At 43.0% G+C, this 70814-nt stretch overlaps 7 protein-coding genes across 10 annotated transcripts in view; 4 read left to right on the forward strand and 3 right to left on the reverse strand.

Moving 5' to 3' along the window:
* The first annotated feature begins 10488 nt into the window (after positions 1-10488).
* LOC130403285 (chromodomain Y-like protein 2) lies at positions 10489-32947 on the forward strand. The gene is made up of 7 exons (XM_056607572.1): positions 10489-10827; positions 20912-21557; positions 24421-24638; positions 29105-29277; positions 29385-29595; positions 29703-29846; positions 29940-32947. Exons 1-7 carry the CDS (start codon positions 10804-10806, stop codon positions 30096-30098), a joined length of 1575 nt encoding a protein of 524 aa, XP_056463547.1. The 5' UTR covers positions 10489-10803; the 3' UTR covers positions 30099-32947.
* Positions 31765-34156, reverse strand: cmc2 (C-x(9)-C motif containing 2). 3 transcript variants are annotated; one of them, XM_056607574.1, is made up of 5 exons: positions 34074-34119; positions 33784-33831; positions 33077-33187; positions 32840-32911; positions 31767-32738 (listed from the first exon to the last, which is right to left on the reverse strand). In XM_056607574.1, the coding sequence occupies exons 3-5, from the start codon at positions 33155-33157 to the stop codon at positions 32652-32654; spliced, it is 240 nt and encodes a 79-aa protein (XP_056463549.1). In that variant the 5' UTR covers positions 33158-33187; positions 33784-33831; positions 34074-34119; the 3' UTR covers positions 31767-32651. The 3 variants fall into 3 exon arrangements, with proteins under 3 accessions (XP_056463550.1, XP_056463549.1, XP_056463548.1); XM_056607575.1 differs by lacking the exon at positions 33784-33831 and having other exon boundaries at positions 31765-32738; positions 34074-34156; XM_056607573.1 differs by having other exon boundaries at positions 31768-32738; positions 33784-34118.
* A 478-nt stretch (positions 34157-34634) lies between these two features.
* Positions 34635-38224, forward strand: cenpn (centromere protein N). Its single transcript, XM_056607794.1, has 12 exons — positions 34635-34975; positions 35291-35336; positions 35423-35482; positions 35631-35704; positions 35800-35973; positions 36083-36184; positions 36435-36489; positions 36588-36697; positions 36800-36923; positions 37065-37145; positions 37542-37588; positions 37800-38224. Exons 1-12 carry the CDS (start codon positions 34805-34807, stop codon positions 38079-38081), a joined length of 1326 nt encoding a protein of 441 aa, XP_056463769.1. The 5' UTR covers positions 34635-34804; the 3' UTR covers positions 38082-38224.
* A 7872-nt stretch (positions 38225-46096) lies between these two features.
* Positions 46097-54052, forward strand: atmin (ATM interactor). The gene is given in 5 exon segments (XM_056608037.1): positions 46097-46575; positions 49084-49209; positions 49313-49512; positions 49641-49756; positions 49759-54052. Coding segments are annotated over 5 exon segments (2355 nt in total). The 5' UTR covers positions 46097-46341; the 3' UTR covers positions 51438-54052.
* On the reverse strand, positions 52953-55697 carry LOC130403622 (uncharacterized). Of its 2 annotated transcripts, XM_056608038.1 has the most exons (3): positions 55463-55697; positions 55130-55333; positions 52953-54702 (listed from the first exon to the last, which is right to left on the reverse strand). In XM_056608038.1, exons 2-3 carry the CDS (start codon positions 55301-55303, stop codon positions 53761-53763), a joined length of 1116 nt encoding a protein of 371 aa, XP_056464013.1. In that variant the 5' UTR covers positions 55304-55333; positions 55463-55697; the 3' UTR covers positions 52953-53760. The 2 variants fall into 2 exon arrangements, with proteins under 2 accessions (XP_056464013.1, XP_056464014.1); XM_056608039.1 differs by having other exon boundaries at positions 55130-55697.
* Positions 55698-56391: 694 nt separating this feature from the next.
* LOC130403959 (protein phosphatase 1 regulatory subunit 3E) lies at positions 56392-60730 on the forward strand. The gene has a single exon (XM_056608511.1). It carries the CDS (start codon positions 56572-56574, stop codon positions 57496-57498), a length of 927 nt encoding a protein of 308 aa, XP_056464486.1. The 5' UTR covers positions 56392-56571; the 3' UTR covers positions 57499-60730.
* Positions 60731-69109: 8379 nt separating this feature from the next.
* The window catches only part of LOC130404001 (CBY1-interacting BAR domain-containing protein 2-like), a 4873-nt gene continuing 3168 nt past the window's right edge, over positions 69110-70814 (reverse strand). The window contains exons 8-9 of the mRNA XM_056608577.1: positions 69958-70221; positions 69110-69625 (exon numbers count right to left, since the gene is read on the reverse strand). Coding sequence (XP_056464552.1) covers positions 69440-69625; positions 69958-70221 — 450 coding nt within the window. The 3' untranslated portion in view covers positions 69110-69439. The remainder of the gene's footprint in view (positions 69626-69957; positions 70222-70814) is intronic.

Below are 70814 nucleotides of genomic sequence, written 5' to 3' on the forward strand. Positions count from 1 at the left end.
GACACTTGCTTCTCTCAAGACATGTACTAACTATATTACACTAAAGAAGAAATATTTAAGGTGGGAGCAGCAAGATGGCCACCGATTTCAGATTGTTTAAATCTATTTATTAGCACGTATGCAATACCATGAAATGATACATTGACAATGATGTACATTTGACAGCTTATTGTGTCCATGCTAAAGGATTTTAATAAATACAATTTATAATGATAAATAAATGATACATAGAAGTAAAACAAACATAGAGAACAACATCTCGGCGCCCTCAACATGAGTTGATCATATAAAGAGATGCTGACTTATACTTTAAAAAAAATCCTGAGAACCAGAACAGACATAGTCAGGGTTGAACAATGAGTCACTACTCAAAATTCCTTTTTTTGTAATTGTTGTTTTTGGGTTTTTTCCAGGAGAAAACTAACAATGTGCTGTAATCTATTAGTATCCCCGTTATTAATCAAGTGGTTGCCAGGCAGCCCGCAGCAGCGCTGTGATTTAATGGCCGTAACAGCATCCTCTCTCCTCAAGTTTCTGCATTCCATTTGTTTCTGGTCCCCCGGAGCCCTAAATCTTAACAACCCGTCACCGTACCATAATATTAGGCCAATAATCAAAGTCAATTATGGTCCTCTAAACCTCTTTCTTCCGACTCCCTGTCTCGCAACACGCACGTACACACACGCACACACATGCACACGCACGTGCACAGACACACCCTCTTGTATTATCACACAATTAACCTGAACCTTAAAACTCTCTCTCCAAACACACACACTCACACATGCTAACACAAAAACACACACACACACACACACACACACACACACACACACACACACACACACACACACACACACACACAACACACACACACACACACACACACACACACACACACACACACACACACACACACACACACACACACACACACACACACACACACAAACACATGCCACACCCTCTTGGAATATCACAATAAACCTGAACCTGAAAACCACTGTTCATCGCAGCACAATTGTTCTTATGTTAAAGAAATATTTTTCATTTTTCTGGGGGGCACTCTGCATCATACATGAAAAACAAGAGGATGAGCAAAGCATCTGTGATTGCTGATGAATGATAGACCCGCCAATGCTTCCCTTTCAGAAAATGCTCATAAAGACCGATCAAGCCCAAATCAGAGCATCGGAACGCAGCCGAGTCTTGTGCACATCATCAAAAAGAGCAGCTCTTTAAGGCAAGCAGCCCTATGACGGAAGAGCACTCTCAAGCACAAGGCCAAGGTATTGTGCGTGCCATAAAGTCTGCTTTACAGCGACTGTGATAAATGTTGTTTAGAGCGATTTAAGCGGCCCTTATGCTAGTGTCAGCACCTGACCCCTCGGCAGTGATAAAGCTATCAGATGGAAAGAGTTGAAACTGAAGTGAAATATGGAGGAAGAGACATAAGTAAAGCCCTGCATGACTGGCAGCTTTCCAGACCTGGAGCGGAAAAAGCTTTCAGCGGTGTTTGCCCCAATTCTGAGAAAGAGAGAGAGGAGGGGAAAAAAGGCCAGAGCAAAGGGGAGTGGAGATGATTTACACTTGAAGGATGGCTTTTAGAGATTAAATTGGGATCTAATTGAACGCACTCATAAGTAGGAGACGTCTAATAGCTGCCTTGTTTTATAACACCGAATCCGTTCAGATTGAATTGAAAGAAAGTTTTATTATGTGGTTAAAAGTTGGCCAATATATCTGCAGTATCTGACACATTTCATAAGATTTATGAGAACAAAATAATTGTTGATGTAGAAGTGGCTTGTGCCTTAGTCTCTGGCAGATGTCTTTCCAATAAATATATGTTCCACACATCTTTGAATTAGTTCTTACTGAAATTTCAATAACAGAAATTGTGGTGTTTGGTTGATTAATACACACTTTATCAAACAGATATCTGAACTGTACCAATGAAACAACCCTAAAAGTACACATTGATAAAATGTGTTGTTTTTTTTGTTGGATTGTGTCTGCAAGCTCTGTCCATAATACAAGAACACAAGTCACTAGTGATAGAGCACTGGGGGATTTGCTTTACACAATAGTCTCTCTCTCTCTCTCTCTCTCTCTCTCTCTCTCTCTCTCTCTCTCCCTCTCCCCCTCTCCCTCTCTCTCTCTCTCTCTCTCTCTCTCTCTCTCTCTCTCTCTCTCTCTCTCTCTCTCTCTCTCTCTCCCTCTCGACATGCTGACACAGGTGAAGAGAGCAGAGGAAAAACAAGATCTCATCTTAAACACAAATCCCAAGCTTTTTATCAAGATTCTAAACAGGTTGGACGGCAGCAGGCTGGGTGCTCACCTGCAGAACAACATAGTAACAACACAGCAAACCCGTGACATTTGAGTAATCTGCCTTTTTCTTCTTCATGACACAGTCTGGGGTCCCTGGGTTTGAGTATAAGTCTGTGCATGCGGTTCCATAAATACACCCACAGATCCACCAGAGGCAGGAACACATACCAACAACAAAACTACTGCTGGACGGAAGGAAATACAAAGTTATCCGTTTCTAAAGCCGTTCCTTCCTCTCTATTGCATCACGCTGGGAGAGGATCCACCACACTAAACCACAAGACGGACAGTCCGGCTAATGGAGCGACCATGGAATGAGTCCACAAAGAGTTCAAGTGATACCAAGAGAAAAGCCCTGTACTCATACCAGGCGTATTATCCCTCCATCTTCAAAGGTTATTATTTTTTAGAGGGCCCCCATACACCCCAGGAGGGCCCTAAACGCCCACGCCACGTTCCCGGCTCCTGTAACACACACCCTGCCCCAGCTGAGTAGTTGGCGTTGTCATGTCAAATAGAGACCTATAGGTTGCAATCAGCCCGCAGCACTGCAGACCACGTCCTCCTAGGAGAGAGAGGGGGTCACCTCTACTGCCCCCCCCCCCCCCCCCCCCCCCCCGGCCCTGTTCGGACCCTCGTTCAGCCCTCCAACTGCCCTGGGTTTTATTCCTGGAGCCTCTCTCCGCACACGATGTCGCCTGGCCCTCCGTCGTCCTTCACTCGACTCTCTCTGATTGCTGGTTCCGCTATTCTGGCCAATCACCACTTACAACCCCTCGTCTTCCTTGACTTTATGACATTATTACACGCCTTTATCCCTGCCATCAATACTGAGCTCAGCACCGCTGATTGTGGCTTCAGCATCAGACCCAAACTAGGCCCAAACTTTTGGCTGAGCCGGCGAAATACATGGCACCTGCTAATGCAGAATTTATATCCAATTATTCGCTTTTTTAGAGAGAGCCAAACTTCCATGCAGTGGGATACAAACTGTACCTGACTGTATGTATAGTCGGACATATCCACATTGCATTTCAACCTTTCAGCTATAAGGGAGCGATAACTATTAGTGACCAAGAACTTGGCTGAGTCTTGGATGTTATTTTATTCTGTATAAATACATTCTGAACGCTCAGTCTTGACTGGGACCGGAGGGGTGCATGTGTAGGAGGGTGATGTTGTGGAAATAAATATTTTAAAACTACCTTCACTGTGGAATAAAGATATGTTTGCATTGGGAAATTGCATTACTTCTATACTGCTACTGTACGTGATTTAACTTAATAAAAAATATTTGACACCCGTTTACAAACCACGGACAGTTTTTTACTGAATTCAAATACTTCAAGGTAGAGCATTAGAAAAAAATAAAAAGTCGAAATAAAAGTGTTTACCAAATGAATACAGATTATCTTGGGCACATAAACTTGTTTTTTACGGGGGAATATTAAGATGATTGAGGTGTAATCTCACAATAGGCCATTTCAATGTCAGAGGCACACTGCATGAGTGTCAATTACTATTGACATCATGCTAATTGCAGCTGAATAATTAATACTTAGTGGTTCTAGTCTGAAAAGGAGGTCTGAAAGGGTGAGTTGGATGGCAGATCTTTGCTCTCTGCACACTAATTGGTAATTAATATACGTTTTAGTTTGGGGACTATATCATTATAAATTGATCTGTTCAGGTGCATCATAAATTGAATCAACATACTCTACTTCAAGTTGTCTAGAACCAGAACATAATGGATACCATAGCGCATTACACTGACGATGGACTTCAGACCTGCAGTCAGCTCCTCTTTACAAAATGAACTAGTAGCATAAGTATAATACAATACTGCCATCTAGTGGCAACATATGTAAGTGTGCAAGTAGACCTAATCAAAGTGAAAGTACATCTCTTTCCATTAACCTTATGTTCTTGTATTGTAATAATCACAATAGAATATACGAACTATGAAAACTATACAAAGTTCGTTCAAAGTTAAAATATCCTATCGTTGGTATTCATCCCCCAAATAATTGGTAAAATATGTCAGTAATCTTACAAAATAATCCAAAGAAACAGTTAAATAAAATAGAGCAATCAACACAGCTATTCAATGGTTAATTGTTGGTATTTAGTTAGGAACAGTGAGAGATTTAGAATTTGTCTTAGATGTTACCCATCAATCTTGTTTGGCGGCACAATGTGTTATGGTCATAAAGTGTTGTCGTGAAATTAACACAACTGTCACTGAACACACTGCTTGATTTCTGCAAGCACTCCCCTGCCTCGCCTCTTGTGAGCATGGAGTTTGCATGAATTTGTTTTTGCATTCAATCCCCTCCAATATCGTCAGCCCGTCGAAGATATAGGCAGTAGCCTACAAAGCCTGAAGTCACTGATAAAGCCGTTTTGCACGCATGTAGTGCTATGCAAATGTAGCCAGAGTTTTGCATGACGCACGTATGGAGCCTACCAATATATGGAGTTAGATTCATGCCAAAACCCCGCACACACGCAAAACGTGTTTTGCTCACGCATAACGATTCACACGCACACAAAACGTGTTTTACTCACGCAAAATGATTCACACACACGCTCAGTGTGGTTTGCAAATACAAAACATCATTCACAAACTAAAGCATTTTGCTTCAGAAACAAATACAGTATGTTTTACACAAAGTACAAAAAAAAATCCTTCAAGTACACAAAACAATTCTACAAGTACGGAACAACACGAAAGCTGCGCGCTGATCGGAATGCATTTGCGCACGGATCGGATTGCATTTGCGTACGGAACAGCAAGGCGGAAAATTAGTGCCAAAAGTCACGTGACAAATAAATGTTTTTATTTTTTCTCCCCAAAATCTTTATTTGATGCCGGCCAAACGTGTGTGGATTCAACTCCATACTATGCGACTTGCCGCCCCTTTGTCACGGAATCGTACGACACGGAGAAAAGCTAGTTTGGGAGATTAAATTGAACAAAATGAGCGGCCAACAGGTGAGTCCAATGGAAGTGTCGCCACTGCGACTTTCCGTCTCGTAAACGGTCGTTGCCATTTGAAACGGTCGATGCCATTTCCGAACATTTCCGATTGCGTCCGCTCTCCGATCTTGAATTCCGAATGCTTCGTGAAACGGTCGATGCCATTTCCGACCATGTCCGATTGCGTACGCTCTTGGAGTCAGTTAAAAACAGCACAGGGTGGAATGTTTTTTTCCGCTCAGTTGCCGTGAGTAATTATGAAACTATCTATGCCAGTCATACATAATGATTGATTGAATAGAGGAGACCTGGGACAGTTGCAACACTTTTTGCTATAATGGCTCTTTTGCTTAGCAACAATTTGAATTTAAGGGATGATATTTGAATAAAATAAACTTACATCTGTCAGCTATTCATCAATACAATTTAAGGATGATTACCTTAAGTACATTATTCACAGTTGGCCTTTGAATGTAAGATGCCAACAGCAACTGTCCCCGTAAAGACACCCATGATAAAGACTGATATGCTCGGATATAAATAACAATAATCGGGTTAAATAACTTCACATGGTGTGTCTGGTGTGTTTCCAGCATTCGTAGTGTTGATCAGCAGATATATAGTCCGCCAAGACGTTGAGGTTGCTTAGCAACCAGAGACTCTGTCCATGTAAGTGAACGGAGCGTTCCCTCTTCGTCATAACTATCAAACCAAACATCCTTCACATTCACCGAGCGAACATTATGAAAGTAAAATGCACATTTCTCGTTAAAAATGTTTCCATAAAAGCATTTAATGGCGTAACTATGTTACTATTTCCACACAGAATAAAGAAAGATGTCGGCCGTATGCTTCTGTCCAAGCTCACTACTCTCTTCCAGTGACGTCGGGTCAAGCTCAACGCTGATTGGGCAACGCGGCTAATCAATTCAAGATCGGAGAGCGGACGCAATCGGAAATGTTCGGAAATGGCATCGACCGTTTCAAATGGCAACGACCGTTTACGAGACGGAAAGTCGCGTCGCCACTCTGTTTTGGCATCAAATAAAGATTTTGGGGAGAAAAAAGATCGTCCTGGCGGCCTTAAACTGACTCAACACCGCCACCTGCTGTTGTATAGTGTGAATAACAGGACATTTATTTGTCACGTGACTTTTGGCACTAATTTTCCGCCTTGCTGTTCCGTACGCAAATGCAATCCGATCCGTGCGCAAATGCATTCCGATCCACGCGCAGCTTTCGTGTTCCGTACTTGTAGAATTGTTTTGTGTACTTGAAGGATTTTTTAATGTCGTTATCCAGATATTTTTAATTTCTTTATTTACTAATCACTTTACAATCTATTTGCTATCCTCTCAGAGTTCAAACTAAGCCTGGATGTTACGGTGGTGGTCATTTGATCAGTCACAGGTGTCAGTCCTTACATTGTGCTCTATAGGCTACATCTATTGTCCCCGGAGATGATCTGCCATTCAATGACAGCGTCGTGGCTCCACGTTGCAGGCAGGGCTTAAAGGGGAGGTGATTAGAGGCCTGAACCGCTGACGTATGTGATCTGGTGTCTTCCGTTTAGTTTCATTTTGATGTCATCTCCTGGCATGTATGTGCGCTGAAGTTGATGCACAGGGAGCACTGCACGTAGCAGCTTGCAGAGATAATACGATTTATAGGACTGTCTGTTGGATCCTAATCCATTAAATGGCAAGAAAATCGAAAGACATAGTTTAACAATTGCATATACATGTGTTGGGTTCCCAGGTGTCTGCATGCGGGAAGCCTGGATTATATTATACTTGTATAGCTCTAAATGTGTACCTTTTTGGTGAATGGCTGCAGAAACTCATCAGCCATAGCAGATCCTAACCAAGACCTTTAATTCCCCCAAATGAAACTCGTTTTCCCATTTCCTTGGCATGTTGCTGCATGACAATCAGCTGATGTGGATAACAAGAGCATTGCCAATACTTCTATAAATAATGATTATGAAATTAAGGTATTTTCTGTACCTTTTTGTTGGATGACACATTCTGCGTAGGCACAGTCACACACTTTGATGAAGAAGACAAACAAAGCCTTTTAGTTATCAGATTTACATTCCAGTAAGACAAACCGACATGATTGTCATGGGCATATTATTGAAATACTAACTCAAAACTGTTATAACTATAAAGTGTTAGATATGTTTATCAGATTATTTTCTGCTAGCCCATTTGTTTTTCTACCCAAAAAACGTATAATTATATTCTTAACATTATTTGTAGGATTAATGCATTGAGCATATATTACGCAATGAAAGCTATCTCTCACCAACCAACAGAGAAGTGGTATTTTCCTCTACGAAACGGTCTGATATGGTGATTATATACACAATATTTGTGTATTCAAGAAAAGATTTGGCACAGTCCACAAACACATCCACAGTTATGAATTAATCAGGGTTACGTCAGCAGAAATGAATGAGGCCTTTGAATGTTTTTTCAACACTACAGATGCTTAATTTAATAGAGGCCTATGTTTTATTCAAGTGAATTGTGGGCTTTTCCCTTACAAATTCCATGTGGGTTTTGTAAGTGTGTTGTTGACATTCTATCCCTTTGAACAATGTTGAGAAAATCAGTCAACATGGTGTTCCTGGTTGTTTCAAGATATCTTTATAGCTGCACAGAAATCATTCACCTATCTCAACTCTGTACTGGAACATGGAGATGGAATACATGCTATACACATACCTGTGTAATAACACAACTTATTTGAAATGTACAAATATGCCTATATTTGGCATTGATTTGAATTGCTAAAAGAGGAGAAAGGCAAGCATGTTTAAAGCATATTTCAACAAGAGCTGGAGAAAATATGAGCATTGAAGCAGTGAGGTAGTGACCCCTGGCTCCTACCCAAGTCCAAGAGGACGGCCATAACATCCCAACACACTGCTAGGGTGCTAGGGTGTTATGGTAGTACTTGCACTTCCAGGAGTCAAACCGACAAAGATCAAGACACATCCTCATCCCAAACCCCAAGATCAGTGTTTCATTCCAGGTAGATATATTTATTTACTTTGTGTTCCTTTTTCAATGCAAGGTATTACAGGGTTATTTCTAAATCTTTCCAAAAAAGCAATAGTATATAAGGTTTGCTATTAGGTTCGTGCAATTTTAGACTGGTGATGGTGAGTCCTTTACCTTTGAAGAATGAACTGAAAAGAGACCACTAGCTCTGGTGAAACACAGGTACTTAATATCCCTCTTTCTGATTGTCAGGGATTGTGCTGTACCTGAGGTTTTATGCAAATGTTTGTTTGGAGAACACTTGCTCAGTGGGCTTCCTGGTAATAACAGAGGTCAGGATGAAAGTATCGGATTAGAGCTTTAGGCCAAATGAATGGTTATACTTTGTGTAAGCAGGTTTGGACATTTAAAGGAGAAGCCATAGGAACCTAGTTTATAATGTCTAGGATGCCATACTTTTGAGGGAGTTTGAAGTGTGTAAATGAGCCCTTGAAACATGTGGAGTGTGGGGGAGATGAGAGATCTTTAGCCCGATAAAGAGGCTGTTGCTAGGATGAGAAAAGTGAGATGATGCATGTTGAATTATGCAAATTTCACATGAGAAGGTCATTGCAATGTGTGCCCTGACTGTCTGATGGATGTGAGGGTCTGGGCTGACTGCCTGCCCCTCTGTGCGGCTGTCTGTGCGGTTCCTTCAGTAACTTAGAATATCTCTTCTTTAGGTGCAGGGGAAATAGAGGGACCAATCACATCCAAATACCACCTTGATTTAGATGCATCAGGAGGGTTGGTGCTTGGGCAACATATTTTCTGTGTATACTAAAATAAGGCTTAACGATGCAATTCCCCATTTCAATGAAAAACCAAGGCACTATGTAATGACACAGAAGGAAGTGGAACCAAAGTAATCCCAGCAGTCGGCAGAGAACTATACTACAAGTGCAAACAAAATACTCATGGCTATGATATCATATGGTAGCAGCGTCAGGTTTAAGAGGAGGAAGACAGAGCTGAGAGAACGAGCTCTCGCTCTGTGTGAGGGCTTTGGATGGCATTGTTGTCATGTCTTGAAGCCATTTTGTCTCAGCTTCTATGGTTTCTGCTAGGAACAAATGTGTGAAATTGGACATCAAAGCAAGCCTGGGATATCTATTCACTTGGATAACAAGTACATATCTACTATTCACTATGATACCTAGTAGCCTTGTGCTTATACTCATCGCCATTACAACTGACCAGCTCTGGTGTATTATTGTTAGTGGTTGAATAGATACATCTTTACAATGGAAATGGCATTCATACCACTGAAAGAGAAGGTTGGTTCTTTCAAATGTGATGGGATTTTCTACTCTGACACTTTCCTGTCAGAGTTAAAGATCAGATTTGAATGTTTGAGATTGAACAGGCAATCCATGAAAACATCAGCGGGCAATATGTGGATGAGTTCACAGCAATGTGTTTAAGATTTGCTAAACTTTGATCTACAACACATACATTATGAGAATGTACAAACATGTGATTTTCAATGTACTACTCATTTCCAAACTATAATGATATAAATCATTGAAATGAGTCTTCATTATTCTGTGAGCCAAAGCATGAATTACAGCATTGATTTTGTAATTGCCTAAATGGATTTTAGATGTGAATTGTGCTCACCTGTGCTCGGGTTTTTCATACACACGTCCCTTATGTATTGTTACTTTCAAGCCTATAGTGTATATAACCAGTCAGGCCTTTATAGGCATGAAATGATCTAATACTGAAAGCGAAAATGAATATTGACACTATTGCATAAACACATGGAACCCAGAGTAAAAAATATGAACGTATTGCATTGCAAATACCTTTCTCACCAATACAATAAAAAAACATCTAAAATATGTAGGCCTACATCTCATATAACATTCAGAACTACTAAAGGTGAAGAGAAGGGATAGAGAAAATAGATAATTGATTAGGGGACATAAGAAGCAATTATCCTTTATAACATTTAGTTCTTACTGTTTATTATTATTCATCAATCATACATTTTATCAAAACATAACTCAGACTTTGAGGTCTTCCAAACAAGGAATTTGACAGACGAGCGTGAATAAGACCAACTCCAGGAGTGTCCCCAAGCAGAAACCAGTAGGCCCAGTCCATCGTCTCCTCCTCTGCTGTTGGACTGCAAACACAGGACGGAGCGGAGTGACCATCGGGCTTTATTCATAGCTGGACTAATTTCAGTCCTCCCTCGCATTGGGTAAACAGCACCGCCCAGAAGGTTGTTTGTTTTAAGTGTGGAGCGATCCATCGCAGAGCGCCGTGCTCGATTGACACTGTCTGCTGATCTGCTACTGCAGCTTTCTCAGAATAACAAGGCGGCTCGCTAATTCCCGTCTACCGGGGCTTCCACCGAAACGCCGAGCGTACGGTCCTACCAAAAAACCAAGAAGGCGGGCAGGAACGCCGCGCCGCAAGTGCCCGCACCCCAGAATGGCTTCGGGAGACCTTTACGAGGTAGGCGAGAGCCTGTTCCACGGAAATACTCTGTTGTACACTGACGAATATTGTAATTAGGAAGTAAAGGGAGGTCGTCGCGTATGGAAAAGGCGATGTCCTCCTAAGCCCTTTAACAGGCGAAACTACAACTCAATTTACGGGAGACGAGCTTCTATAATTTATGCATATAGCCTAGTACTTTACGCCGCTTCGAATCCACTTTGAGATACGGATTCACCCGAAACGACGTGGTGATATGACTAGGGGAGGTAAAGTAGCACGTCGCCGAGTTCAAAGTGGTGGTAAAGTGACAGTAGTGCTGAGCTGTCGGACATGAATAGCTACGGTGGTGGAAGTGAGGATGGTGGTTGTGAAGGTGCGCATTCACGTAGCTATAGGACTTATATTTTGTTTGATATTTTACAAAATCCCCCCCCCCCAAATTAGACATGAGCGAATACTATACATCGATATGAAATACTAACACTCACGTGAGTATTTGATACCGCATTCGCTCATGTCTAGTTTTGAGGGAAAGTTAACCAAATAGATGGGTGCACACACTTGGATGAGAGGTTAGTGGTCTCCCGTTAGTGGTTGTACTTTGGAGATGTGTTCAGGACCAAGTCGTTTACTCGGTGTCTGTGTTCGGTGGCTGACAGTGTTCACCACCTGACCTCGCTTCTGATGCTAAGAGGCCATTGACAAGCTCTGTGTCGCTGCGTGTGTGTGTGTCATATCATATGTTTCGGTTTCAGGGAGATGTAAAAGTGTGGTGTCCCACTCCAGACAGACCACGGCCAATCAGGATAGATCTCTGAAGGGCTATGGGAACAGAGTGTGTAGGATGAGGGAGAGAGAGGGCGAGAGTAACAGGTGATAGCAACAGGTGACTTTGGCTGAGAGAGAAGACTGCTTCTGACACAGCCTGCTGTTTTGTCGCCACTCGTTAGAGATCAACTCTACACTTCATCTTAAGCGTATAGGTCTATGCATGATCAACCTTTAATTTATTTGCATCATCAATTAAATTTTTATTTACTGTTGTTGATATATCATCTGAATTGTCTTGCAATCTACCTTTTGATTAGATTCAAATGCAATCAATATGATTGATCTCATGTAGGCCTATATTTCTTATTGAACCATAGCTACTTGATAACACAACCATACACACAACTACAAATGGTGTTGTGGTTTTTTTGTGCATACTCCGAGGAGGATAGTTTTTTAGTTCCAAAGATAAAAGTTAAAATCAAATTAGTCTTAGATTAATTTACAATTGGACCATTATAATTTTGTTACTTAGACTGTACAATCGCAACGATATATTTCGGTTAAGGGAATAACATTAGCCAAACTCAATCAATATTTAGATAAATTACTCCTTTACAACAATACAGTTTTCTTTCAAGCGCATAACCCTTCACAATTACTGGTGTTTGTTTTCTTACAAAGTTGTTAGCTTGCTATGAAGATGGAGAAAGGCCACACACCTCAGGCTATACAGGCCTACAGAATACATTACAGTTTAGCTATTGTATCTTGATAATTAGCGCACCAATGTTGACTGCAGAGTGCAGGCAGAGGATTTGCTATAAGCAACTTAAAGGTAAAATATGTAACATTCACACGTTTAAAATGGAAATTGAATTCAAATTCACAATAAAAGTAGAGTTGTCGCTACAAACCCCCTCCTCCCAGAATGGAAGCTCACATGGGTTGCCAGGTTGGGGACACTGAACAAACACGAGACCAGCCATCACAAAATTATATTTTGAGCCGAGCGCAATTATTCTATTTTGACAATGACAAACAACGACTAGTCTTACACGGTAAGTCTATAGGCTAATGTATACATTACGTTGCACATTTTACGAACCAGCTCATATGGAAACCGTCTTGAAGTCCTTTAGGGCTCTAAGTTGTATCCTTCTTTCAAAGGCACCTCGAAGATTTACCTGTCTTTGAGCACGGTTCTGGTCATCAAAAGCGGCTTTTTTAAATTGGGAATCTAAGCCAATCTCAGTAGATCCAGTTCGTTTTCTTGTTTATGTGACTGCGGCACGCTGTGTTTGTGTGCCAATTTGTTTTATATCTGGCATCCCGGGTTTACTGGGAGAATACTTACAGAACTGGTGAATCATAAAACACAGGCCAAAACAAAAACAAGCACTCCCACCAGGAACAGACATTTTTAAGGAAAGGCATAGCTGTAGCATTGAGCCAGTATTTTGATTTAACATGTTTCCTTCATCTCTGATGAATTATGGTAATTGTGTGATTTAGTACAGTCAATTTGGTCATTCCTTTTCCTTTTGAACTAAATGCATGTGTTACCTCTTTAATGAATACATCATGAAGCACATGCCATCTTAAAACCTATATTATCAGGGACAAAGTAGGCCATGACGTAGCAATGAGCTACGTCAGTCTTGTGTTGACGCTGCAAACACCACAAGACAAGATTGTTGGCAACATGACTTAGTCTTTTGTGCAACCTTTTGTATTCTGTTTAGTTCGGGAAAACATATATATTTCCTTTTGAGATTTCAAAACCAAGTACTGGTTTTGTCTAAAACCAACCTTTTGTGTAAATAGGACCATAAATAGGTTGTTGTCTTTCGGGTTTTTACTGCCGGAGAGCCTTTTGGACATATTGGACGATGAGACGTATCCTGTTGAAATGTGTTTTAGTTAAACTACTGTTTTGGGCGGGGTACTTTGTAATGCGGCTGACTTGTCTAACGTCTGGGAACTCCACCTACCCAGGCAAGCCAGGTGACGTTTGTGAATGAACCTATATTAATTCAACAACAATGAAACCCTGGGCCTGATCCTTTATCATACCAGGAAAATACGACTATTCAACCTCCACAAACCATAGTCGTCAAAACGCCCTGTGACTAATAGGTCGGCTAGTCGACTATGAGGGGCCAGTCCTAAAGATCATCCTTATTTTCTTATTGGAGTGCAGTCTCATAGCTCAAATTTATTTGAAGGAATTACAAGCCAAAATCAAAAAAACTCTATCCCCCTTTAAATTAAGGTAGCTACTAAACAGAGTCCTACATTTGAACCATCGTGTTAAATTGATGTTCCTCTTATACTACTTTATTCACTGATTATAACAGCATCTCTCATCACCATCTCTGTCAGACAACTACTTGTCTACTGCTTCTAGTATGTCTGAAGCTGAATTTTCAATTAGCCTGCAGAGGGTGAATGTCCCCACCTCCGCAGACACACTTTTAGCCCCCAAAATATCTTTTTAAACGGCGACTATGTTTAACTTGCAGCAGAAAATATACAGTCTCTGCCTTTTGTAGCAATCTGTATTTTTATCTCTCGCCGGGGCTGTTCTCAGTGTGACTGAGTGGGATGGTGGGCATCAAATTTGTCTATTCGTTGAGACTGCCCCCCTGCGGTGCACCAATCCAACACCATTCACCCCTACTTAGTATTACTCAGCATCTCTTAAACCACAAGCACCACTAAGCGTTCGCTCTGAACGTCGCTCGCCATTTATTTAAAACACCCTCCTAAATGAGTTTCCATCAGCCACATGACCCTGAACCGGTTCCTTGGACGTCTCCCAGTGCTTTCCTCCACATCACACAGTGCTGATCTTCTGCACAACAGTAGAGCCGCAGTCTGACCCAGAGGTTTCTCTGTATAATGGGGAAACACTGGTCTAACTACAAATTGATTTGTATTACGCTTTGGGAAACAGGAATGAAAAATTGTCGCACTCGGTGGAGATGAAAATAGTGGTTTGCTGTACTGCTGCCTCGTCTTTGTAAACCCTGGTTTTTGTGAAAGCCTCGTACAGACATTTCACCTGAAGTCCCTCGTCACTCAATTCAAAAGGGGGATATTTGTACATCAATTCAAGGTCGATGTTGTTATAAGTCATCCATCAAAATTTGCAAAAAAATATTTTTTTATATAATGATGACTATATTTTCTCATTGGAGTTTTTCCCAGGGAATGGGCATGGTAGTAATATCGTAAGAGCAGTTTGATGGACATCTACCAGGCTCGACTGCTGTGCAATCAACTGTCATGGTGGTTTCAGTCAGCATTCTATATTATTCCTGACAGTATTTTTTGATATAATTTCATTTCATATCATCATTTTTAACAAGCACACGGACGAAGCGGATCTCCTATTAGCTGCAGCGACAAAGTGGTTTTGAATGTGTCGGAACAACCATGAAGGAGACATTGAACAGGTGCGACACTCACTCCTAGCTGAGTGTTGAGGTGTCTCTGAGCAAGACACCTAACCCTAACAGCTCCCGACGAGCTGGCTATCGCCTTGCCCGGTTGACTGCTGCTGTCAGTGTGTGAATGTGTGTATGAACCGTCTATGAAGTCGCTGTGGATAAAAGCATCTGATAGATGTAAACGTAAATGTAAATGTATGGGTCTGCTCATTTTATGTACCAGGGCACACAATCCATGGTCCACCCGTGCCCTGGTACATAGAAAGCAAACAGCTATGAGTGACACCTGGGTTCAACCTTAGATGATGCCCCTGTGAAAATGGTCTATTAAGCCAGCTGTGTAAATGGTGTGGGACCTGGGGGGAAGAATAATGTTTGTGATTGGTCAGGCTTATGATTAACGCCATTGGTCAATTAGGTGCGAGGTCACTCCTAATTGTAGATTGCCTGCCTTAATAACATCCAGTTACGGATACAATATCTAAATATTGACTGGTAAACATGTTTTATCACCTATGGACACTGGATGCCAACTCCAAATCATTTTGAAGCAACGATTTGGGTGACCAGAGACTTAAAACCTGTTGTATCATAGGCTAAAGAATATGAATGCACTATACATTAAGTTACCCATTGGTCGTTTTGAGGTTGTAAATTAGCCTTCTCCAAATATTGTAATTATGTGAGTTTTTGCCAACAGCAGCATATTTGTCACATTGAGGGCAGGACTGAATGAACGACCTTCAAATAGGTCTATGGCCAAAACCCATTCAAATATGAAATATAATATATAAAAAATGTAATTGTAAACCAGGAACTTCGAAAGTACATAAGATGAGAATGAACAAGATGCAAACTATTAAAATATATGTATATTTTTTTCCTATGAGCCCCGATGATTTATACAGGGCGATTCTGCCACCACCTACCACAAACCACATGAAGACCTTTAAGGGAAGTCCTCATCATTATCTTCTGCCTGAGCCTCACAAACAGAAGGGAGTCCAACACCCTAACCCCTAGATATGTCACGCTTATGTCATATATTATGACATGATATGACATGTCATTAGTGCTGAAGATGACATGTTAAAGCCACACAAAAAAAAGAAAAAAATGACAAGGATATTCAGTCCGGGGAAGACAATGTTGGTCAATTGTTGGCCTGCTAAATATGCAGCATGCGTTGTGTCTTGTTATCAGACTGTTGTGTCCAGTCCAATAAATAATTTGCATTATACAGAACCAAGACCTGTGGCAATTTAATGAGGCGGGTGCTTCTTTATCTGAACTGCAATTAATTTCCCAGGTTCCGTTGTCAATAGTGATGAGTATAAAATGATGAGTAAAGCTTTAACACAGAAATGCCAGCAGTGCACCCTTTATCGTTCAAAAAGTAGTAATTTCATCCCCATTACTAATAATCGAATTGAGATACACATGGTCAAATCCTATATTTTTACCAAACTCCACAAACCACCTAGCGAATGTTCGACTCTGTTCCGAACTCGGGTTCCTTTGATTTATTGACGTCTAAGTGCCTTTTTGTCACGAAAAAGGCAGAGAGTCGCTGAGAGGGTATGCTGCTTCAGCCATTGTGTGTGGATGTGGGAAGCTCTATCAGGGCAGCCGTTGATGTTGGTGGCTGCGTCCGAGAGCACTTTGTGACAGCCTGCTTTAAAAGGTGCTAGATAAATACAGAGAACACGTAACAATTTGCAAGCCTTAACCCTAACCTAAAACTAGGTTGGGTTGGCTTTGCCAAAAGCTCAATCTATCCCCTTGCTATACCAACATGGTCGGCCACCCATAATACTGCTTGACTAAATTCTAAAGCCTATTTGTCCAATGTTCATGCTATACGTTTGCAAGCAGAGCTACTTTAACCATCACTGCCGTGACTGGAGTCTATGTGGACATTTCCCATATTAGCATTGTTCCTACCATGAACTAGAAGCCGAATGAGGAACTGAGGCCCCAGATTCCGGACAGGGTACTCTAATGTCTGTATACTTATGGTGGCTCCAGCTCTGTTTGTTGCAGGCTCCAACATAATAAACACAATGGCAATGGCTGTGGGGTACAGTATACTTAAGATGAAAGAACAGACACACAACATGTCCACACACTTTGTGTGTGTGTGCTTGTGCGTATGTATGTTTTTTTGTGTGCGTGTGTGTGTGTGTGTGTGTGTGTGTGCGCGCGTGCAACCTAATTTGGCCCTCATTACATTACAGCCTTCACAGCTTGTTATTGGCAGTGGTCATTCCTTAATATGTGGAATGTTATTACACTTCCGATCTTCACCTCATGCGGAGTGCCATGACGCAAGGATACACAAACCGTTGCTTGAATGGCCCTGTTTCCACAGAACCTCATTACTGTGATAGTAGTGGCTGCACACCATCCTGGCTGTACTCTAGAGACAGTGCTACAACAGTGGGATCAGAGGGACTCATTCAGGAGAGGGATGGGAGGGATGAAGTAGCGCAGTCATGGATATGCCAGCATGTTAAATGTAGACGGCACTGCTCATGTTCAACAACATTATTTGGTTGTTGACTGTGGAAATATTGCGGAACTCACTGTCCAGTTTAATTGGGAAACACAATAAATCCTACAATAAATAATTATGAAACCTGGTGCAGATTATCCGGACACGTTAAATTCTGTTGTAACATTAACCTTTAAAAAATAACAAATTACCTTGGAACCCAGCCTTTCTGTGCCAGGAAGGTTAATCAAGGGATTTATTGAATTTTAAACCCCCGACCACGGATCTCATCTCAAACACTACACTTGAGAATCTCAACCACAGCTGCGTTAAATTCAATCGATTCGAGTGTTGGGGAGTAACTTCCCTTTGTGGGCGTTGGGGGGGGGGGGGGGGGAAGGAAGAGAAAAATACGTATGAATGTACTTTAAGTGAGCCACTTCCCTAGAATCCCAGCAAATAGGTTGGTGACGTTGAGATAAGTACTCCAATGATAAATACAGGTTTCAGAGTAGCAGTTGAGAGGGAAGGTATTATAAACAATTTTGCCCAGTAGAAGGTAATTCACATGCGGTTAGTTATAGAGATAGGCTTATGAGTACGGCATTCCATGAGGGATTTAGACGCAGTATTTTTCGAGGCATCTTTCCCACATGGAAAACGACTAGCCAGATTTATCTATCTTTCAGCATCAAAGAAAAGTACATATTTCCTGCAGCGCAAACGTGGAAACAAATAAGTTGAGAACCACCAATAGCCGCTGCCTCATCCCATTTTGCTAACACAATGTTGGACTTCTATGCAGAGAAAATAATTAAAGCTGTCGGGAGATGTAGCTGTCAAGAACTTGTTGTCAAGCCTAGAAGTGTAGTCACAACATAGTGGAACATGTTAACAAAAACGTCACGTCAATCACAAAAGACTGAACAACTAATTAAAACACTGTGTTTGGTGAATTCAGTTTTCACATGCTGGTTTTTTCACTGTCATGCGCTGAGAGTAGTCTCATCATTATTATTGATTAATTGAATCCCTGTTGTTCTATACAGTTTACTCCTACTATACGTTTACCAATGGCCAGACTCGTCAGAATAACATTCAGGTAAATATGTAGCTGGAAATGTAATTTGTCCGTCACTCCCCAATTGACAATTCCTTTTTTCAGTTGTTAAAAAAAAGGCTGCTATGTCTGTGTACTTTTGTTCTTGCTAAGTAGCTTTTTTCGCACTCATAGACGCAACTTCTCCCACTGTTAAGATATTCGGCTCCATGGTGACATTATTTATTTTTTTATTTTTATTTTTCTCTACAGAAAGAGTTGCACCATATTCTTGTGCCCTCATGCGACATATTCTTTAGATTGAATGATTATGCTGATCAAATAGGGCAAATGTATTTATGTTTATATATATTTCATCGGATCCCAATGGAAGAATCAAATGATCCCTTTTCAAAACAACCATAGCAACCCTGGTTTCGCCAGCCAGGTGTAAAGCATTTCTTTTGCATGCTATTTTGTATTGAGGCAAATAAATCGACCATCCGTCTCTCGGTGTTGCTCTGATGCAATACAGAGCTAGGGCTGCAGCAATGAGATGCAGCCCTAATTCTCAGTGTGCCTTCATTAACAATCTCTGGACGTGTGGTTGAGGGTTTAATTCCCTGCTCTCCCTAACCCGTCATATATTGCTGTTGGAGAAGGGACTCGTGTTGGCAGGGGATCAACATCACAGACTCTTGACTCCTGCTGCATTGTTAACAGAAGCAGATTTTGGAGCTTGTTTGGATTTCCTGGAGTTATGACTAAACTCGATAGAATCTCTAGTTCAACAATATGAAAAGATATCAAGTGTCGAAATATCCCATGGGCAAAACAGTTTTTTATCTACATTTCTTATTTATGTCTCATTCATTTTCAGCTACGTAGTTTGTGCTTACATTAACATATGCTAAAAGTTGTGATATCAGAAGGAAAAAATGCAGCCAAAGTATTGGACCAGGCGCCGATATAGTTCTAGTGTTACTTGTAGGAACAATACTGTAGAATTACATTGCCAATTATTCTACATATCTACACACTCAATTCAAATACACATCAACTTAGTATAGCCCTTTCAAACAGTTTAGCATGCACTAGGGAAGTCTGCTTGTGCATATGCTGGACCTCAGTGGTGAGGTATGCGTCAAATGTCAGGCTGAACTGGTGTGTGAGTGAGGGCTGTGACCCTGACAGAAGCCACAGTTATGTTTAGGGTTTCCTCATGATAGCAGACTAGGAGCTCCTCTCGGCTAAACTCTGGCCTCTTATCTCTCCCTGACAGTGGATGTTCCCTATCTCCGGCTCACAACGTGTGCCTTTTAGGCTTCAACACACCCGGGAAAGGACATTAGAAAGGACTTAATAGTCATTCAAAAGGGCTCTTTGCATTGAAGTGAAATTGTGTTTATTTCTTTATACCTATGATGGATAATAATTTAGATCGACTTTGTATTGGACAATGTATCGTTGTGCATGATTTTGTCTTCTTTTTTTTGACATTTGATTTCACTGAATCTTTAATCAAATGCTTGTATGTTATTTTAGCTTAATCTATGCAAATAGCATACATGGTGCCCTCTTTTGTTTGTTTCATAATGCTGTCAGAGCTCTGCTGTCGGCTTTCACAAATGACAGAACAATTTTGGATGAGCAGATGCAGGTCACCCACGAGTGACAGTGATTAGCAGAAGGTTCTATAAACAAGGCTTCTATGTGCACTTCTATTGAAAAGCGCTTCAGCATCAGTCATAGTAGTACGCTATTCATACACAAAATAATGGCTACATAAAAACATGCAAATATTTGGCCTGTGTGCCATAGACCATTTTTCCAAACCCTACACTTGTTTGCAGTGGTCTCCTGTCACATGTCTCCAACTGAAGGTGAAAACGTTTGATTGAAAATAAGAAATCAATAGTAAATGGCGTGTGTGCATGCGTGCGTGCGTGCGTGCGTGTGTGCACGTGTGCGCGTTTGCGTTTGTGTGTGTGTGTGTGTGTCTGCTCTGTGTCAGCAATCCTAGGTGCTGTCATATCTACCCTTGATATTTATCGACTGATTCACTTGGTTGTAAATACTTACACAATGTTTGTGTTGTTGTGTGAGACATAATGGGCTCTTTATTACTATTTGGATGCTGTGGCGTTGTAGCAATGGGCCTTCCGAATAAATGAAGTGTGTGTGTGTGTGTGTGTGTGTGTGTGTGTGTGTGTGTGTGTGTGTGTGTGTGTGTGTGTGTGTGTGTGTGTGTGTGTGTGTGTGTGTGTGTGTGTGTGTGTGTGTGTGTGTGTGTGTGTGTGTGTGTGTGTGTGTGTGTGCGTGTGCACGTCGCCCCCTCAGGTGGAGCGAATCGTGGACAAGCGGCGAAACAAGAAGGGCAAGTGGGAGTACCTGATCCGCTGGAAGGGCTACGGCAGGAAGCAGGACACATGGGAGCCGGAGAACCACCTGCTGCACTGCGAGGAGTTCATCGACCAGTTCAACAGCCTGCGACTGCACGCCCCGCACAAGCCGCTCAAACCCCCAAAGATGCTCCACGGAGCGCCGTCCGGCCCGCGGCCCCTCGCCACCGCCCGCCCCGCTCACCCGGACCCCTTCAGAGCCCGCGCCGACACCCGTAAGAAGAGGCAAAGCTTGGATCCCCGCGCTGGGGGGAGGGGGGGGGGCGTGGCCGGGGTGGATGTGGTGGTCGGGGGGGGCGGGGATCCAGGGAGGACACAGAAGCAGAGGGTGGGTGGTGGGGGAGCGGTGGGCAAGCAGGCTCCGGAGGAGAGGATTAACAAAGTGATGACGTTCAAGCCCACCTCGCCCCGGCAGTTACAGTTTGTTCCCGCCATGAGGGCTTCGCACAACGGACTTCAGAATGGAGAGGCAGAGCCTGTCTTATACCGGGCGTCGTCGAGGACTCCGAGGCCTCCTCCAGACAAGGGGGAGAGGACCCTGGCGGACGTGGCTAATCCTGGGCAACAGCGCGCTGAAAACCTAGGTGAGCCGATGGTCATTTGAATGGTTAAATGCATGGGGATATACTTTAAACTGTATATTAACCAAAGAGCTGGGTTGTACGTGCTATGTTCAATTTGCGTTCGATTGTGTTACAGGATCAGAACTAACTGGAAGTAGAATACTGGAATTCTAAAGATAACGCTTGGCTCATCAAGTCATGATTGGGTTTCATCAAAGTTAGTTATTTTTAGTCTATTTAGTTACCCTATGACGTAGTATGGAGCTCAATGTTGGATGGCACATCATTTATTTAATTTCAACGTTTAACCTGTAGTTTATTTAACCCCTGGGTGGGTTTTGCAAAGCACTAATGCTCTTTTGCAGCAGCACCCAAGTGAGTCCACTAATTACCATACAATGCGTATATGGTTGGCAGAAACGCATGTGTTCATTCGGAGATCATGAAAACTCAACATAGAAAAGCCATTGTTGGATTCTAAGCCATAACCTCCTTTTGAGATCTTCTTGTGTTTTAAAACCAGTGCAACAATGATACTTTAGAGCTTCATGCCGCTTTTCCACTGCATGGTACCAGCTCGACACGACTCGACTCGACTCGACTCAGCTCGCATTTTTTGCGTTTCCACCGCGATCTAGTACCTCAAGTGGCTGCTTTTTCTAGTACCGCCTCGCTCTAGGTTCCAAGCGGCTGAGCCGATACTAAAAGGTGACGTCGGCAGACGGCCGGCCACTGATTGGCCAGAGAGTGTGACGAAGTCACGAGAGCGACATGGCAACCATGCTGGTAACAGCCATAGCAGCGCCGCAGCCAACATATTCCACTTCTTCAACATGCCAGCTAATAATACGAACACGAATACCATCGCATCGATGTTCTCCATTGTTGTTATGTGGGTTCTGTCCATGTGTGGGTAACGTAGGTGTTGTTTGCGTCGCGTACAAAAATACGTCACGGCCCTTTCGCGCAGCCGACCCCGCACACGTCCCGGAGGTACTATTTGCGGTGGAAAAGCACCCGCGCTGCTACCGAGTCGTGTCGTGTCGAGTTGTGTCGTGTCGAGTCGAGCTACATGTGCGGTGGAAAAGCGGCATTAGTTACAATCAGTGACGTTGAAGAGCAACCGTTTCACTGTATTGCACGTTCTCCTTAGCACCCTCTCCTTAGTAATGAAGCATGCTCAAATTTTAGGTTTAAAAGGTGTTTTATTTTATCTACTCTACTAACCCCAACCTCTACTTATTAGCGATGGCTAGGGTTGCTTCAATAAGGGTTTTGGAATTCCTGTTTCAGTCGTCTTAAACCAAACTCTGATAACAGTATTGTCATTCCCGGTCAACAGTCCAGAGCTGACACCACATTGGTTAATCATTCATTAGGTATCTTAAAAGGAATATTTTCTTTTTCAAGAGATGTGGCTTGACTGGACCAAAACGTTTCGACTCTCACTACATTTCGAGATTTGTGTTATTTAAGTCAAGGTTCCCCTTGCAATAAAAAACAGAAACCTTTAATAACATTTGTTGATTTATCAAGTGGTACAAAGAGCTACGTTGCATTCCTTTTGCATCCATTTGCCGAGTGACGTTAGCGATATTTATTTGTCCTTTTTATCGCAAACATCATGAACATTGATATCATGTTACACTTATAGTTCAATGGATCTCAGGACATCGTGATATCAAATCAAGTTTAAAAACGTCACCCATATTTCTACATATATTTTGAGCTGTATTGTAGGACTACAAAATGGAATACACCACTCAGCAGAAAGATCCACTTACATGCAACTTTTCCTGGAACATGTTAGTACTGACCTATGAAAGATTAAAGGATAAAGAACCATTATTTTGTTTTTCTCCCTGCCAAAATCTCTTTCTTACCAACATGTATATCCTACTCACAAGTATTGTGAGTGTCCATCTAGAAGGCTGCAAATAGAAGCCAACCTTTTGTGCAAGACAAAGCTAGGACATAAATCTACGGCCAGCAAAAACATATGTCATTCTTATTGCCTCTAATCAATCAACTAACAGAGCTGCAATAGTATTGTGGGTTAAAGTCAGGCATGGCATTTTGAGAAACAAGCCAGAGCAAGCTAGATTTTGAAAGTATCCCACCAAAGTAATCACTCATTCAGGCCTCCCCCCAAAGTCACTTTCCCCAAACAATTGACTAGCTCACTAGATTTAGCAATAGGTCGGCTTAGCCTTGTGGAAGACTCTGGTCATGCGCATTGAGTGCACAGTCAGCGTGGGCATAGGTAGTCGGGTAGGTAGGCAGATCATGTAATTCTTGCCAATTACATGATTGGACAGGCTTATTACAAGCCTGTGACACCGTGGCCTTCATGTGATGCAGGTTAATTGGCCGCTGCCTTGGCTACGTGAGTGTACGCTAATTGGTCACATGCTTGGCTATGTAGCCACGAAGGTACACAGACTCAGTTGATGTTACTGGCTTAAAGGTAAAGACTATAATCGATACAGAAATGACGTGGGATCGCAATGGATTTCATGCAACATCATTTTCGGATGCTTAATAGACACCTTGATAACCCTTAATAACATAATTAGAAAAAACATACCTATTTCTGTTGATCACTTTAAGACTTCCTTCGATCACGTGTAAGCTCTGGTTGGCTCTGATACCAAGTGTAAGCGCAGTATTGGCGCATAAGACTTGTCCCGGGATTTTACTTTATTTTCTTTATTTTATAAGTATAATAAAACTGGCTTGCTTTCACAACACAAACAGTGAGTCTGCTGCGGACATGGCTTCCATTGCTGTTTCATTAGTCATGTCTGTATAAACAAAAAAGTTGTTCATTGTGTGTGTGTATGGACCTGTTCAACACCCTCCTCTACGCTCCCCTGTAATCCAGGCTCCCCTTTGGCCAACGGTAGGATTCATCTGCACAGCTCGGCCAAGCGGAAGCTGGGGGAGGACAGGGGATACGTGTTCGACAAGCGGCTGAGATACAACGTACGGCAGAGCGACTCACTCTGCCGTTTCCGGGACATCGTGGTCAGGAAGGAAGAAGGCTTCACGCACGTGCTGCTGTCCAGCCAAACGACAGACAGAAATGCCTTGACACCTGAGGTAAATAAAGCTGAGCCTTCTAGGTAAATGGTGAATGACATCCCTTTTAATGATTTTTTTTCTCTAGTTTTAAATCTATCCCTTCAATCTATCACCCAATTGAAAAACCCCTCCATGTAGCGTTGATGAATAGCGTCTGGTTTCAAATTAAACGTTGAACGAAAGGTTGAAAAGGAAAATGTTTTGGTACTTCAGAAAAGTTGTCGGCTTCAGAATAGTGGGATCTTTTGCAATTGACCATGCCGGGACCTAGTGACATTGTCAGAAATTGTATTTGTGAAAACTCTAACAATAATAATTGGAAGGCTTAGGCTGGCCCTCTTCACCAGAGTATCACGCATGGGAAACAGTTTAATTGCCCATCCATTCCCCCTCTCCTAAACCACCGTGTGGCTCTTCTCATGCTTTTCTGTCTACCAACTTGTCAATGTTACAAACCTAACACCCAGTGTTGATCGATTCTGGATATCCCATATAAAATTACTTCATTCATGGCCGCACCCTACAGACAAGTATTTGTTGATTGTTGTTGCTGGTTGTCGTTATGGATCTATTGATGGGGGCCTTCAATTGTTGAACTGATTGTTCGGATCTACACCCTCGTCTGTGGTTAGGTTGTCTTGGCAACAAAGAGAACACCGCCCGTTCCCGCTCCGCTTTGTTCCTGCCACTCATTGTAAAGCCCATGTTTCTGATAGGATTAGGGAAAATGTATTTTAGGGCAAGGTTTGAGCAACCACAAATGGACTCCGACATTGCCCCGCATCATTCACACTCTCCTCCGTGCAGAGAGGAAAGTGGAATTAGATTCATTGTCATCCTCCATTACCACTGATGCTCTGTGATCAGTGCTCACCAACGCGGCTTGTTTTCCATTTGCGCCTTGTGTCAGCCCTTCCCATTGAACAGCATCCTCGCCCGTTGAAACACTGAATGAATTTATAGGTAACGGCTCTGGTGACAGTGGCACAAAACTGGCCACTTCATTTGTGTAACAATCATTTTTATCATAGTGATCTATTCATTAAACCGAGGGATGTGATTAGACGTGCGACTGACATTGGCAAAGGCCACTGAATCAGATATTGAAAATACCGAGTGATAATTCTATGCTGACATAACTAATAACACCTGTGCTAGTTGCTCAGCTACTGCATGATGTAAAGTGACATACATGACTTTCCCTAGTTCCAAATAAGGCTTAGGTGGTTACTTTGCATGTCAGAGGACTGCAAACGTTATCTGATGACCTAACAAGCCAGGCTATTCTTTTATGATTGCTCGCCCACATATCATGTCCTCCTAAATTATCATCCGCCAAAAACGTATTGCAGTCTGCCTTTTATGGGTTGTATAGCTGCTTTAAAGATTATTGTTTTATTGAAATGGTAAAAAGTCACAAGTATAATTGGTGACTGGTGCCTTCTTTAATTTGGATAGCTATAAACCATTTGTTAATTATGTTAATTGAGGGCAAGTTTCCGAATAGTCTTAACAAGGATATTAGACATCCAAACACATCTAACCAGCGGAAAGAATCCTAAAGTGTTTAATTTGACAGACTACGGTGGCCTGTACTGGCCAGTCTTGTGTAAGGTGCCAGCAGGTACTGTATTTCTGGTTAGCGAAAAAAGCGCCATACATTTTTACCTCAACAAGGTAGAATTGCAATCTTTGTCATAGTCGCCATGGTCACTATTGTAGGTAAATGTGGAGGTAACGGCCTATTTTCGTTTCTCATCACACAATCCTCTTATTGCATCCATAGTAACTGCATTCATCTACCTATAATTATCACTATCTGTTCTAGGTATTGATCGTTCACCATTCATCAGTCGGCCCTACAACCCAACAATTCTTATTTTCATTGGATTATACACTAATTAGAATATACTTGAGTGAATATGATTATTATTCGGAGAGGAAAAAAAAAGTCTTAGGTGGGCCGCCTTAGCCTTTTCAATGCAGGACAAACCCTTGCAAAGTTGCTGGTTCTACTCAGCCAAGCTCTAGACTAGAGCTCCCTTCCTGCTTTTACACCTTCAAATGTAAAATGTAGCCTTTGATCCATTCAGGTTCACCTCAAGGTTACAAAATGGCCGCTACAACAAAAGCACCTCCTAATTTCCACTATACTGATTGGTGATGAATGCAACCATTAAATGACGACAACTTCTCAAAAGTAATGTGACGTTACATACTGTATACAAGCAGTAACATGGCTATGGGAAAGCTAAGGGTTATCTAAATACCAAGGGTGTGAGCAGTGCTTGCTCTGTCCGCCACCCGTAGCACCGCTCTGATGGACTTGCGTTGGAGAGCATAGACCTGTGGTTGCCTAATGGCAACAGGTGGATTAAAAGCAATGATGACCCGGCGCCATCATAGACACCAGCGTACCGTTCATATCGATCCGAGTTCTCACTACATGAAACGTAATGGGCAGCTTCGTGGTGACCCTTCCACCACCCCTCCATCACTACACGCTGGTGTGGGTATTAGCGGAGGATACCGTACCGTATGAGCACGGTTTGCAAGCATTTGTTCCCCGGCCTTGGTACATTATGTTGTGGGATGAGAGAGTAGCGTAGTATTCTGCACAGCTTAATATATATGATTACCCTTTTTGTAAGGATTCTGTGTATGCATTTGTTCGCTGAAGCCTGTCAAAACATGACATAGGGAGAGCCCGGTTTCATAGACGTGAATAAACTTGTGCTTTCTACAGAAAAAATGACATGATGTGATCACCATTCAGCTATGACTCCTTAATGCATTCATATGTTCTGGTGTATCATGGGCAGAATTTTTTTTAATTTTCTGATTGATGCAATTAAATGTAAAATCAACCTAATGATTCAAAACTTCCCACTGGGCTTAACAGTTGTTTGTGGTTGGGTGTAAGATTGTAAAGAATATAGACACAATCAAGATCTTCATCAATTGATGGGGTGTCTCTTACATTGAGTCTGGCATTTATAATGCCGGACTCAATGTCCTGGGCAGCCTTATTTTTCAAAGCAAGAAATTGTGAAAAAACACTAGATATTCAATAAGAAAGTATCTGTAGTAGTGTTGTATATCAGTCCTACTTGTTTAAGGGGGATACTGTCCTAATTGAATACGGTGAGTGCCAAGGTAGTTTCAAATGTATATAAATGTTTAATATACATAAACTTTGTATATTAATGGCTATCCCAGATGCATCAACACATTTTTTTGTTTAGTTTTGAGATGGGGGAAGTACAATAGAGCCTACACAATATAAATGCAGAACATGCTCAAAATTTCCAAAACAAATGGAGAGGAGTAATCAAAACATTTAAATTCCATCAGGGATACCACATGTCACGTTTCTAATGCTACTCCCCCTGGTGGCAAGATCTCCCAGAATCTCTTTATTCCTCTTCTCCGTCGTCAAGCTAAGCAAAGAGAGTGACATAAAATCATTATCTATCTCCAAAGGAAGACAACATTAAAACAACAATAAAAATGGATTTGAATTTGGTTTGGAGGGAACTTGATCTTTGATTACATCAATGTTTCTGTAATTGTGGTTAAATGCAAAGAAGGTTTATGCGCAGATATTTAGGTTATTCTTTAGAAGTCAGGTAGTTCATTTTAAAGTCTCTACCAGTCTAGTGATTGTGTAAAATGTAGAATACAAGATGAAATGGAACCAGAGTAATATAATATAAAATATAAGAAACTTGAGGGAGCCTATACTGTTGAACTGGCCACCGTTTGCTTAGAATGTGTTCATAATGGTCATGGATCTGCCGAATTGAAGGCCTTCTCAATTTCATTTTCCCCGGCCCCCCTCAGGTGGAGTGGGGGGCTTCGGCAGGGGGTGTCGCAGTGCAATCAAACTGCACCTGATGCCTTTCTGGGTCTGCCGCGTTAGGGTGTCATCATTCCATAATCAAATCTCTATTCTTATCCATATTTGCAGAGGCCTGCTGGCTTCATTGCATCTAACTCTCTGTGGAACACATGGTGCCTCTTATGGGGCATAAAAGCATAACAGCTTCTTCCATAACTGTCTGCCGTTTTTTGTCGTGCCACATTGTGATGAACCTGAGGCAGATGTCAATCAGATTGTTATAAAAAAATGTGTCCTGCTGTAATTCAGGAGAGATAATGTTTGTATTGAGCGAGTTAAACTGGAGAACCAATCGAGTTTAATTGTGATGTCCTTTCGGCAGGTACAAACCCATCAATACCCAGGAGTTGTCCCCTTAAAAGCCTGTCCTGGTCAGTCATTACTCAGTGACCGATGACCGACAATCAGACACTTTTAACTTGATACGCTTATTGGAAAACAATCTCAATCTATTCATTTCAGCAGTGTTGCAAGTATTCTTAAATCCTACGTAGCCCAGATATTGTACAGAGATCTTGGTACAATGTACAGAGATTTTGTATTTGTTAGTTCGAAAAGGAAATCCCCCTTTTTTCTTTTAAAGATCATGAAGGAAGTTTGTCGGGCCTTGGGCAATGCAGCTGCAGATGACAGTAAACTGCTGCTGCTGACCTCCGTGGGGACTGTCTTCTGCAGCGGCCTGGAGCCCTCCTACCTCATAGGGCGTCTGTCCACAGACCGGAGGAAAGAGAGCACTCGCATTGCAGAGGCTGTGCGGTAAGAAAAGGGGACTTGCTGAGGACAACAGGATTTACCAGACACAACATTTCCCAGAATCCACCACATCCTCTTGAGTTTTAATAAAACAAACTTGCTCCATTCAGGGATCTGGTGTTGGCATTCATCCACTTCAAGAAGCCCATTGTGGTGGCTGTGAACGGCCCTGCTCTGGGCCTTGGGGCCTCCATCCTGCCTCTGTGTGATGTGGTGTGGGCCAGCGAGAGAGCCTGGTTCCAAACCCCGTGTGCAGCCCTCCGTCTCACGCCCTCTGGCTGCTCCTCCTACACCTTTCCCCAGATCCTGGGTGTGGCGCTGGTCAGTCACGCTATTAATCAGGGTTGTCAGTGAACCCAGTTTATTTGTAAATATTTACTCCACGGTCCACAATGTTCATGTTTCACCAAATTTGTTTCAAATCCTAGGCCAATGAGATGCTGTTCTGTGGGAGAAAGCTCACAGCACAAGAAGCATGCAGCCGGGGTCTGGTTTCACAGGTCTTCTGGCCAGCCACATTTAACCAGGAGGTGATGATACGTGTGAGGGAAATGGCTCTTTGTAGCTCTGTGGTAGGTACCCAACCAACAAGAGAGCTCATTATTTCTCTTTATCTAATAAGTGCTGGTATAATGAAGGTGACCCTGTCCCATTCTGACCCCCAGGTGCTAGAAGAATCCAAATGCCTCGTGAGGGGCATCCTGAGACCTGTGTTAGAGGAGGTGAATGAGAAGGAGTGCCAGATGTTGAGACAGTTGTGGTGCTCCACCAAAGGTCTGGAAGCTCTCTTCGGTTACATGCAGAATAAAGCCTATGACAACTGACCCTTCATGCAAGGATACATGGAACCTGGCGGATTTTACCAACCTCTCTACCAGCAAGGGCACGCTTCTTCAACAGTCACCGTTGAAGCGCAACTTCATGTTTTTGTGTTTCTACTGTCCCAGTCCTCGAAGAAATCAAAGAACGGCCCAAGGGCCAAACGCTCATTGCTTAAAGGGTAAGGCCTGTGTAAACCTGTACACTTTCATTACCGTCGTACTGAATGAAAAGATCAAAGGTGACCTGCTGTTGTCCACGTAAAATGTCTTGTTATCTATCAATTAACTCTTAGGTTCAGTGGTGTTTTACCATTACAGCCCATTTAACAAGTCTGGCTTGTTTTCTTAGAAGAATAGAGAAATACACTGAGCCCACGTTTAACGCCAGCCTGATCATTTTAGAGATTATATATCAGAGAATGATCCTCTTCTAGGAAGAAACAAAGACTGTTTGTATGAGTTTGAAAGCTTTGTGAAAGGTTCGGAAATGTGTACATGCAATCGCCTATGTTTTGAAATAATTTATTTAATGAAACGTAATATATTATATATAATATATTGAGATAGAGATATATGTATATTTGTATTTAAAAAGTAAGCTTTGTGTACAAAGTGAAAATATGGTCAGCCTTTGTTGTACATTCTTATGAATATAGATTTCCATGTCTGCTGATGGTCTGTGCACGAGTCGCTATTCAAGCCATTGAGTTAGTTTAGCAAAAAAACCAAAGTTTGCATCCGAGTGAAGCACAAGTTTCTCCCTTTAGATACATCATTTCTATGGACAGAATTAAACTCCACAATGGCATTGAGTGCTCAAAGCAGTCCTAATGACATTGATTTGTTATATGCCATTGAGTTGCAAGAGTTTGAATTAAATTATTTATTTCTTCATAAAGTACTTCTAATTATTTTAAAAAAGACTTAAAGGAATATTGTAAATTAGCAGAATGAAATCTAACATTACTGACTTATTTATCGCATCACACTTTTTGATCTAGGCTAATTAAAAAGAGACCATACTTGTCCAGATCATGGCTATTTACAATCACCCTCAAATTGTTCACTTTCTTTTCGTCTGTATTATATTCTCAACATATGTTACACTTGTGATTTTTGTAGCTGCAAGAATACATTGACTTCTTGAAGAAGCTTTGGTAAGTTTGAACCCATTAAGGTGGGGGTGGGGGCATTTTGGCTCTTAGATATTGATTTGTATAACACTGAAACCGTAATAATGTGCACGAAAGATGAAATCGTATTAGTGGCCACTTACTAAAGTGAAACATTAAATTGCTTTGGTATACATCACACATTGCAAATGGTATGCATCACACTAGCGTATCACAAAGGTGTATAGGGCCTATATTGGTTGTAATAATCTATCATACTAGTGCAAAAGATATCGTATTCTACGGTGTGTTGAATGTGTTGGATATAGATCGTGTTTACCAAAGTCTGATGATCATGTACATGTTATGGTTTTTTTAAGTTGAGGATCTTTTGTTTGTCATGGACATCACCGTAAGGTGTTTGTTTGGTGTCTGCGTTGTCTACGTTCTGTATTGTGAAGCTGAAACCAAGGTAGAACTTAATCACATGTGATGTTAGTTTCATGAAATGATATACTTACATAAACTTTTATTGCATTTACGTTTTTAATTTACCAAAAAATAACGACTTCTGTGGAAAATAGTTTGGATAATTCAGAGGATTGTCCAGTTTTCCAATCAGACACAGGCAGTGCATAGACTATAGAGGCTAGCCATTTGTGTAATGAACTGCATGTAATATACTGTAGATATAAATGTATTGCCTGCCAGAATACTTTCTATTACAGGGTATGTTTTGTATTGGCATTGTAAGTAGTGTTTGAAAGCAGTTTATTTTTGTATTTATTTGAAATTTTATTTACAGTCTGCTGTGCCATTTTCCATTCCCTCAATCCCTCCACAACTTTCTGAATTATCCACAATATAAATAATGATGAATAAAGTGTCATGATGAATAAATTAATTATATTCATTCAGGTATGTATTGTTATTTTAATCCATTGGTCCATTTTTGGACACATGCATCAAAGTAATATGCTTAAGAACATATTTTAGTTGTTTTCCTTTTCTATGGGTAACCCATAACCAGCATTAATCGTATATTACAACACAGCCACTGTAAACATTTCAATCAAGATTAGTGAACATGTTCATCATACATGTTAATCACATAATTAACTTACAATTTAAATATGGTTTAGAGAAGGTTAGTGAATCAATCTTGGAGCTGCGTTCAGTGTAATCTTTTGGTTGACCTCACTGACGAACTATGTGAAAAAATACATTTTTTTTTTTTAATCAACGATTTTTATTTTCATCATTACACTACAAACAAATGCAGATCCGTCAGCAGGTGTCTTATTGAACAGTGATTTATTGGCAAATGGGTAACATTTACAAGTCTTAAATTAGTCCCAACCCCATCCATCCCACATCCAGTTGAAGTGGTTATGACAGATTCGAAACGCTGCTGTGGTTCAATCAACATCCAGATGCGCCGGTCTTAATCCGTCTCAGGCCTCGGCCCTTCTTTCACCCTTTTCCTCATCTCTTCGGCGTGCTGTCTGCTTTTCTCCCTCTTAGCTAGCCTCTGTTGAATGCCAAGCGGACATGGAAGGCACCAGGTGTCAGTTTAGGCAACGTTTTTTCTCTTATTTAATAAATAAATAAAATGAGTTGGGAGACACTCACCTCTGCCTTAAGACAGTGCCGCATTGCCCGGTCCATATCATTGCACGTGCCAAAGAACCTCGTTACATTGTGCTGGGGGGGAGCGGGAAAGAAACATTGCATTAATAGCATGAACTCTATTTAACACAGAACCAAGCTGAAGGACAATTGTGAGCGACTAAATAATTGACATTTGGTATGTGTGAAGAAAAAGGCAGTGGGAGAGACAGGAGAGAAGGTTATGAATCGCTGTCTTACCTCCGTATGGCACTGTTTTAGAAGATTTATCATTGCATTGCATTCATCCGTATGCAGATGAGGTGAGAGATCAGGGTGCATGCTGAGTTAAGGGCTTACACTGCGGTAACACTGAAAATGTCAAAACAAGAGGAACCCTGAATTTATCAGCAATCCGAGTGAATCCAGGAGAAATTATTAAAACCTGTTCTGTGGGAACAGATGTCAAAGCACACTTCAAACAACAAAGTCAGTTCCATCATTCCATCATACCCTATATAATCAATAATCACTGGTCTATTTAAAGGATACTACAGCCTCCCCAACCCTCTCCTTCCTGAGCTGTCATTTACTCTTCAGTGGATAACGTTCACCTGCACGCCGCCCGAAACAGAGTTGTTATTGTTGTTGATTACCACCCGTCCCCTCATACTCCACCCTCTAACCACGGTCAGTTCGTTCTTTACAATGGACTGTAGGCTACATAATGCTTTTGTCCATTTCAGTCCACTGAGTGATCGTACTCTTTTGACTTACTTGCAAATTAGTTTGGCATATGTATTGACGAATTTAAAATAAGCAAACGGGACTTCCCTTGCTTATCTTTGTCACTGAATAGGCCAAACTAATTAGCATTAGAGTTATATTAGAGGTGAACATCACAAGTTGCTATGCTCATGTTTGTTGACATTCTCGTATTACCAGATGACCAAGCTGGCTATACTTACCAGATGACTGACGGCTTAAGTCACATGAAATAAACCAGTGCGATAATTCTGCAAATCCAAACGAAACGATCTCTCAATCGAGCTCAGAATCCCTTAATCGGTTCTAAATAAGCAAGCTCAGCTTTCTATATAGCGACAAGGACATGCAAGAACAAATATCCCAACTGGGACGTAGCAGATGTGGATAGACTAGGCAGTCGCTGTACAGTTCAACAGATAATTGCGAGTGACATTAATGCAGCCTTGCGATATTATTGATACATCGATTACACGTTTTTGTAACATTTTACCTAACTGACCAACACTTGTTTTGTAGTTTAATGACGGATAAGGATCCAGCGTATTGGCTCAATACCGCCATCGCCTGGACAGGAGTATGGATTTCCAGAAGTAGCTTTGGTAGGACCAATAATAAAATAAATAAATAAATTTGATAATTATCAAATAATATCGTATAAATAAATCTAATGTTATAATGCAATTGTTAAATTTCTATAAAAAATAATAATTAATCGAAAAAAAAATATATAAATAGGTCTTTATATGATATATATATATATATATATATATATATATATCCGTGTATAAATGCTACCAGCATTATACACGGATATTAAAGTGTATAAATGCAAATGTAAACAAGAGTTAAGCAGTTCACCTTATGTTTCCTTGGGGTTCCTTCAGCGACACTAAAATACAACAAAGCGTGTATTTTAGTATACAACAACCATCATGTAGAGATACTTATCATGGCTGTAACAATTTATGATGATGTATTTGAGAAATAATTATCATTATTTTCTAAACTTTAGAAAATAATACAAGAAGAGACTACTCCGGTACGATAGGGGGCGCAACAGTTCCCCGCGTACTTTCCCTGATTGAAATGTGATTGGTCCATTCGTATGCTCGGCCTGTGGCGCTTGCTTGGAATATCTTACCGTCTTCTTTTATCTGTATCACCAGCGCTGGTTCTGATATACATTATTCGTCTTATTCTTTTGTGTTCTCTTAATAAAAGATGGACGACCTCAGGAGACATTTGTTAAAACGGCTCATACGAACCATGCCGACCCAAACGCTGAAGACGACACTGAGACTGTGGGATCGTCTGAGCGTCGAACAACAAGAATCGTTAGACTTCACTAAGCCCAAATATGTGTTAACGGAAAGACTGCTGGACCTATGTGAAGTATGCGTCGTTCTTGTGTTGAAATCATTTTAGATGGTATAAGGCATTACGGATTTTAAGATCTGAACATTTGCCTGTCGCTATATGGTGTTGGCCTAAGCTTAAATGTGTGTTGGGTTTGGTCAGTGTAACCATAACGCTAGTTCACTGTCTTATGCACACAGTTCGGCAGATTCTGTCCTAATGAAGTACGATTAGTCTTGTCCACAGTACAGCAGTGTGTAACGTAGTGATGTTAGGCAATGTATATGATGACCACTTGAATGGATGTTCTTTCTGTCCTAACATTGTATGCAATATGTCTGTTCTCAACAGGAAAGTGGATTGGGAGTAAAACACATCACAGAGCTCGAGATGGTTTGTAAGTAGCTTCACCATAAAACTCAAACTACGTATGAATTTGTTATCATCAGGGATGAAATATAAGAACATCTATTTTGTTTTAAGATGTCATTGACCACCCAAACCAAAGGCAATGGCATGCTTACCAGCTTCTAGAGGCAGCAGGTAGGACAAACCATTACCATGACCTCTGAGTTACCACATATTTTGTTCAATTATTATATTACTGGGGGGGAAAAACCTGTACACAGACCAAACCGGTGATATGTATTGTGTCATGAAAGTGCTAGCTATATTACTATTTGTGTTTCAGATGACGCTCTCTCGGTAGAGCTGTCCAACTTTAAGGAGCAATTTAAAGCTCACCTTGCTGAGCTCATTAGACATGTAAGAACAAACCCTTGCAAGATTAGCAACATGGTGGATCCCATTTATAGGCTGAACATAATTAAGTGCAATTCTGCTGATTTTGTGTTTTTAAGGTGTCCATCAAAATTAAGAAGCATACAGATGAGGCAGTCTGGATACGAATCGCCTGGGGCGACAGGTCCTGGCGGCCGAATCACCTGAAGCCTACATACGTCGTCCACCATCTTCAGACACCCTACGTCTTTATAACCAACTCGACTTCAAAAACGATGCCTCTGTTATCCCAAGTAAGGCCTGATGTTACCCAAAATGGCAGCAATATTATTGAATACAACACATTAGTAGGTGGGCATAATTCATGACAACTAAGACCTAACAACCGGCTGTTCCGTTCAGGCCTTGGTTCTGGCTACCAGATATAGCTCTATGAAGGATGCTGGACTCAGTGGCCGGAACCTCACTGCCATCAGGGGTCTGCTGATGAAGCAATTTCAACAGGTTGGCTGGTTTACACTCTTAACTTAATTTTGTATTCAACAAGGCATTTTCAGGGTATGCATAGATGTAGGTATAGATCAAAGTTATTCCAGAAGAAGTTATTGGGTGTATTGCAGTTATTGAAAGCATCCTCTGGGGCCGAATCTTGTCTGTCTTATCCAGCTTACCTTTCCTCAATATTCATATTTTTTAAACCAGGATGAATACATGTTATAATTTAAAATTAAATTGTGTTTTTTCCTAATTGTAGGTCTTTCCCAGCAAGCATCTGCAGACTCTTCAGGGAGATAACCAAACTAAACCAAGTATGTTGGCTTAGACGTGACACATTAGCAAATGGTTTGTTATGTTACAATGAGACCTACTTATTACATTGTTGAATTCATGAATTAATCTCCCATAGACCCACAGATGGAGTGTGAACAAGATGAGCAGTCAGAGAAAAGACTTCAGGCAGCCTGTGAGGCTTTTGGTGGTGGAACGCTACCTGAACTGCAAAAGGTCACCTACACGGTATGACACAAGAACACGAGAACAAACAAAAGTGGTTTTAATCAAATGTAAAGTAAATTACATTAAAGGAAACTTACATTATTTTTTGATTTCCATCCACAGCTGGAGACAAAGTTCAAGGACAAGACCAACCAGATCATGACAGAAAGGGAACAACCTTTCAGATGTACTGTTACATTTAAGAGCTCCAATATCCTGGAATCACTCCGACACAGTGCATCGACAGGTCAGAAAAGCATCAAAATAATTATACTCTTCGATCTTGCCACTAGGTGGCAACAATGCATAACAGGGGGGTTATTAGAAGCATTAGCTTTGAATATACTGTTCGATTGCATTATAAACTGCTTTCCCCATCTTTTTACAGGAATTACTTCAACCCCTCTCTCACCACTGTTGTCATCCATCTCCCAGAAAGGAAGAAATGTTTTTCTGATCACTGACAAAGGTCCTGGTCCTCAAAGACAGTTGTAGTGTGTTTTGGCTGACTTTTGAATATTTCTGTATTCTATTCGTTTGTAAGGAAGAAGTTCTATTTTGTTTCTCAATTTCGAATGTGGAATTTTATTTATTATGTTTCTTGAGGTAGATATGTGTAATAAAAATGCCCTGTAAAGTTTTTTTTATTTTCTGTTTTAACTTTCATCATTTAATTTCACTTCTAATCGCCATCGCTGAGTGTACCATTATTCAGGGTGTCCCCTCCTGGAGAAGCCCCTTACTGCACCCGGCAGACTACTCGATGTGCGCCCATATTGAGCACTGCCTCCCAAGTACCCCTGACTGGCTTCTCCTTTGAATTAGCCTACTCGACATTACAGACAACAATCTGTGTTATTTCTAGGCAAAACTGAAGACCAGATAGGAAAGAAACGGGGACTTCGGAACCTGGTATGTAATATGCATCTAAGGCTGGAGGTTGTGTGTATATATAGCCAGATACAATAGGTCAGATGACTATAGTTGAATAGTTTTGTTCATCATTGAAAACTCATCAGTAGTAGCCTTCGTTAGCATACCATTGTGTGGTTTTGCGAGAGTAGGATGTCAATTATTGTTTTTTTTGCCAAGTACAGACACAAATTATTTTTCTTTCTTTAAGGCAGATGATGTTTTCCTGAAGGACACAATTGAGGCAGCAGCATGGTGCCAGTTGCAGACCTTCACCGACCTCGTTTCTCTCCCGATGGTCATTGGGATGGAAGGTGCAGAGCAGCAGGCATTATTAGCAGAGCTGAAATCCGTTGACCGCAGTTGCCCGGAAGAAAGCCCAAACAGGATTGAACCGTTCCAGTTCTCCTTCAATTCAAAGAAGGACTACGAAATGTTCTGTGTGGAGATGTTTGACCGGAGAAAGCTGAAAGTGTTTGCTTCTTGGGAGTAGCGACATTTGACCCATTGTTTTAATTGAACTGGGGGGCCGGGGGCCGATTCTTTATGTTGAAGAATCATTTATATAACCAGTTCTAAAACCATTTTCATTTGTCTTTATAAATAAAATGATGTCACGGTAATATCAGTTGTTTCTTACCAACTTGATAGTCTACACCACATTCTGTGCACATTTCACAGCCAGCCACTCTGACATGGTTAGCTGCCTTCCTTGCGTAGGCTTGCTAATCATATGAGCGGGATATAAATGCCTCATGCCTCGGATTAGAGCCGCTGCTCCTTTACTTAGAAAGGAGTCAGCTGAGGTGGTTCGGGCATCTGGTAAGGATGCCCACTGGGCGCCTTCCTTGGGAGGTGTTTCAGGCACGTCCAGTGGGGAGGAGACCTCGGGGAAGACCCAGGACTAGGTGGAGAGATTATATCTCAACACTGGCCTGGGAACGCCTCGGGATCCCCCCGTCAGAGCTGGTCAATGTGGCCCGGGAAAGGGAAGTCTGGGGCCCCCTGCTTGAGCTGCTCCCCCCGCGACCCGACCCCGGATAAGCGGATGACGATGAGGATGAGGATAAATGCCTCATTTCATTTCATTTCGTTATTTTTTAATTATTCTGTTGAATAAAAAGACTCCTGAGATTGGTGTAACTTAATGTGCGTCTCAAATGTAGCTTTTCATTATGTCTATTGAGGATTTTTTTTTCCCTTAGATGTGGTCACTTCGTTTATCCTCACATTACAACTGCTAAGGTCATACATCAGGGTCACAGTTGACCCTTCATAGTTCCCCAAATCTTATTTTTACTCTTACATAGGTCAAAGGCAGCTGGGCCGGTGTGGGTGTCAGATTGACTCTGCTGCCAGATCGACTCGGGGTCCTAGATGCGCAATAATGACGCACTTCCTGTAAACGCTGTCTTTTAAATGCAAATGCGCGTTTCATTAATTCCCATGTTATTCCCAAGTATTAACGATCTCCTTTTGTTTTCTAATCTATGAATACTAAAAGTCTAAGATGGCCGCCGATGTTGACACAGCCGCACGGCGTCTTATCAAACAAAGGATTAAACCTGAGATCTACACCACTATTGATGGCAAAACTACTGTGCCTCAGGATGACATTATCCTGATGGCTGTAAATCACTTTGGATCAGAGTGGATTGAAAGCTCCAAGAAGGCCCTGTTTGAACTGTGTCCTGGCACGGGGCAGCGTTGTGTAGCTTACAAAGGACTACAGAAAGATGCCAACAATGTTAAGAGTTGTCTGAAACTACTGAATGAGGTTGGTGAGGATGTTCCTCGCTTTGTGTCCTATCAATTGGATGATTTACCACCAGTGACTTTTAATAGCCTTGATGTCGCTTGCCTGGTTAGTAAGATTGAACGCCTAAGTGTAGAGATAGCCTCCATGAAAAATGCTGTGAGTGAGCAGTCGACTGCATGTGAGAACCTTTGTGGACTAACCACAGACATTAACCAACGCCTGAGTGTGATTGAGCAACCCAGTTCCAGCAAGGGGAATGCAGCCACTATCATGACCTGTGAGGGGGCCCAGCTCCACGGACCAAGTCACAGGAAGCCTGCGCCCGGGCCCTCGGCGTTGGCTGTCGCTGAGGAGACAGCGGGCGGGGGGAGTGCCGCGACGATGTCCCCTGCATGGAGCCATGTACTAAAACATGGCAAGCACAAGCAACGTCCTGGAAAACGATCTACTGTTGCAGTACAGAGCAAGACTAGTATGAACCCTCCCAGAGAGAAGACCTACGGCATAGTTGAGCCGCTGCTGTGGGGAACATACATGCAGTGACATCTAAGCTGGTGAGTGTGTTCGCGACAAAGCTTGCTCCTGACCTAGAGTCAGAGACTCTGGCTAGTTATCTAAAAGAACAACTCTCCAGAGATGTGACTTGTCAGAAGATTGACACTCAGTATACTCGGTACAGCTCTTTCAAAGTTACAGCTGAGTGCAAGGAAGTAGGTGGGATGTATGCACCGCAGCTGTGGCCAGAAGGGACCTATTTAAGGCGCTTCTATGAGAATCGCAAGCCTAGGGCTGCGGTAGGGGCTGGGGTTATAGCACCACATGGCACAGGGATGAGTGTGCCTGAGCCTAGGGCTTCCTGTGCATGATAAACAATGATGAACTGCTATGAGAGTTGTGTCTTATAACTCCCATGGTCTGCGACTTGGACAGGGTGCTGGAGCGAGAGCCCAACACATTGTTATTGACAAACTCTTTGAGCATGCGGATGTGGTTTGTTTGCAAGAGACTTTTTTATCTATTCAAGATCTGGATAAACTGAACACTGTGCATAATGATTTCCATGGAGCAGGGGAATATACGACAGACCTTAACACCAGAATTCTGCGTGGCAGGATCCCAGGTGGTGTGGCTATATTCTGGCATAAGAAACTTGACTCATTGGTCACTGTGATCAGGTTAGATGTGGATTGGTGTATAGGAATCAAGGTGGTGCAGGATAAGAATGTTTTTATAATCTTAAATGTATACACTCCATATGAATGTCAAAAGAATGAAGATGAGTACTTGAATAAGCTTGCTTTTATTGGGTCTTATATAAGGGAAAGTGAGTATACATCCATATTTGTCTTGGGGGATCTGAATGCTGATATATCAGATACTAACTCATTGTTTGGTCAACACCTGACACAATTCTGCAAAGATAACAAGGTGATTATGTCCAGTAAGGAACTATTGCCAGCTGATAGTTATACACATGTGAGTGAAGCTTGGCATACTACATCCTGGTTGGACCACTGTATGTCTACATTTGATGCACATGCTTGTATAGAGGAGGCTGAGATCTTATATGGTATGGCCACTGGAGATCATATTCCGGTCTCTATGTTCATTAACATCAAGGGCCTACCTGAGCTTGTCTGTAATGACAGCCATAAACCAAGTGAGACGCTGGACTGGGCTAGGCTCACAGATGTTGACCTGCAATATTACAAGTTATTGACTGATGTGTACTTAAGAAATATTGAGTTACCTGTTGATGCAATCATTTGTGGGAATATCAACTGTAAGAATGTAAGTCATAATAATGACCTGTGTGCAATGTATGATAAAATTGTGAACTGTCTAGTTGTTGGAAGTGAACCACTGAGAAGAAAAGTGGTGAAACAACATATTGTGAGACCAGGGTGGAATGAAGTATGTTCATGAAGTTCATATGGAGGCAAAAGATGCTTTAAGAAGATGGGTTTTAGCAGGAAAACCGAGGCATGGCCCAGTCTGTGAGCACAAGGTACGGACTAATGCTAGATTTAAATATGCTGTGTGTTTTATAAAAATAAATGAGCAGACTATGAGGGCGAACTCTATGGCGAAAAAGTTACAAATTAATAATGTATATGAGTTCTGGAAGGAGGTGAAGGTGGTAAACAACAGCAAGATGCCACTGCCTTCTAGCATTGATGGCATTACTGAACCTGAAAACATTGCAGAGCTATGGAGGAGACCCTATGAGAACATTTTTAACTGTGTGAAGAGTGAAGTGTTTAACATAGGTGAAATACCTCACAGTGATGGTGTAGTCATCGGGCCAGATGAAGTATCTTATGCTATTGAGAAACTTAAAATAAACAAAGCCTGTGGGCAGGATAAAATAACAGCAGAACATCTGAAATACTCTAGCCAAAGTATTTCAGTGTTACTTGCTCTATGCTTTTCTGGGTTAATGAAGCATGGCATAATCCATGTTATCTGTCTTGTTGATACCTGTAGTTAAAAATAAGACTGGTCGATTAACTAGTATTGATAACTATAGGCCTATTGCACTTGCAAGTATACTGTCCAAGGTACTAGAAGGGATCCTTATGGATAGGCTTGCAGATTATATAGCATCAACAGATAACCAGTTTGGCTTTAAGAGTAAGCATGGAACTGATCTGTGTATTTATGCACTTAAAGAAATTGTCCATAGGTACAGATCACGAAATAGCATAGTCTTCATGTGTTTCCTGGATGCGTCAAAAGCCTTTGACCGTATCAATCATGGGAAACTGTTTGCTAAACTACTTGAGCGAGGGGTCCCCTCTTATATAATTAGGATACTGCAGTTCTGGTACTCTCACCAAACTATGCAAGTTAGGTGGGGGATGAGTATATCCACACCCTTCTATGTCTCCAATGGAGTGCGGCAGGGCGGAATTCTGTCCCCGCTACTATTCAATCTGTACATGGATCATCTATCTGATGAGCTAAAGGAGTGTAGAACTGGCTGTTTGGTGGGGGATAGCCTCATTAATCATATGCTTTACGCTGATGATTTGGTGGTACTGTCTCCCTCCAGTGCTGGCCTGCAGCAGCTTCTTAGAATATGCTGTCAATATGGCTTAATGTATGATATCAAATTTAACTCAACGAAGAGTTTGGTACTGATTGCTAGAACCAAGGAGGATAGGAGGCTTGTCTTTCCTTCTTTCTCACTGGCAGGTGAACCGCTAGTGGTTGTAAAGAAGGTTAAATATCTGGGACATGTGATAAGAGATGACCTCTGTGATGATGATGATGTGCAGCGTCAGTGTGGTATACTGTATGGGCAGGCAAACATGCTGGCGCGCAAATTCTACATGTGTACTACTGATGTTAAAATATCGCTCTACAAAGCGTATTGCACTCCAATGTATACTGCCCACCTGTGGTGTAATTACAGTAAAGCGAAAAATGAAAAAACTTAATGTGGCATATAATGATGCTCTGAGAATTTTGCTTAAAACTCCCAGGGGGGGTAGTGCCAGTGAAATGTTCGTGACAAACAATGTGCCCACTTTGAATGCTGTTCTGAGAAATGTTATGTATAGATTCATGGGTAGATTGACTGGGTCTATGAACACGATTATTGTGTCTCTAATTGATATCTCTCCGAGTGACCAACAAGGTACTCATCTTGCCTCTGGAAACATTGGACCCGAAGCTTGTATGTGTTTTAATTATGTTTGTATTATGATTGATAATGCCTCATTTGCATTCCTTCTTAAATGTTTTATATTGTTTTATATATGCGCGTGTGTGTGTGTGTGTGTGTGTGTGTGTGTGTGTGTGTGTGTGTGTGTGTGTGTGTGTGTGTGTGTGTGTGTGTGTGTGTGTGTGTGTGTGTGTGTGTGTGTGTGTGTATTTATATGCGTATATATATATGTGAATATAATATGTGTAGTCTGCTGTCTATGTGGACCTTCCTGTGTCTTGAATAAAGTTATAATAATAATAATAATCGAATGTGCAAATTATTGTTGCCTATACTTGGGTTATATATAAAAGAATAATCGGTTAACTCCATTCACTGAACGGGGCGATCCACTTTATTTCCAGCGCTCCCAACACAGAGTCAAAACAGCGACCCACACGCATACACTTCCGTTCTCCTCCTTCAGAATAAGAGTCCTAACAGGAACTGGGTTACATACGTGTCCCTTCATCACAGACTGTAGGAATGTCACCCACCCTCCATCACGTACGACACTGACGCTCGTAATCTGTAGTGCAAGGGAGTTCGTGCACAGATCCCTGAGACAAACGGCTACGCGCACACATGCAAATCCATAGCGAGTGACGTAGGACGTAAAGTCCCGCCCAGGTCGAAGTGGCGTCGATCCCGTTTCTTTGCTCACTGTCTCAACCCTACATCTCAACCCTAACCCTCATTGCTCATGCTCATTGCTACCCCTCATTGCTACCCCTAACCGACCCTACCAAATGGGACAACCCTACCCTGTGACGTCATCATGGCCTCCCCGTGCCCCCTAGCAGATAACCAGACCCCTGGTAATGTTACAAGAGACAGACTGGCTGCCATTGTCTCGGGCAACGAGCAAGACCCATTGTAAAGATGTTTAACCTGAAATGGTATTTATATTTTGTAATTGGCATGTTTAAATAAAGTGTTGAAAAAAAAATAAAAAAAATAATACTATTTGTCCCTCGTAATATACCTTTATTTTGAATGTCACTTAGCTACATGTTAAAGGTGTGTGAGTGCACCCTTAGATAATAATCGGTTAAGAACAAGAACACTTTAGAAGAAACACTTTATTTAAATAAACACTGAACCACACATCTAAAAATACACACACACGCACACCTAAAAATACACACACACACACACCCTCTCTCAGCTTTTGAGAGAATGGTGGAGAATCACATCTTCTCCACCATTCCGCCAACTTTGCCTCGCTCTCCTCATGCCTCGCCTGCTCCCTGGCACTCTCCTCTTGGAAGGGGTGTCTGGGGTGGTGGAAGAGGTGCCTGGGGTGGAGGAGCATGAGGGAGAGGTGGGGGGCTGGTGGCAGTGGACTCAACGATGTCCTGAAAGAAAACGAATAAGAAGGAATTAGGAATTATATGCCAGAACTGGGTGATATGGCCATATGTTACGTACAATATATAATAGCTATGTACACAATATAGTACTGCCAAAAATTACATTGATTAACCATGTAATATTACTAATATAATATAATATATTAGTATATATAATATTACTTATAGAATGTTACTAATATAATATAATATATTATATTGTGGTCACTACATATATCAGTATATATAATATTACTTATAGAATGTTACTAATATAATATAATATATTAGTATAAAGCTTATTTTTAACCTGGAGTCACTAGAACATGGAAGATCTGGATATCATACGACATGATATCCAGCCCGGTCTTGCAGCCCGGCCGTCGGACCCCCGCGGGCCGCCCGACCCCGGCTCCCGGCCGGGCCGCAGAGCACGATCACGGGCTGCAGCCCGGCCGAGAACCGGGGCCGGGCGGCCCGCGAAAGTCCGACGGCCGGGCCGCAGAGTGGGCCGCCCGACCCCGGTTCTCGGCCGGGCCGCAGAGCACGATCACGGGCTGCAGCCCGGCCGAGAACCGGGGTCGGGCGGCCCGCGAAAGTCGGCCGGGGACTTTCGCGATCTTCCGCGAAAGTCGGCCATAGACTTTCGCGATCTTCCGAGAGTCCTTGGCCGGGCTTCGAAGCCCGCGGCCGGGCTGCGGAGTATAATTAATAAAATAATTACTAGTTAATTACAGAGAAAATACTTACATTTGTGTTTTTCCAATCCTGTCGCATCTTTTCGTCCTCCATCTTGTCTAGGATATTTCTGGATTTTCCGTTTTCCTCGCAAGGTATTGTGGGAGCAAGTCAGAACTGAATCGCTTTGAGGGTGCCCATCGAAAATCTCAATTTTGAGGGGATGTTAGCCCTCCCCCTTACCCCTTAAAGCTACCTTAAAGTGGTATTGGGACATTGCTCCACGGTGCGTGCACGCGCAACAGCGAGGGCTAGGGCTGAGATTTTCTTTAGAGCAAAGGAATGGGAAAGGGCCTTTTATAGAGTCCCTGTTACCAGCATGGTTGCCATGTCGCTCTCGTGACTTCGTCACATTCTCTGGCCAATCAGTGGCCGGCCGTCTGCCGACGTCACCTTTTAGCATCGGCTCAGCCGCTTGGAACCTAGAGCGAGGCGGTACTAGAAAGAGCAGCCACTTCAGGTACCAGATACCATGTTTTCGCGGTGGAAACGCAAAAAATTAGTCGAGTCGAGTCGAGTCGTGTCGAGCTGGTCCGTACCATGCAGTAGAAAAGCTGACTTTAATTTGTCTGTGTAGATCTCAGTGAGGACCCTTGGGAGACAAGTCTTGCTGCTATATTTTAACACTCACAGGACAATCATCTATGAGATAGCATAAACAATCAACATAGTAGGCTAAGTTTATTATGCATTGACAAAGAAAATGCAAGTGTCAACATTTATAAACGATAAATAACCATAGAAATGGCTATTAATCATATAAGACAATGTCCTGTATGAGAGGAAATATGCTATGTATGATTTAATTAGAATAGGTGAACTGTGAAGTGAAATCTGCCTTGTCCGAGATTTTATCCTCGATGCATGTATTGCACTATTTCCAGCACTAGGTGGTGCATTTGCTTTGCATTGCTCAATGTAGACTCCGCCTACATTTAGCGAGCACCATCTGCGGGTTGCAGTCAGGGATACTTGGGCCTCGTGTAGTACACGCCGCGGTCAAAAACACGGTGCGCTCCGTGCTCCCAACTGCGCATGCGTAAACAGTACCTGGTTGGTATGGAGCATTATCCACGGCGGCGGGTGGTGACTGCATCGGTTAGCACTACGGCGTCGAGGTGTTAAATGGCAAACATACGTATATGCTGCTACTGGGCTTTCTGCACTACAAGCTAGCGGTTGTCAACGTACAATCATGGCTGCCTATGCGTCTGCTGGGAAAGGGAATCACAAAGCCAGCGCTTCCAGAGGAAGTGCGAAATCAAACGAAGAGTCTCCTTCGCAGTCCCGGGAGATAATAACGCCGTCCATCGTGGAGCTGACCAAAGAAGTGAGGACTAACATACTCTGCACTGTGGAAAGCTGTGGGAAAATCCTCCCCAACACACCTGCGTTGAACATGCATCTGGTGAAATCCCACAGAGTGAAGGTAATGGTCGAAGTGAGCCCACTGGTCATGCTGGTTTATTTGTGGCTCACCAACACAACACTGGGAGTGGGGGGGAAACGTCAAGTCATGTGTATGTACTTAATAAACGCTAATACGACGTTATAATGTGGTGGTGTCAATGTCGCTCACCTAAACAGCACTATGCGATACATGGTTAAGGTCACAGTGTGATTTGACCAAACCCGCGATTTCTTCGTGGTTTTGTCCATTTAACACCACCCACCACTACGGGTTGAGCAAAAAACAGCCAATTTATATGGGATTTTATTTAATTATTATTCATCTGTCGTCTGTTTCTTCGCCTTACGAATTCAATGTGGGAGTCGCATTGAGTCGATCTGTCTTTTGTTGTATAGGGTATTTTCTCTCTCTCTCTCTTGGGGAATGTCTCCTTTTGTCCCTTTTGTCCTTTGCACACATTGAGTTATTTTGAGTGTGAATGTGGCATTTTAATTTGTTCTTCGGATAACTGAGTGGCCGGAGGCCTGCTGAATGAATATGTCAGCACAGTTGTTATGAAGATGCGATACTGATGTTTTGAAGGACTTGGGTTGAAATTGTTGTGATTGGTCAGTTTAGAACGATTTCAAGTTTCCGCTGAACGGAATGATACTATATATAATATTTATAATACCACTTAAGTCGGTTGCATATGTTTCCTTCAGAAAGTTGGTTTGGGAGATATTGTGTGGTGGTTTACATCCGGTCCCGTGTAACATGGTTACGCCTTCATGGTAGTGATCAGATGCCACACTCCCTTCAACACATGCTTTCCAAAAATAGAAGTGTCCACTACTTAACAATTATTAATTTGTTGACACTTAATTGTTCGCTGATTATTCGCCAGAGGCGAATAATTTTTTTAGTATATACTACACGAGAACGCTCCAAAAATAAACCGTCACGCAATAACCCGAGTTTGAGATGTCAATCATGGGATCTTGCCAAATATGAGATAGCGAACCAATCAAATTGCGCCATCTTAGGAGGTTCACGTGTAGCATATACTAACATTAAATATCCCAGATCCTGAATTTGACCTTGAATTGGCCAATCAAGATAATAAGTTGCCCAAATAAACCGTCGAAACATCTAGGTTTTGAGTAAGTGTGTTGTTGAGTAAGTTCTATAGCAGAATGAATGGACCTCAACAAATGCTGTGACTAATATGGTGCTGCTCTATCATCAACAAATATTAGATAATGTTCTGGCGTGGGGGCACTATCAGGCCCTCAACATATTTCAAGATGTGGAGAGAATGAAGTGCAATGCCCTTAAATTGACAGAAAACATTGCTAGTGAGCAATGTCAGATTGGTTTTGCCCGAATTGGCGACATGTCTCACGTTTTCAGTGCCCCCTCTATTTATCCATGTTTCATTGCTTTGTTCATTCATCTGTGTATTGAGAAAAGCTCTTGATGACTCTTTGTAGTGGAATGATGGAACCCAGACCGTACAACACATTGTTCAGGAGACAATGTTCTGAAAGGAATTCAATATTAGCTACAATATTATTCTTCATTGCTTTTGGTTTGGGAGATACTGTATGACCTTGTCAGTTATCTATTCATACGCTTTCATGGGCTGTACTAGATTCAGAGGAATTCATGATCCTGGGAGAATGTCTTGATGTGATTATTTTCTTTTTTTTAATTTGTTTCTCACGCAAAGTGTAATTCAGTCATGGATATTGGAGTACAGACCTATCATCAAATCTAGGATGGATGAAACCTACAAATACAATGAACCTCATTTCAATGTTTCATATTATGATTTGTAATCTATTATAAACTTTACAATAATGTTGTAACGTTGGATAACCCCCCCCTCTAACAGGTGTCTAGTCTACCAGGGATCATATGTCAAAGATGGGAGTCCACTGTGATAAGAGGTTGAGTTATATAGTTATTAATAATAGAAAGAATATAACATTAAATATGCATAATCAGTAGTGACTGAGTGTAGCAGGAGTGGAACAAGTGCTCTGGGGATGTGGTATGATTTTAAACGCAACATTGAACCAGCCCTTGTACCCAGCCAAAGAGACCAAAACTAAAAGGATCCAAACCATATGGCACTACACCATCAACCAACGTTGGAGGATAGCAACCGCCTGAAGGCCAAACAGGTTTTCCCCATCGGCTGATGACTATCCCTCAGCTCCGCCCACTCTCTTCCTTCACCCAAACCTCATCACAGGAGCACCAGCCGAAGGACAGAGGGTCACACCGGAACGATTGGACACAGACTTGAATCCTTATCATCATTATATTTCCAATGGACTGCGAAATATATAAGAGTAATTTTGTGTGGTTGCGTATTTCCACATTTCTTGTTTTGATTACTTTGATTATTGGCCACACTACAAATATAGTATGTTTTTTAATTTCTGTTTACCTCTGTAAAAAATGTAATTTAATGTATTTTTAAATCACCCATTAAATGTGAGGCTAACGCAAATCTTTGTATTTAATGTTTACCATCAGGAAGGCCTCGTCAACCCTACCATTAGGAAAGAGCTGACTGCGTCCAAGAAGCTTTACAGCTGTCCTATTGAGGGCTGCCCCAGAGGCCCTAACAGGCCCTTCTCCCAGTTTTCACTCGTCAAACAAGTAAGGCCTTCCCTGTTCTTCATTTTTCAATCACAGAATATTTCTTGATTTTCTTATGCAAGCCAAAGATTGTAATTCCTCGGTTGATTTGTATTATTCGCAGCACTTTATGAAAATGCATGCAGAGAAGAAGCACAAATGTTCCAAATGCAACAATGGCTACAGTACGGAGTGGGACCTGAGGAGACACACGGAGGACTGTGGGAAGACCTACCGGTGCACCTGCGGATGCCCGTATGCAAGTAGGGCTGCACTGTTGTCTCACATCTACCGGACGGGACATGAGCTCCCCACAGAACACAGGTATGCAAACAACAACAACAACTCAAATCTCAACCACAAGATTTCATCAAGTGTGGTTGGCTGTGTTAAAATTTCTTTCATTCTTTTGTAATTCATTCCCCACGTTCTCTGTTGCTCTTACATTTCAGGATTCCCCCAGTGAAGAAACGTAAGATGGAGAAATTGATAAGCAGTTCTGTTAAGGTGCGGCAAAACGAGTCAACCTGTCAAAATCTAAGTGCCAACAAGGAACTATCAGTGGGGTTTTTTCTGCGGAAACAAATAGTCATGCACCAGACACGCCCAATCCAACCTCATACCTCCAGAGAAGCCACAAAAAAATGCTCCTGCCCAAGCCCAAGATGGCCCTGGTCAATTTCCCTGTGATGCAGCTGACTCACCTCCCTGTCCTAGTACCATCCACAGAGAGTGGTGCTCTGAGGTCCGTCGTGCTTACGATGGACTGCAAGGGCTCCCTCAGCGCTCTTCAGCTGCTGCCACAAGCAATGGGGGCTATGGTGCCCCACCTGGACTCCAAAGCCCTGGGCTTCAAGGAGAGCTTCCTTTCTTCGCGTTCTAGCCTTGGGCCCATCAGCACTGGGGTGCAGGTGAGTCTAGAGCCTTTGTACTCACAGGATCCAGCCAGTGGCCTTGGAGGTCTTCATGGCAGAAGCACATCCACAAACATTCAGACGGACATATCATGCCTATCTAGGATGCCCTTAGGGGCAGGAGTCGGTGTAGGTATGGGAGTGTGTGCGGTTGGTGATCCACCCGTGTCTTCTTGTGCCCAGACAGACATAAGTGTCAGTGCCGAGGTGCTTCTGCCCGTCAGTGTGGAAACTCAGACGTTCCCCTCCACCAAAGCTAAATCCACTATTGCCGCTCAGACAGACGGTCTCTGCCTCAGCCAAATACCCTGCTCTGGCCTGTTGGTTTCTGCCCCAACCTCCAGGCAGACCCAGACAGGCTGCCCGAGTGCTGTGTCGCAGTCCAGGGACAGGGTTCAGGTCGACCAGGCGGTGATGTGTTCGGACCTGTTTGCTAGTGACTTTCTGAGCGTCTCCACACAGACTTCTCTAGCCTTGGAACAATCTGCGGCCGCAGGAGTGGGCAGTCTCTATGAGGACGTGAAGTCGGCAGGGCCTATGTGTTTCGGTGTCCAGACCGACGACCTCAACTCCAATAGTATGTCGGACAACCAGACCCAGACCATGACCTTCCTCCACGACCTGGAGAACATGTTGTCTGACTCGATGTCGGGCCACCAGGTGCTGGAGGATAACACTGCAGGCTGTGGGCCAGGCCTGGACTCTGTTCAAGACCAGCACACGGGTATCGACTTTGACTTTGAAGAGTTCCTTAATACCGTGCACATCCAGACCCAAACGGAGGAGAGTGAGCTCAGAGGGCTGGGCAGTGACACACCGCTGGAGTCTCTGGACATTCAGACCCAGACTGACTTCCTCTTGCTGGAAGAACTGGAACAAAGCACTGGGCACAGTCGAACGCAGGCCACTGACCTCGAACTGGAAATGTTTGACACGCACACGCAAACTGACCTCAACTTCCTGCTGAGTGCCGGCAACCGCATGCCGCTTGGCAGCATCCTGGGACACTCCAGCTTCTCCATGAGCACAGAGTCGTCTGACACGGAGACCCAGACGGACGTCCCCCCTCCGCCTCTAGGCCTTTCGCCCCAGCTCCCCGTCCCTCACACGGAGCAGGGCCGGTTGCTGAGCAGCACAGAGACCCAGACCAGCACCTGCCAGGTGGACGGCCTCTCGCACCTCTTTCTGACCAGCAACGAAACCCAAACGGTCATGGATGACTTCCTGTCGGCGGACCTGGCCTGGAATATGGAGTCCCACTTCAGTTCCGTGGAGACCCAGACGTGCGAGAGTCTGTGGGCCCTCTTACGGCACCCGGACAAACCCAACAGTTGAAGGCCTCTCTGTGCTACTGCTACCCACGATGAATGTGTCTGCTCTCAATTGTCGTCCTGGATAACACGTGGTGTCCTGGTAAGCTTGGAGCATCTGGAAGGCCTATGAACATTCCATGAAGGGAGACGTGCCCTTGCGTATTTCCTGTCATACACCCAGATAGCTAAGATGCACTTTATTATCTCACTGGGCATGATTTATTGACTCCTGCCCGTTTACATATTTATTTGCACATAGGATAACCTTGTATGCGAGTCCTGTCTAGAAAACATGTTTACTTCTATCGTTTAAATGTATATTTTGATTTGTATTATAGCACTAGTGGATGCTGTCTTTGTCTGTATTAGCAGTTTAATAATTGTAACACTATTGTGCATTAAATCGAGTCACCATCTTAACAAATACCAAATGATGGTTCCCCCCCTGCCCACACTCTCCCAAATCTTTTTGTGAAAGATGTGTATATACAGTTCATCATGTAATCCGTTTGACACTGGCCTCATTATTATCCATTATTGGTGGCAAGATATGCATGTCCTTCAGGTATGTTGTACCTTGGGGCATTATCACTGTGAAAACCATCCTGAATTAGTTTCCTAACAAAGAAATAAATAAATCTTCAATCTCAAGTATGTAAGGAATTCACCAGAGCCATGAAAGTACTCAGTAACCCAAATCCGTTAATTAGACGTGGCACAAATTATTTAAATGCTAAGCTCAGTTCTTCGATACATTGTAATGATGCATTGTAGTTTAATGCAAGTACTTAGGTTGTTGTGGTCTTATGATCCATATTTCTGTAGGTCACCGGCTAGACAACCCCCTTGAGGATAGTTCCAAGACAAGGGTGTCGTCCACCTTGACTTATTCATTAGCTGACTAGGTGTATACAATAGCAGCAGTTTGTGCTGAAGTTTTAGGCGGTGTTGTGCTGCACTAAAACACTGAGGCTTAGAGTACAGTTCAGCTACTCTCCCTCCAGTCAGAGACGTTGTTGTTTTTGCAAACCATATTAAATTTCCTCCATCTTTAATTACTGAATTCCGTCTTTGTCCAATGGGACTCATGCATCGTGCATTGATTTTTATTTGTATATTTTTTTCGATGCAAGATACTGTACAACCTGTTGGTTCCTTTCGTGTGTTTGTCAGTTACCTCATTTGCACGGACACCTTTTTTTGAGTTATAGGGGAACAGTTGGATATACAGCAAGCCTTGAGTATTTCTTAATTTTATTTCTGTGCCTTAATCAGAGTATTTTATTTTTATTTTGTTCCAGATATACTTTTTGTCTTTGGAGATGTCACCTAAAAGAAACAAAGGAATGTATGTGGCATTATGCCCAAATCTTAACTTGCTTTATTTTGTAATGTATTGAACCCAAGGTTAAGTGCAGTATTTTGACCTTACTTCAAATCATTTATTGTTCTGTGTATACTGTTTCTAAAAGGTTAATGGATGTAAATGAAGCAAAGAAGAAAAGCTTGAAGATGTTGAATTGTCATAGTTCGCAGTGGTTAATACAGTGTTTTATTTTCCATAAAATTCATCGCATGAAGAATTTATATATTCTTCCAATACAAATGATTATTTTCATTTTATTGGTGGCCTTCGGTGTTTGCCTAAATGTTTAGAGTTCCAGATTGCATTGTTGGTTTCTTTGTCCAAGCTGTACTGCTGATGATCTCAATAAACTAAGGGAACAGTGTATTACATTACATTACTCATTCAAAAAAGTTTAGCCTTGCAGCATCACATTTACGTTTTAAGATCCATTTTTAAGTAAGTTTCAGTTACAAACCTGATACCTTTTAAAATGTTTCTAATTGAGCTACAGCAATAAGATATCTGTATAACTTGGCTTCCATATATGCTCACAATGTAGTTTCATGGTTTCCGATGTTTATTTGGATAAAAAAAAGGAGGTTTGACTAAGTTAAGACCATCATGTGTATAACATTATAGCCACAGCCTCCAACACAAATTAAGGTTGTTGGCTTTGAGGCAGCAGCCATCGTTGCCGGACAACTAGAACATACATTTGATGGAATTATTTAGGAACCATATTAAAGACACATCTATCCACATGGGTTTGAACACCAAAAAAAACCTGGGATAGTGTAACACTATGACACACCTGCCATGAGTTTATTAATAACATATTTTTATAACTTTTAAGACACAAATAAGATGAAATCTGCTGTGATTCTGTCATGAAGTTAAATATTAATACATCAATCATTATCGTGACTTACCAAATAAGAAAATCATAGATCCTCTTTGCTACTTTTATTTGCACATGCATAGTGAGGGGAGTGTGTATTCAAAGCGGTCTTTGGCTGGAAACCACTATTGGGACCTTGGTCCCAAAAAGAACAGGCAGCTGTGGAGTGGGGGATCTTTCGTGCCGGCTGTACTCACTGCCAGTCCGCACGGCCTGCCTCAAATGCTGGCCTAAGGAGACTGTAGTCCGGTGCATGGTGTCAGTTATTTTGCCCAGAGGCACACTGTACCTCTTTAGAATGGGCAGAGTGTAAGTGGAGAGCAAATGCCGTTTTTTTTCCTGAGAGTGACAACAATACATGCCTTTGGGTGGAGCGCTCGGCCTGTGGGTGTCCTTAGTCGGCTCCGTGTTTGTCAGCGTGTCGGCTCCTCCTGTTTCCTCTGTTCTCTTCACACCTCTGCCCTCCCTGGCTGCCGTTTGCGCCACCACACCGCCCGTCTCCGCGCTCCCTCCTGCGGCGGATCCGCCTCCCGCGAGGCTCTCCCTGACGCAGACCTGCCGGACAACTCCTTGGGAAGCCAACTGGGGTGCTCTTAGAGGGGGCAACACTGTGAAGCTGTTGATGGGATTACCCAGGTCAGGTTGGAGGCTCATCAGCGCCGGGTCTTTAGAACACAGGTAGTCTTGATACAGGTAGTCAGTCAGCAATGGCTGGAGGACCTCTCTTGGGACTTCTGTGTCGTCGGCCATCTTGTCCCCGAGGACAAGGTGGTTCTGGTGGGCCTCCTTCAGTGGGGAAGACCCCACTGTCGTGTTGTAGAGTTTTTTCTGGGTACCTGACACTGTGGCGTCACTCTCCTGGGGATTCCCATCAGACTCTGGGTCAAACTCAGGGGGCCAGTCCGGGGTGAGGGCCTCCAGGGGCCTGATGTCGACACACAGGAGACAGTGGGGGTCCTGCTCGTCGCTCTTGGTTCTCCTACAGTTTCTCGCAGGGAGAAACATGCAGCTCAGTGCAGAGACTCTGTTCCAACCATGGACCTGTCCCAGAAGCACGTACTGTTATTTCCTATCAAGTTTCATGTTAAAGTTATGCATGAGGACGTAGGTCGACGTTAGCATTAGAAGCATTTGGTCAACTTGCTTGGTTTTTTTTTATGTCTGATGCCAATCTACTGTGTCATACATTGTCATCAAATTGTGTTTCCTTGATATTTAAAGTGAGTATGAGCATTCAAGTGAGAAGATGAAAAATGATGATGAAAAATGTTTAGCCTTACCATTAAAACAACTAACCATGTTAATTAAGTAGACACTAGCTATTAGCTAATACAACAACAAATGGACAAATTGGCTCCATCTGCTGCTGGAATAAAATACAATTAAAGGTACAAGAAAAATGTATTCAAAGGAATCTAGACATGTAAAGTTGGTCAAGGAGTGAGTAAGGGAGTGTATGGTTACTTACAGCCTCGTCCCAATCAGAGGAGTCGTAGAGATCACACGGATCCTGTTCCTTCATGGAGTACTCGTCGCTCATGTCCTGTAGTAGGCCTACCATGTAAGAGACGTCCTCCTCTGCTAGACCGTTCTCCTCGGACTCCTCCGCACCATCCTGGTCCACTTCCTTAACGGTTTCCATTATGCAAGGGGACGGCACCTAGTTCACATGCTTAAAATGTAAATGCACAAGTCAATTTAAACCACACAACATTAAATTGTTTTAAGTTTCTTCTATCCAAAATACTGTCTTTCTATAGGGTAAAATAACAATGCAGTCTGTTGTGAGGGCATAAGTTACATTGTCAAGGATTCACTGGTTGTTGCTTCACGGATCAAAACGAAGCAGGATCGGATTTTGGGGGATGAACGGACAGGCTTGGTCACCACTAACATAGACTCCGACCAGCGTCGTCCCACAATCACACACAACACTGAGCCATCATATCTGTATTTAGCAAAGCACGAGTCCAAATGGTGTATCCGCGCCGTGAACGAGAAATGTGATCCAGAGAGTAGGAGAGTAGTAGCGTCGTCGTTATGGCAACCCAGGGGGACCGCGTTGGCACGACGTGTGACGTCAAGGAAAATGGGAGGAGCAACATGCCGTGGGAATGTGGTGACGTAATCGAAATATATTTTACAATTAAAATTAAACACATGAGTAGGGCAATTGCAGGGTGTATCGTGTTTTATTATTTTATTTTGTTTGTTTTTTGTATACTAACACAATATAATGCGATGCAAGTAACATAACGTTTTGCTGTAGGCCTAGGCCAAATGGGATGGGATGTTGAGGATGAGTCGAGGCATGTCTTATACTCAAATATTTGGTTTTTTTAAGGCCCATCAGTAGCGTAACGCAAGTGGAAGTTGCGCCTCTAAAATGAGAAGTTGCAGTTGATGATGGCGTACGTTCCTTCTGGCACGTAGCCCCACAAACCACACACACACACACACACACGCACGCACGCACACACACGCACACACACACACACACACACGCACACACCGTACACACACACACACACACACACACACACACACACACACACACACACACACACACACACACACACACACACACACACACACACACACACACACAGAGACGTTGCAAACGACCAGCGATGCTTTAAGGTGAATTTGCTTTATTTACTACAGATTAGTACATTATGTTCTGAATTAAATACATCCCAGCTGATATTGATATGCAGGATGAGCGCTCATCTGGGCGCTGAACGAGCCTGGCCATTATTGGTTAGCGTCGCGTACTGTCAGCCAGTGACGCAACCGGTGCACCTATCCGCGTTTGGGACTCTTGACACCTGACCAATTCGTCTTCTGACTAGCCGGTTTTTATTGATCACGACCGCGTTTTTTGCTCTGCAGTACAGGGGACTGACCTTAATGGAAACCCAGTCCGTTCCGCCTTCCTCTCTGGTCATGCTGCCTCCAAAGACCTGCCTACCCAGGAACTACAGCTGCATTGCCGGGCTGTTCGGGAGCCTGGCAGCGGCCAATCCGAGGCTGGATGATGGAGAGGATTTCGACTACGTGAACGGGACCTGTGAGCCCATCGAAAGCCCCGTGGTGGAGGAGAGACCGAGAGGAAGGGAGATTCTCCTCAAACCTACACAGAGTCCGAACCTCCGTCGGAGATGCAAGTCCCTGCCGACCCCCACAGAGAGAGCTAAATTGGAGATCGCCCGCAGTCGAAGCCCAACAAGTCAGAAGACCGTCCGGTTCGCTGACTCTCTGGGTCTGGAGCTCACTTCGGTGAAACATTTCGACGACGCAGATCTGCCACAGGTCCCAGAACGTATACTGGCCAAATGTCAGGGACCCCTCAACATCCACCATGTGGGTACCAAATTCCCCCGTCCTCCGAGCCAATCAGCAGTCTGTATGGAACTGCAGTTCTCCAACCCAGGCAGACTACCTGATTTCGAACACAAAGTAAGAGAAGTTAAGGTAATGTTGGAAACGTTTGAGGCGGACGAATTCAGCCTATCGGGAGTCGTGCGTGTGTTGAATTTGGCGTTTGAGAAGAGTGTGTATCTGAGATATTCTCTGAACAACTGGATCACATTCATGGACAGTTTGGCGTACTATGTACCTGATTCCAGTGATGGGGTCACCGACAAGTTCTCCTTTAAGATCATCACCCCGACCTTTCTCGAAGGAGGGGGGACATTGCAGTTTGCCATTAAGTATTGCGTAAGTGGGGAGGAGTTTTGGGACAACAATGTTGGGAAAAACTACAAAGTGCGTCGTCACAGGCTTAAAATGTCCCCACCACGTGAATGGGAGAACGGCTGGATCCACTTTATCTAGTGAACCCCGTGCGCGTAATGTGTGCGTAATGCTCACGCAATTAATCCTCGGGCACCCAGAGCTTGATAATGATGTTACTTTTGTTTTCACTTGTCTGCCTAACACCGTCCGTCTGTGATAGTATCGACTTCAACCAACTGAAAACGATGTATCCTGTATGTTCACTTCCAAATAGATATTTGACCAATATAAAAGTAATGGACCTATAGGCTTTAGGTGCCAGCTAGATTCAGGAAGGGACGGTCTTTTGTTCCCTCACCCTGAATTCAGGGCTCGGGAGACTACAGATGGGTGCCCCTTGTGCACGTCGAGGTGGTTATATAAAGAAACACGTGCCACGGAAAACGTGCTGGGCTCTGTCAACTCTATAGGCATCCCTTTCAGAGACGCAGGTTTGGTTTTTACCTGCATCGTCGTTTGGGGCCACTGTTCGTTCTCTCTGCAACAAGTTCCGCTCTCAATGCAAATGGTTCATCAATATAAATTAATATTTCACCAGGGGTCATTGTAGCAGATTCTTCCAGAAATCAGGAAAACGGTGGACGCCAAAACATATATTGGACTGATAGAGAAAATAGTATTTTCGTATTTGTTCTGTCCCCCATTGCCATACAGTTGAAATGCCTTATAAAGGAATTGTTCAATTGAAAAATATTTTAGGAAAACATTCCCAGATATTTATTTTTCAGATTACTTTGGGTTCACATATTTTATTCACCCTTTTGTAATATGTGATATTGGTCTATTCCTAATGTTCTTGAAAGTGTTGTTTAACATGTGGCTTAATGTGTTAGGCCTCCATATTCTGATAAACCAATCTAGCTTAAGGCCTACACATTTCGTTTTGTGTCTATTGTTATTGTTTTGGACACCTGTTCCCCTATTGAACTGAAATGTAGTTGCATGGATGATTACCTCAGACAACTTGTGGACCTAGCTTACATCTGTATATATCCTGGTTTATCTTTTCATGTGGATATAGATTATTTAAAGAGATGCATTTATGATATCATTCTAAATGTTAATCTATTTTTTCAAATCTCAACATTTCCAAAACACTTTTTCCAAAGCAATCATCACCACCTTATAATGAACCGTGTCTACTTTTGGTTTCTGCATTTTAAAAGGAAACTGCCTATACACAAAGAATCAAGCATTAAGTGGAATTTACTGCTCCTAAAATGATCACTTTTGTTTTCCTGTGATCGTCATATATAGTGCAACCAAGGAGGCATTGTGTTTTTCTGTTCCATGTTTCAAATCCATATACAGAAGATGACATACATTAATCAGACAGCCATCATCAACCCACATGTTGGGTCGGTGATCACTGTGTATCTCCACATACCATATAGTAAACATTTTCTTCGGAATTTCGTAACGTTGTTTGGTAGCTCTAGTCTTGAGTTGCCACCAGATTACATCTTTCAACATTAGGCAATCCGGCCCTAATGTCAACATCCATTTGGCATCTTGCTATATCCTCTTCTCACTTCGGGGGGGATGTTGTTTATTCTTAGCCTTTAGAACCATGTGGAAAAAAGTGTTCCAATAGTTCCACTTAGATTTTGGAACACATTCAAAAAGTCATTTGACTTGAAATCTCTATGAGATACCTCCAAAGCTAACACGGTTCGTTGTGGTGCGTCTGGACTGCAAAACTGTTGGGCGTCAGGTGACCTAGCCCGTCCTTCTAACAGCAAAACACTGTGTTGATGTTGGCCATTCTAGTCTGGTGTTATGCTTTGAATATCAAATATTCTGGCATCATCACTTTGTTGTGTATTACGCGGTCACACTTCTGTCTACCTTTCATCTTGTATGCTTATGCTATTAACCAGAGTATTCGCCTATATGTGGTTTGGGCTGAGGCTGCAGGGAATAATCCAGAATTGCTACCGGGCTGTGATGACAACAATTGAACCAATGCTGAATATGAATGGCAAGCTTTAATATATTGTTTTCCGCAACACTATATAATGTGTCTTCTGAGTGTCCTATGGGGCATATTTAATACCAGTTCTTCAATACCGATTCTGGTGCTAGTTTGGAATTAGATGGTTGTTATAGTATGCCAATAACCCATAACATGTTATCAGGCCAAAATAAAGATCCTGCAATTCCATTTAAGATGATTTTACAAGAAGCACCTGGTTTGGATGTGCCCCTTGATGTAGGAAAGAGAAAAGGGCTTCTGGTCTAAAAAGCGACAAGTCATTCCTCTTTGTGTATACAGGAAATCACATTCGGCATACTCATATATAAATATGTATGTAAATGTCTGTTTTCACATTGAATGTGTTTTTGGTGATGTGCAATGTTGTGTACACTCAAATCATTTTAAAAAGGAGAGTGCAATGGGGACGGGAAAGTGAGATGTTGGATACAAAAAACTGTGAAGGCCAAGCATGATGATACTAAAGCACAGTTCTTAATGCATATGATAACCAAGACTTTTAAAAAGAATGAGATGCTTTGTCGATAATATACATATAGTATTATATGATAGCTATTTGAAGCCTTCACGGCCAAATTTAAACACAAAGGAATATTGGTAAATAAAGCATAGAATGAAATATTGATGATGCATATGAATAGAAAGTCGTACCTGAATTGAAAAAGGATGCGAAAAGCACTTTAGTTTGAGTACGTTTTTGAGGAGAGTGACAGTGAAGATTGTTGGGGGAACTGAGAAGTATGTTTACCTGATGGGATTTGAGTGAACATGGAATGAAGACAGAGACACCATCCTGTGGCTAGTGAACATTCGAACCAAGGTTTGTTTTGTTTCCTGCTCAGACCATTTGCCTCACAATGTGAAGTTGACCCATGTTTAACCCTTTGAATTTCTAACCCTTTTTTGTCACTGATGAAACACTTTTAGGCTTGCCAGTGACTATTTTATTGTAAACCTATGCAAGCCCCTTTTTTGGATGTTAATGTTTTAATTTTTTAATTTTCATTACTGTAAAAACTTTTCAACACTGTTTGCATCCACGACTCAGTTAAACATCTTCTTTATATTGTCAAAAACATTGGTAATAAAGGCATTTGTGATGGTCAATTTTGATGTTGAGTATTCTTCTTGAACGTAATCTCTATTTGTAATCATGCAAAAATATCGATCTTATTTGCGAATGCTGAGCTGAGCTGTGACTGTGTAGTTTTATGCTAGCTCAATTGTGCCGTTTCTTCTTGGCCAGGGACTCCAGATATCCATTCATTAAGCTAAAGCAGCTCTGGGGTGGTCCTCGGCCATTGCAGACATGCCGGCAGACATGTCCTTGAATTGATCAGAAGCAGAGGCCACGCCCCCCCCTCTTGAGTTGAATGTGGGGGCAGGGCTCATGCAAAGGGGGTGAGGGTATGGAGTCAGATGATTTATAATCTTAATAATAATATTATCGTTATCATGATCCAGTAGTTCACGTGATCACATTGCTAACATCATCAATCCAAAATAGTGGTTGCGTGAACATTTACAGCTTCATGTTTTCGCCCAAAACTTCTATAAAATAGAACTGCTTTGAGAGCATATATATTGCATCTGTTTAATCAGATGCAATATATATGCAATTGCTCCCATACGCGTCATTGAGTAACTTAACCCATGGAAAACAATATTGACATACCACAAATCTAAAGAGAATTGAGAGCTTGTGTGCGCTTGTGTGTGTGCGTTTGTGTGCGTGTGTGTGTGTGTGTGTGTGTGTGTGTGTGTGTGTGTGTGTGTGTGTGTGTGTGTGTGTGTGTGTGTGTGTGTGTGTGTGTGTGTGTGTGTGTGTGTGTGTGTGTGTGTGTGTGTGTGTGTGTGTGTGTGTGTGTGTGTGTGTGTGTGTGTGTGGGAATAGTCAGTCAGCCATGAAGTGATGCAGTTTAATCTGCCATCAGACTGTTTAGTGCTGTCTGGTTAGAGGGATGCCCTTATATACAGTGTCAGGTTCTGTATAGTACAGAGGAAGGTTTGGCCGACTAGCTCATATTCAGAGTGCGCAAGCTATCAGTGCCATAATAGATAGACGTTGGACCCTTTTCCTCGGCTCTGAACTTGGATCGTTTTCGGTCTGTTTTCAGCTAAGTGAATAGCGTGACAGCAGCCACGTAGCATTCATTCTCTTCCCATAAAAACATTATTTATTACCCTGCACAGGAAGTTCAGGCAGGAAACCCATGCAGCACTGTCGTCTTCTTGAGTTGCGCTACAAACATACACAGGACACGATCTAGCATTGGTGTCTATGACAGACAAGTTATGCAAGTAGCTATTTTACATTCTAGCTCATATCTCAGTCGACCTCTACAGTAGGCAGGGGCTGGTAATATGGTATTTGCTGGGGTGTTGGACTTGTTGGTGGCTAGCTGACTCAATAGTAAATAACTGGCACACAATCAGCCGGGCACTCCAATCGTTCATGTCAACAGCGTAACCGGGAGTGTATTTCCATTCTGAGATCCAGCTGGCTTTAATAATTTAAAGCTCAAATAGTTGATTCTGGTTTCTTGTAATGATCTTGCCTGCCTGGTGGTTATATTCAATATACCTTTACCTTTAGTTTCTACAGCAAATGTATTCAGTGAATTCTTACATTTTATAACATTATCTTTTTCGGCAGATGAAAGGAGGAATTGCAAACGCATGCCATTGGGAAGTGAAGCATATTTAAACACACACACTAATGAGTATTTAAGTAGAAATTTTTCAGTGATAAAACCCATCTGAGATGGTCTCTCTCTAAGGAGGGCAGCCTTGATGAGAACACCTAGAGGCAGTTCCAGCTTTTAATGAGCAAGTCTAGCGCTGTGCGTTTGATTCCCCATGCTGTGCGGAGCTCCACTCCTGGTTGGAGCTCTTACAAGTAAGCTGCTTCACCTCTAGAAACCCAGCACGGGCTCATCGCTGAATCGATATGTTCCTGTAAGTCTGAAGGGGTCTGTTTCATCGTCCGAAGGGCGGCCACCCAATGCCTTAGGAGCCAACTGCGCTACACCGACCAACGACTGAGCGACTAAGGACGACTAACGACTAAGTCACGAACATATGCAGGGAGCAGGAACGCAGAACCAGTGCACAGAAATGGGTGTCTCGTCTCCCGTCTGAATAATGAATGTGGAGCATTCATTGAGACGGTCAACCATGATATTAGTTTGACTCAGTGTCGTCTCTAGCGGCTGACTGCAGGGCCCACCTCACTTCAATAAAGGCTGTGTCTGAATAATTGAAGGTTGCCTCGATTATCTTTTCCATCTTGAATCTTCTTTTGGGGGGATCAAAGATGCTCTCTCCTCTATGACGCCTTCTGTTTCTCATTGGACCTCAGCTCCATCATGTGATGCACACACACGCACGCACGCACAACATACACGCACACACAAACATTTTGTAATAGCATTTCATTGCTGCTGGATCCATTTCAGCAACAAAGCAGAGTTGGAAACACAAGTGTGTCATTCAGTGAAAGCTATAGGACCAGAGGTCCCAGAAGGAGATTGCAGCAGTCCCAGTAGGATCCACACTCATCCTACTGCGCTACACTGGCTAGTACACAGACCTCAGGCACACAGCAACCCCTGCTGTTATGTAAGACAGACCACACACACACGCATACGCCCCCACACGCACTTCCCTCCCCGCATACACACACACACAAAGACACACACACACACATACACACAAACATACACGCACCCCACACACACCGAACCACAAGCACACACATACACACACACACACACGCACGCACACACACACACACATACAAACACACAACTATTAGTACCCTCCTGCCCAGGTTAAGCATAAATTCAGACAGACAAAAATAGTGCACGTATTAAATTATGAATACCGCATACTGAATAGAGAACCAATGGGTTCACAGCAGTGCAGGAGAACATATTTGTTTTTTCGGTTTACTTCTGGACGGGCTCTGTTTCGAATGATCATTCATCCATGTTCCACATTTTCCCGATTACGGTTGCGTTGGCAACCAGGGCAAATAGAAGCTTATTAGTGTGTCCTCCCTTAATTACATTTCAACCTCATTCAATCTTGATATCAAAATGACTGGAGTCTCAGTCACAGTCTGCCTCATCAACCTTTTTGTCCATCCCATAATTCCAACTCCTCCGCCCTCCTCTGTCACTGCCTTCCAAACTGTCCTCAGGTCACCTTTTGACCCCTCTGGACTGTTTCGGCTCCAGTGATTCAGTGGGTCTCTCAGCAGGATTGTTCTGTTGTAAATACATGTAACTCATATATAATAGCTACATATAATAATAGCTCATAAATTAAGCACCGCTATGTAGACTACTTCCACCTTCACTTCCGCTCCCTGCTGCCCTCCTTCAGAGCATGAAGTGAGAGTGAGAGAGTGAGATTGAGTCACATTGATGATCCCATATAACCCATATAACACATGAGAAGCAGCCTTTTCACACACAAACACACGCACAGCCATCATACAAACACACAGCCATCATACACACAAAGAGCCATCATTCACACGCACACACACACACACACACACACACTCACACAGCCGTCATACAGACACACCCACGCACACACACACACAAACACAGCCGTCATACACACATACAGCCATCACACACACACACACACACACACACACACACACACACACACACACACACACGCACACACACAGCCATCACACACACACACACACACACACACACGCGCACACACACACAGCCATCACACACACACACACACACACACACTGCCATCAGACTCCCATTATACATGCAGGTGGTTTGAGACGATAAAGTCTGGTTCTTTTTAACAGCGTCAGCCTCATCACTCTCCGGCGTTGACAGAACACCCACCCTCCATGCCTCATCCAGATAAGAACAAAAACAGGTGACGCCTCTCCTGCCAAAACCAAAGGCAATCCTCATCTCTCAGGGGCTGTTGTGATAAGGGACCCAACCCTCCCGCCAGATTTGGGCGACATTTACCAAAGGGCCGTGTCTTCATCAAGGGGAAGGCTGTGTTTAGTGGGATGAGAGAACAAATCAAGTCTGTTTTGAGGGGAGTAAAAGGGAAGAAATGTTCTACATGAGTTTATGGATGTGATAAAACAGTTATAAAGAGGATAACAGTGTGCATGTTATATTAGTGCTGCTATCTTTGAACTATAAATACAAAGGTTACTGTTTTGATCCATTTATCAAAGATACAACTATGTATTACCGTGTGTGTGCTATGTTGTTTGCCACCCTGTATCTCATTAATTTTACTACAGCCTATTTGTTGTTCTGTGGTCTTTATCTGTTGTAGCCTACCCAAGTCCGTCTTCGCCTGACTATATACTTTTGGATCAAAAGCTAATCGAGCTAGATAATGAAGAGGGGATGAGAGACGTGTGTGTGTGTGTGTGTTTGTGTTTGTGCGTGTGTATCTGTGTGTGTGTGTGTGTGTGTGTGTGTGTGTGTGTGTGTGTGTGTGTGTGTGTGTGTGTGTGTGTGTGTGTGTGTGTGTGTGTGTGTGTGTGTGTGTGCGTGTGTGTGTGTGTGTGTGTGTGTGTGTGTGTGTGTCTGTGTGCGTGTGTGTGTGTGTGTGTGTGTGTGTGTGTGTGTGTGTGTCTGTGTCTGTGTGTGTGTGCGTGTGTCTGTGTGCGTGTGTGTGCGTGTGTGTGTGTGTGTTGTCAGTGGGTGTTGACAGGAAGTGTCGGGAGCCAACACAAGGTCACCTCTAATCAGTGTCATCATCGCTGACACTACGCGATACGTTGCTAATGCTATCTGGCCTCCTCTACCTGGGTCTGTATCTCTTGTCTCTGCTCTTGTCTAGTCTATGTTTGGCCCGGAACCTGATGCCTGGCTGTCTGTCTGTATGTTCTCTGGGCTCGTCAACGTGACCTCAGGCCAGGGTACGGCTCGACCCTCCTGGGGTGCCAGTGGTGGTCTGTCACGCAGCCTGACGTCATCCAGCCCCCCCCCCCAACCTCGTCACCCCCAACAAAACGCCCCATACTGCGCAGGGATTGGAGGAGGCTGAGGCACATGTGAGCACAGAAACGTGACAACGCTGTCATAGTAAAGGGTCCCATCCTCGCTCCATTTCCTTTATTTGCAACACGAGGCGCAAATGAAAAGTGTCCCTCTAAATGTTCATGGCTGCTTGGCAGAACAGGCTCACCGTGAAAGGCCAGTCATTGACAAAGAACAGGATCTTTTTCTAAAACACGATAGTATCGTCCTTTAATTAGAACCATCAAGCTCCAACAAAGAGAAATTAGCCATTCCACTGTGTATGCATGCGTGTCTGTTTGCGTGTGCATGGATGCATGCGTGCACACACGTGCAGCACTGTGATCACACACCTCTGTGCAATTGGGTTGTTGTGTATGCGTCATCCTTTCCCACACCTGTGATACCTACCGTACCTACAGTATCATACATTATCATGTTGGGCTATAGCTCTGGTACATCTCTGGCCATGTGATTGCCCCCTGGGCACCAGAGCACACACAGCAGCCCTCATAAAATAATGATGCTAACCATTCTCAAACACCACTCTGTGTCTGGCTTTCAAGACCGAGAGCACACCCCCATTGGTCTCTCTCTCTCACTCTCTCTCTCTCTCCCCCCCCTCTCTCTCTCTCTCTCCCTGTCTCTCTCTCTCTCTCTCTCTCTCTCTCTCTCTCTCTCTCTCTCTCTCTCTCTCTCTCTCTCTCTCTCTCTCTCTCTCTCTCTCTCTCTCTCTCTCTCTCTCCTCTCTCTCTCTCTCTCTCTCCCCCTCCCCCCCCTCTCTCTCTCTCTCTCTCTCTCTCTCTCTCTCTCTCTCTCTCTCTCCCCCCTCCCCCCTCCCCCCTCCCCCTCTCTCTCTCTCTCTCTCTCTCTCTCTCTCTCTCTCTCTCTCTCTCTCTCTCTCTCTCTCTCTCTCTCTCTCTCTCTCTCTATCTCTCATGTCACATGGAGGCAGTGTGTGACCGCGATGCTTTTTTGGTCCATTTTACTCTTAATACGATTAAACACACTAAGCGCAGGCCTTTTGCACATCCTTATCTTTGGACAGTACTGAGGCGTGTTGACGCAGTACACGCACAATACTCAATGCAATTTCATGCACGTGCGCTCTCTGCATTATGCAGCACATCTCGAGGTTTGATTCTACACACGGCCGCCCTCTTGTGGCTGTGAGCGGCAACAAAAACCTATATTCGCGAAAATCGTTTCACCAGACCTGTGGAGAATTCAGCTGCAGATTTAATCACAACCCGTTATTACATATACCAAAACCTAACATTTGATGCTGATGACTGCAAATAAGTAGTCAACTAATTGATTCTTTCACATTATGCTCCTATTTCATAGTCAGCACTTTTCTTGTAAACACACTAATAATGAAGAAAACAAAAACTGTTCAAAAGCGGTAAATTAATTGTAATGTTCTGTGAGCCCAATTAAAAACCTTTGCGTGTGGTGAAGATGCTTCCCAGGTTGGCACATTATGAAGAACAAAGCACGCAGTGCAGGCGTGCTGGAAATAAGGCAACACAGGCTAATGCTCCAGTCTCGAGGGCCCTGTAATCAGCCACAGCACCACTAATTCCATCTGCTTCAGGGGCCTGCGCCCAATCTCTCCCTCTCTCTTCACCTTTCATCTCCCTCCCTCCCTCTCTCCCTCTTTCTGTCCCTCTTATTTCTGCTGTCTTCCCCTCTTCCTCTCATCACATCAGGCCCTGGTGTGTTTGGTGTTTGTGTGTGTGTGTGTGTGTGTGTGTGTGTGTGTGTGTGTGTGTGTGTGTGTGTGTGTGTGTGTGTGTGTGTGTGTGTGTGTGTGTGTGTGTGTGCACTCTAGGAAGGGAAAATATCTATTCATGCAGTCTGCTCATATAAGGCCCTCTAGGATGTGCTCCGAATATAGATGTCTGTGCTATATACATCTTTATAAGTATATTAAGATCTATATAAAGAGAGAGACACAGAGAGAGACAGAGAGAGACAGAGAGAGACAGAGAGAGACAGAGAGAGTATAACAACCACTTAGCAAAACATTCAAGGAAATTCAATTGAATTGTGTTGAATAAACCGGACAGTCTGGCATTGAAATGCGATGGAGCAAAGGTGACCATAAGCCCAGATGGGGCCGAGTCAGGACGGCATCATGATATATCCTGTAAGCAAACCGAACAGGACAGCCTCCCTGGTAAAGGGTTTCAATGATTAAGAGACCATATGCTCAGAATGGTTTGCCAACAGGTTTTGTAGCCACAGCCACAGGTGTGCGGTGTGTTAGCATCCGAACAAATCACAGAGAGCCTCATGCAGATGGATGCAACAGCGCTGAACGATCGCTTATATTGCTCCTTTCATCCTCTTTTCCAGACCTTGCCAACACCACAGTTATTATCATCATAAAACATCTCGTAGTAGTTACATTTCAATCCCAGGTGTTGAATCACCATGTGCCAGTCTGACGTCATCATGTTGGGTGATGGCTGAGATCAAATACCCATCAAGATCAACACTCACTCCTTACCCCTGCCTAGCTCTGATGGGTGCGTTAGGGAAAGCACCACCACTTCACTTGTCCCAGTCGACAGACACAATAACAGACGCTCTTTAATGTGAGTATATATATTCACTAAGTGAACATTCTGGAAGATTTAGAAGTTATGCTAATGTGTGGAGCTCTATAGGGAGGTGATTCAGGCATTTAAATGAACGATGCGGAGAGGAGGAACAGCCTCTGGTGAGCCTCTGCCTGTGTCTACGCTGTTGTTTCCCCATCACAGCCTGACAGTCGTCAGATGTAGACGAGGAGTGAAGCGACAATCTCACACGCCACAGAGACACACACGCACAAGCACAGACACATTGGCAGCAATTTGAAGACACATCACAACCAAAGATCTCTGCACATCAAGCGCATGGCCCTGACGGCTTTGCAGACAACACCCTGCGCAGCATTCCACATGCTGCGCATACTTTGTGCCTCAAACAAGATGTAATGGAATGTAAAGTCATCGTGACTTGCCTGACGCTTTGACAACCAATCAGCCAGTATAACTGAACTTTTGGGAAAGGTCTTTGGTGAACGAGCATATCATGATGGATTACAGAAGCTCATCGTTTATTATATTTAGCTGGCAGCACTACCTCGGCATTAAAATTCATGTCTTTGAAATGTTCGTGTCTGTCTGTCTAGTTGTCTGTGTGGGTGTGTGTCTGTTGGTCATTCTTTCTGTGTGTGTGTGTGTGTGTGTGTGTGTGTGTGTGTGTGTGTGTGTGTGTGTGTGTGTGTGTGTGTGTGTGTGTGTGTGTGTGTGTGTGTGTGTGTGTGTGTGTGTGTGTGTGTGTGTGTGTGTGTGTGTGTGTGTGTGTGAGGGATCAGTGCTGACATGCTATTATAGTTAATAAGGAATGCGATGACAGACTGAATGACAAAATGTGGTTGAAGAAGGGCAAGCCATGAATAATTCATCAGCATGAATCAGAAACATAACAGAGCGCAGTGTAGTGCTGTGAGCTTAACGTTAAATAAATGCATGTAAGAACAGAACCCATTCACTGAAATGGCAAGACGATTACGAGGAGGTTTTTACTCCGATTTATTGCAAACACCAGGATGTTTTCATTCTACTTTTACATTTTACAGCCTGGCTAGCTACAACATAATAACATTTTATTCATGAGAAGCAGCTGTTGCAATTAAACAGGAAGAAAAGAGTAGTTTATATTGTTTCAAAAACATTTTAGGCACAATTCAGTTTTATTTTACAATGGTTTTTCTCTGTGATTCATAAATCCATGCAGTTTAGAGAATGAATGTGATCATAACATACAGTTCCATTGCAAGACTAATGGCTGATCTCCAAAGCTTGCCAACAAAGCCTTAACTATGAAACCTAATGCAACATATACTGCCTGTGTCCATCCGTCATTTTGCCTCCATGTTTGACTGTGAGTCCTGTTATCTAAACTGTCGACGACTCTGGACGTACTGAGATGAGTAAGATTGCCTATGGGTCTGCTGAGCCTCATCCATCTCTGACTCGTACATTTCTTCGTCATCTTCCTCCTCCTCTTCTTCCTCCTCGACCTCGTCCTCTTCCTCCTCCTCCATTCCTTTCTGACGCTGGAGTTTGCTGGGGAAGAGCTGCTGATGAAACACGATTCATTAAGAAAAAGATAGTCAGACTGTTTTCAGGTAACATTCACATTTCATTTAGGGCAGTTGGCAGACGCTTTTATCCAAAGCGATGGTCATACATACATTCACGGCGGGGTCATCCATGCAAGGTAACAACCAACTCGTTGGGAGCAGCTAGGGGGAGGTGTCTTGCTCAGGGAACACCTCGACACTCAGCTAGGAGGAGCCGGGGATCAAACAACCTTCCAGTTACAAGGTAACCCGCTCTACCTCCTATGCTAGGCGGACCAGGAAACCCTCAATGACCCTCTGGTTGTGATGAAGCAACGGGATCTCACCCTCCCCGGTGGCGCTTGGTTTTGTTCTTGTCGTTGTCTGCGGCCCTTTCTGGAGGCCAGGGTGGAGCCTAAGCTCTGACCCCTGGTGGACGCCAGGAAGCTGTAGTTGTTGGTGGAGGCCAGGCTGGGACTAAGACTCTTGGCCATGGAGGCCGTCCTGGTGGGGCTGGCAGCGGGGCTCATGGAGGACGTGGATCGGCTGGTCAGCATGGCGTCTAGAGGCCCGGACATGGCGTCCGACATCCGGAACCTTCCGTTGAACAGCTGGAGGGTGGGGAAGGAGGATGTTAGGCCAGAGGCATGGCATTGCCCTTTGTGGTACAAAATCCGGAAAGGTGCTATGGTTCTGACTGAGTCAATGAACATGAGTGCAGAAGTAAACAGAACCACACACACAACATCAGTTCAGGAACTTTCTCTCATGTCTTGCGATGATTTAAGATATTTATGGACCTTTACCATATATGTGTTCATCCTACGGTAAACGTCCATAAATATCTAAAATCACACACACAACATAAGTTCAGGCAGTTCTCTTACGTCTTGTGTAGAATTAAAGATGACATATTATACCACCAGGTGTGAGTGTGATTAGCCGTTACAAGCGGTTTTGAAATTCTGCTTCTTCTGACATCACAAGTGGGCGTGTCAACCTAGATGCGTGCAGCATAGATCAGTCTACCAGCCTACCCAGTGGACTGTAGCAAATGCTGCTCATCTATCCAGCACACATCTAGGTGGACACGCTCACTTGCGATGTCACAAGAGGCAGATTTTCAAAAGGGCCTGTGACGGCTAGTCAAACCCACACCTGGTGGTATAATATGTCACCTTTAAGATGTGAATGGACCATTACC

Source organism: Gadus chalcogrammus, chromosome 14 (assembly GCF_026213295.1).
Source record: "Gadus chalcogrammus isolate NIFS_2021 chromosome 14, NIFS_Gcha_1.0, whole genome shotgun sequence".
Classification (NCBI taxonomy): Eukaryota; Metazoa; Chordata; class Actinopteri; order Gadiformes; family Gadidae; genus Gadus; species Gadus chalcogrammus.

What these genes read in the sequence shown, in the direction of transcription:
- LOC130403622 (XM_056608038.1), bottom strand. Translation starts at nt 55,303, where the DNA reads ATGGAAACCGTTAAGGAAGTGGACCAGGATGGTGCGGAGGAGTCCGAG. An exon ending in CCTCTGATTGGGACGAGGCT is followed by an intron (nt 54,703 to 55,129) that starts GTAAGTAACCAT and finishes CTTCTGGGACAG; the next exon opens with GTCCATGGTTGGAACAGAGT.
- LOC130403959 (XM_056608511.1), top strand. Translation starts at nt 56,572, where the DNA reads ATGGAAACCCAGTCCGTTCCGCCTTCCTCTCTGGTCATGCTGCCTCCA.
- cmc2 (XM_056607575.1), bottom strand. Translation starts at nt 33,157, where the DNA reads ATGCACCCTGATCTCTCACCTCATCTGCATACGGATGAATGCAATGCA. An exon ending in TAAAACAGTGCCATACGGAG is followed by an intron (nt 32,912 to 33,076) that starts GTAAGACAGCGA and finishes GCTCCCCCCCAG; the next exon opens with CACAATGTAACGAGGTTCTT. An exon ending in GGCACTGTCTTAAGGCAGAG is followed by an intron (nt 32,739 to 32,839) that starts GTGAGTGTCTCC and finishes GGCATTCAACAG; the next exon opens with AGGCTAGCTAAGAGGGAGAA.
- LOC130403285 (XM_056607572.1), top strand. Translation starts at nt 10,804, where the DNA reads ATGGCTTCGGGAGACCTTTACGAG. An exon ending in CGCATTGCAGAGGCTGTGCG is followed by an intron (nt 29,278 to 29,384) that starts GTAAGAAAAGGG and finishes TGCTCCATTCAG; the next exon opens with GGATCTGGTGTTGGCATTCA. An exon ending in AGATCCTGGGTGTGGCGCTG is followed by an intron (nt 29,596 to 29,702) that starts GTCAGTCACGCT and finishes TTCAAATCCTAG; the next exon opens with GCCAATGAGATGCTGTTCTG.
- cenpn (XM_056607794.1), top strand. Translation starts at nt 34,805, where the DNA reads ATGGACGACCTCAGGAGACATTTGTTAAAACGGCTCATACGAACCATG. An exon ending in TGCAAAAGGTCACCTACACG is followed by an intron (nt 36,698 to 36,799) that starts GTATGACACAAG and finishes TTCCATCCACAG; the next exon opens with CTGGAGACAAAGTTCAAGGA. An exon ending in TTTTCTGATCACTGACAAAG is followed by an intron (nt 37,146 to 37,541) that starts GTCCTGGTCCTC and finishes TGTTATTTCTAG; the next exon opens with GCAAAACTGAAGACCAGATA.